This window comes from Meleagris gallopavo, chromosome 3, assembly GCF_905368555.1.
Source record: "Meleagris gallopavo chromosome 3, MGAL_WU_HG_1.1, whole genome shotgun sequence".
NCBI classification, from domain to species: Eukaryota; Metazoa; Chordata; class Aves; order Galliformes; family Phasianidae; genus Meleagris; species Meleagris gallopavo.
Window position 1 is genome coordinate 77683834 of NC_139406.1, and position 72089 is coordinate 77755922.

Here is a 72089-nt window from a genome sequence, read left to right on the forward strand (position 1 = left end):
TCTTGTGTAGAACAAACATAAATGACATAGGTGAAGATAAATGCTTTAACCCATTTAATAGGTAAACATAAATGCTATTTAGGTGTAATTTCTAGATGGGTTAGTAAGTTCTCTGTGAAAAGTTGTAGGACAAAAAGGTGAAATGCAGATATGAAGCAAAAACTATCATTCAAATAAAGAGCCTGTGTGTATATAATGAATATTTAAAGATACTTATTTTTAACGTTTCATCATATGGCTACCAGTTGGTGATTGAAGACTGGCAAAACTGAATAGGCATTTATATAAATTTCTGTGTATCATTTAGAACATTGAAGGTCATTTTGGTGGCAAGAGATTTTCAAACTTTTAAACTTAGCTTTATTAAGTTAGTTCATTGGGCTTATAGTTCTTCCTTGTTATAAACCATTGCGACTATACATAAAAATATTGCTGTATTTTAAAATTAAGCATGTGTGTACAGTACCACAGAGACAGAGCTGATGCTGTGCAACAAACATTAAAGACTGGAGTTACTGGTGGTTCTGGTGGTTCCTGGTCACTGACGTTAGGGAGATCAGGTGTAAGCTCTTTAAAGGAATTAAAGCATCAACTTTCTTATTTTATTACTATATGCATGGTGTTTTTTTACTATTTGCCTTCCTCCCAAAGGTGGGAATCTTTCATCCCAAAACACCTTACCTTGTTTTTGGGTCTTCTATTCATCTTTCTCATTCATTTGTCAGGATGTTTTATCTATTTATTGTTCCTTGTGCTTGTCTTGCAACTTTCTACTACTTAGAGGTCTAAGTAGCATCCTACCCCTTTGATGCTCACATTACTCACATATTTATGCAAAATCTTGTCTGATTGTGTATTTTTGTTGGTTATAGTTAATATACCATTTGTAATCAAAGCATCAGGAAGAGCAGTCCTGATATGAAGTGGTTTGATAAAAGCTGATTTTGGAATGCTGATCATCAGGTCAATGATCAGGAATCTCTCTCAACAGGCTATGTCAAGTAGTCTTCTGAATGTCGATATTATGATGTTCATGTTTTATTTTCATCACAGACAGATGGAGAAGTGGCTGGATCTGGTGAAAAAGCCTGGAAACTCATTCAGATAGAATTTGAAGATATAGGAATATTTGAAACCAATTTGGAGAAATTATTTCTTTTTTTAACGATGCTAGCACTAAGAAATGATTTCACATAACCCACTCTTCTATGTGTTCATTGTAGTGACAGTGAAAATGGTATTTATTTCTCTGAAAGTTGTGATGGTCAGAAATTCTTGCATTACATCCAAGATTTCTTGTTTTGACAGATATCTTCCTTCCTTACAAATTAACTATTCAATTTACTGAAAGATTGGAAGTAAGTTACATTTTCTCTGTCTAGTTCCAAGCATATTATGTTCATCTGTTAACAGCTTTGTTAGCTTACTGAGTTTTTTCAGAAGCTATTCAGATGATAGCTGTTGAACATTTTGTAGTCTTGGAAGTCTTAACATGCAAAAAAGTTACATTTTATTATTATGAGCTAATGATATCTGAAAGAGTGAACTGAGCTTAGAGTTCTCAAAATATCAGTTGCCTGCTGTTCCAGATTATGATTGGAACTTTGGGTAAAAGGTATTTAGAGGAAATTAGTCTAAATCTGACCATGTTAAAATGAAAATTAATTCAGAATTGAACCACATATATTATTTAAAGTGCATGCTTTTATAAAGTTAGATTGTGCAAATGTATCTTTTGAAATAAAACGATACATAAGTGATTTAGACTCTTCTTTTATTTACAGAAAGTGATTCAGAATATGCTGCATTTCTGATCAGCTAACCTGAAAGGTCTTTTCCTCAAATGAGTCATGACTTTTTCAAATATTTTTTAATCATTCATTTCTTAAAATTTTGATCAAAGAAGAAAGTCACAGAGGAATAGAATAATTTATTACTATTTGTTATATCTTACCGTACAAGTTGTATGTAAGAATTATTTTTTATTAGAATAACAGAAAAGTTTTGATTTTATTACAGAGAATAAAACTGTACACTTATATTACCACATAAATGAAGTATTAGCAAAAATTCATGTGTGATGTACTGATGGTAATCAGTAATCTTTACAGCACTGTAATAGTTTCTAACAGATGGGCTTCTACTCTTCTTTAGTTCTATTGTGCTTCAACTATAAAAACAATGCTGCTAGCTGAATAGGTTAGATTTAAATATCTGATTTAAATTTTTATCTAGACATAATGATGACCAGTTTAATTTGAATATCTAAATATCTTAATGTGCAATTAGTATTTTATGAATAGTTATCTAACTTTTCAGGATTTGGAAGCTGAGATTAACATAGTTCAAAATAAATTAGCAACACCTGTGCTAACAAATTGTGATACCATAACTCTGTTACCTTGTAAGTACTGATAACTGACCTAATCAATCACAGCCAGATACAAATTGTCATGTTTGGGTAAAACATTTCCAATGAGCACCACATTAGAGATTTTTTTCTTTCCAAATTATTTTTTTATCATCTGTAAATCACTACGCTTTTTCCAGTTCTGAAACATTCTGATCATTTGACTGATGTGGATCAAAATCAAACTGCATAGAATACAGCTCTGTTTTACTAAATGTAGAAATTATCTATACTGCTAGAGACATAGATTTAACCTGAGAGAAATCACTTAAGTATTTGCTTAGAATGCAAAGAAAATACACAGTCCTTAAAAGGGGAAAGGTGACTGAAAAGAGAAAGACAGTAACAGATTTTATTGAGACTTTTGAAATCAAGAGGGATTTTCAAGATGGATTACTTCAGTGATCTTTAGAGTGTTTCATGGGTTAGTATTTTTTCTTTATTTTGTTTTTTTTTGTTTGTTTGTTTTGTTTTTGTTTTAACTAACTATAGATTAATGGGCTAGATACAAATAATTCTTAAATCAAAAAGACTGAAGGAATGGTAACTACAGATTGAGACTGAATCATATAAGCACAATGAAGCATTACAGAAGAAGAATAAATATCATCTTAGCAGAAGTATATAGATATACTGGAATATACATGGAATCGGATGAGTACTGCTAAGGCCATGTCTAGACCACCATATACCATTCTCATCTCCTTACTCACAGAAGACAAATTAAGATTGGAGCAGACACATATAAGAAAATAGATAGGGATGGAATAGTCAATTTTATGAGAAGGGATTAAAAGAATTGGCCTTATGTAGCCAGCAAAATGAAGAATGAGAAGGGATCAGATTGTTCTCTATAAATACATCACAGAATTGAACAGGAGTTAGGGAGAGAGTAGTTATTTAAACTGAAGGACAGTGTTTGAACAGGTGCAATAGTTATAAATTGGCCACAAACTAGACAGGCTGTAAATTTAAAGGAAAGGTTTCTAATCATTAGAGAAGAAACAAGGAGGAAAAAACATCCAGCTGCTTTTAATATGGACCTTGACCATATTTTATTAAAGTAATACTACTCATAAAACAATTTTTGTACTGTTTTTGTTGTTTTTAATTTCAAATAATCTGTGAAATTAAATTCTCTTTTAAATGTATGTGCTGAATTACTGTTTTTATATGCTTAGGTAAATGGGAGATAAATTAAGGTAATGTAATGGATACATGGTGGTTCAAATTTGATATGCATTTTGTTCTATTAAGAAATTCAAAAGCTTTTTGAGATACCTTAGGAAGAAAAAGTCAGAATTTCAAACCTGTTGAAGAACTATTCACTATCTGGGGTTAGTCATAAATTCCTAGCTGGTTCCAGCTCAGGTTATTTTAGTGATAATTCCCTTTTAAATTCTTTTGGTCTATTTTGGGCCATAGCTGCCTTTTTTCATTCTTAAGACTTGTCTTAAACAATTAAATTAATTAAAATTTAAAACCAAACTATTTGGGTTTCTTTTATATTTAAAAGACCACATTTTCTGTAGTGGTGTTTGAACTGACAGCTTTCCCAGTTTTCGCACTTACTGCAACTGTAGTTTCTGAAAAAAAATCCATAATTTATGCACTTCATAATAAAATCACTGAATGACTTGAGTTGGAAGGGACCTCAAAGATTATCAAGTTCCAGTCCCAGAACCTTGTCTACAAGATTTGAATTGATGTACTAGCTTTCAGTTTGAAAGAGCACACAGGTTTCTGCTCAAATAATTTTCACTGGAAAGCATGCAAGCACTGCAAAGTGAAGACTAATAAGATTTTGAATGAAATTAGGAAAAGCCAACATTAGGGTTGCCAACTGATAGATGAAGTACAAAATCAGATTGCCCAGAACCCCATCCAACCTTAAACGCCTCATGGGACAAGGCATCCACATCTCTGGGCAACCTGTTTCAGCACCTCACCACTCTCTCAGTCGGAAACTTTCCCGGACACCTAATCTAAATCTCCTCTCTTTCAGTTTTAAGCCACTACAATCTTGTCCTATCAATATTTATCCATGTAAAAAAGCTGATTTCTCTTACATTTATAAACTGCCTTTAAATATTGGAAGGCCACAATAAGCCTTCTCTATTCCAAGCTTTACAAGCCCAGTTCCTTCAGCCTGTCTTAATAAGAGAGGTACTCCACCCCTTGAAGCATCTTTGTAGACCTACTCTGGACTCCCTCCAACAGCTCCACATCTTGCTTGTGTTGGGGGCTCCAGACCTGGATTCAGTACTCCAGATCAGGCCTCAAAAGGGCAGAGAGGAGGGGAAAAATCACCTCCCTTTAAAGTCTGATTTGAAGATGACATAAGTTCAGGTCCGTACTGTTCTGTAGAACTCATTTTCATCTCTTCCTCTTTAACTTTTAGTTTATTTTTCATCTTGAATACTACCATATATTTTGAATATATTTAAATAATGTGTGCATGTAAAAATGAAGTAAAGCTTTTCCTAATTTCATTTAAAATCTTATTAGTCTTCAATTTGCAGTACTTTCCATTGGAAATTATTTGAGGAGAAACCTGTGTGCTCTTTCAAACTGAAAGATAGTACATCTATTCAAATCTTGTAGACAAGATTCTGCCAATTTATTTAATCTTTCTACAGAAGTTAATGGATGATGATAATTTAGTACTATAATACGGCCCGAATTTAGCTGCCTGCTTAAGTAAATGTTATTGATATATCTAAATTTTTCTATTCATTCTTTTGGCAGCATATCTCTGACCTGTATAGCCTTCAGTGGAAATTGAACTTATTTGGTCTTGAAGACTGGCAGATGGACACAGAAAAATATCATTAAAGGCTTTTTTTTTGGTAGGCTTCACAATTTAGCCTCTAAGGTTGCCATGTACTACAACATGACATATATCATTTGTAAATGAATGCTAATACATTGACTAATATTTTTGGAAAATTGTGTTATTTGGGCAATTAGAACTGACTTTTTATTTTTTCACTACTTGCTGTTATTCATCATTCCTATTCAAAGTGACTCTGCAATTTTTATCATGGATATGTTATGTGGTAGATGATTTCACTATAATATATATTCAAAGATCTTATGCAAAATAAGACTATGAGTAAAAGTGCTCAGGGTTCACACTGTGAAAAAATACAGCATGTGACTAAGGAAAGTTTGAGGGAAAAAAAAGGAACTGGGTCATAAAACATTACACATGTAACAAGAAGATAATCATTAGTTACTCATGCTACCAGCATGTTTGCCTGGATGAGTTTAGTCCTGAGATGCCTTTTTACTGGAAGCCTTGAACCTGAAACTCTACATGGCCTAAACCAATGCTTATTGAATATGAACCTAACTCATTAGCTGAATATCTTGGCAGGAATTATCTTGGATGCACTTTAATAATGCATCAAGAATAAAGTCCAAGAGATTCAACATTGACATTTAATTACTTTATGATTTTTTATGATCTCTCCTTTGCACAAAGTGAACTAAGTGATCTAATCCTGTCAGTGCAGACAAATTTTTTAAACTTTTATCAAACTGTTGCTTTCTGAGTGATATGAAGGTAATTTTTAAGAAGTAAGTTGAAGAATAAGAGTAGTCATAAGATTGTTCGCTAATGAATGGATTCCAATTGTGGTAAGTAACTACAGTATTTTTGGTTATTAATGAATCCCTAAGGGGGTGGCTGGTACATTCTGTTCATTATGCAGAACTATCAGCACCTGCAATAAACTCAGCTTTCATTTCAATATTAAGTATTATAGTATAAACCTAAAAGTACTGAATTCCATACTTTCTTAAACATAGAAAGAGAAAATAAACTGAAGGCATTACTACTAGTTTTTAATAGTAGAACAAAGATAAACAAATTGTACTTTATCTTATTCTTTTTATCCTTTTTTTTTTTTTTTTTTTTTTTTTTTTTTTTTTTCTGGAAGTTAGCATTGCCGTTGTGATTTTAGAGTATTTTAGATTGGGAAAAGTGGAATTCTCTCATTTTACACTTAAGTACTTTGTGATGGAAGTAATCAAACCTACCTGCAATACTCATCTTTCATATATTGTAGGTATCTACATCTGAACTTTCTGTGCTATCATAGTCAATGCAGACATTGTCAAAAGCACAATTCATCCCACTAAACATAGGTATTATAGAGCATGCACAAGGATTTGTGTAATGAATAGCACTTTAACCTCTAATGACTACGTTGTGGTATATTATGTAAGCCAAAGTGTCTTGCTTCAATCTAGATGCTTAATTGGATGGATTGTTTTCCATAGCAATAAGGTGGATTGTTTTCCATAATAATCATTTAATTTACTTTAACAAGGCACTGGCTCATATTCCACTTGCAAAGAACCTGTATGGTCATGCAGAAGCCTATGACAGAGCTTCCCTTGGACGCTTCCTCTCTTGCATTTGGATGAAAATTTTGTTATGCCTAACTTTTATAGATTAGAAGGTGTCACGCTTTTGTGATTTTTGGTTTTCGGTATTCCATGTCATAAGTGTGGAAAATGCTTCGGTTCTGGGTACCTGTCTGGAAGAGAAGAAGAACTACATTCCCCAGGGGGCTTTGCGGTCAGAGAGGAGATACAAACCCTGGCAAGGTCACCTGATGCGCTCTTTGTCTGTCGGCTTTCCTCCGGTCTTCCTGCTGCTCAACTGGACTGCACATCTCTCCTCAGCGTTATGGTGAGGCCTATCCACCTTTCGGACACATTCTCTCTCTCATTATATTTGATTTATTAGCTTCAATTCTAATTATATTGTATTAGAGTGTGCTATCTTGCATTCTGATACTATATTTAGTAAATTAGTTTGTTTCTCCTCAGATTGTTGCTGCTGTTTTTAATTATTTTGGGGTCCCCTGTTTCCCTTTTCCAGAGGTGCAGATTTTGCAAAACCCCTCCGCCCCGCTAGTCATGGAACTGGGCCGAACCAGCCCGTAAACCATTGACAGAAGGTTTTTATATACCAGTATTATACAAATTACTAAGTTGTTTTTTTTTTTTTTTGTTATAAATATTGTCTACTGTTCATTTATAATGATAACAGATAATAGAGTTTGAATAGTATAATGCAGCTTCCTAGTAGCTACTGAATGAAGGATTGTGGCATTCAGTTTTATCCAACATGATAAAAACAATGCATGAATTTCAGTTGTCATCTGCACATGGATGGCTTTTGGATCATCCAGGGCTCTCACCTTAATCTCTTTGTGAAGCAGCCCTTCTCCTGGTGCTTTTTGATAGCTTGTTAAAAACAAACAAACAAACAAAAACTAAGAATACATCCTCTCATATTCCATTTTTTTTTTTCTCTCTCTCTCTCTCTCTCTCTATTTTACGTGGAAACATCATTTTTCCGTATTGTTATCCAGAGAAAAAAAGAAAGTTATTAAAAGAAAAAACTTAATTGGCTTATGTAAATTAGGCACAACTAAGAGGCCTTTTGCATAACAAATGGCTCAAGGCTTTACCTGTAAAGCGTGATCATATGGATTAAAAACAGTGCAGACTCTAACTATATTTCTGTCTGTTAGAATTGAAATAAACACATGCATATCTAAAGCACCTGATTCATCCTTTTTCACCAGAAACTTTCTTACTATCATAAAGTTGCTTTTGTTCTGTGATACTATGTTTCAAATTATATAATGGATTTGCAATTATTAAAGATCAGGAATAAGATATATATAGTTGTTTAAGTTCTATATCTTATGTTGGTAATGATAACACAAATGTTCTGTGATAGGTACTGTAGTAACTAGTTATCCACTTACTAGCTAGGTGACCAACTGGGACAATCCTATTCAGTTTTTTCTTAAAACATGATACGAGAGCACTTATGGCTTTCCAAACTCAACTGCCATATTTCAGCAAGAGATATAGGGCCAGTAGATGTAAAGGGACTTGCTTCACAAGTCTCATTCCATATACTCTCTTCCTTTGACAAAAGAGTGCCTCAAGCAATATTTGAAACTTAAAACTCATACTTCCATTGTTTTTTGTTTTAGAATACCTGCTGGTTGGAAAGGAAATGTAAACCTGTATTAAAAAAGAGAAAAAAAGAGAAAAAAGAGAAAAAAAAAGTAGTTTTAAAATTTTATGTTTGTCTACAGGGTATTCTGCCAGCAATACTGAAACCATATCAGTATGAAATACGTTTATAAACTTATGGGACAATACAGCTTTTTAGTTAGAAGATAAAATATTTATTGAAAGATTGGCAAATTAAAGATGATCCAACTTCAAGTTATCTCTATAATTTAGAAAACTTTTGCTTTGAAGCTGCAGTAGTTCATAGTTATCACCGAAGAGTTTGTATTTTCCTTGGTAGCTTCCTTAGTTCCCTGAATGAATTTACCTGAGTACGAAGCTCTTCATCTTCTTCAATCCTTGAGATACTTTTGAGATTTTATCTCAACACAAATTAAGCCTCCAGGAAGCTATGAAATGTAATGTGCAATCTATATACTATGTGACTTTTCAAAGGTTTGAAGTGTTTTTTCATCTCTAAGCTACTAACTAGTGTTAGAGGCCTTGAAAACTTTTAAAAATTTGAAAATGCATATGAATATGAATTCCTAAATAGCAACAAGCTTTCATTGTAAATTGCTCTGAAAGTAACGCTTCCTTTTTATTTCCATGGAAACTACAACATTTACAAAAAGTACTGTGCTCTTTGGTCTCCATAAACATTCAGCAAGCACCGATGAATGTCAGTGGGTGCTGTGTTTGGAGAAATTCAGTTACACACCTCTATTTCATACTCACTTACATGTTAGATGCCATTTTTTCGGACTGCCTCTCTGCTGCCATTTGTCACATGGCAGCAAAATGTAATGGAATATTGCTGGGAAAGTTCAACCTCTACTGCCTTACCATTAACATCTACCTCTGATATCTTGGGCCAATGTAAAGGAGGCTTTTCTTTCAGAGCAGCCTTTGTACACAGTTATAAGTTTCCAATTCCATAATGAACTCAGACAACAGTGCACAGTAAAGGCATTAGTAATATTTGCAGATAGAACTTTTTTTAAGATTGGCTATAAGATAAATGTCAGAAGAATTCTTACATGGACACATTGTAGTTCTTAATATTGAAATACTAAAATAATTGCAATTTTATAATGTGCAAGTAACTTTAAAATCTGAAATGAAAATTAAGATGGAAAAAATATAGACTTTATTTTTATTGTCATGTGCAAGAAATTCAGTGACAACTTTGAGATTTGGATGGAACCTTACGAATGTATTCACTCTATTTAAAAGGGTCACAGACCACAAGATTGCAAAAATGGCATGTGTTGTTAACTAGGCTTTAATAATAAGGATAAAAATGAGACACGGAACTCTCACATAGCACAGATGAACTGACATGATCCCCAAACTGACAAAAAAACAAATTCTGAATAAATTAACTATCTTTTATTTCAGAACACAGAGATGAATGTTAATATTATAAAATGTACAGTTGAACGGGAAAACAGGATGAAGAAAAAAGAAAACTGGATTATATGATTCACATGTTTTAGCATGAATAACAACTTTATGGTAATTATCCATAAGTGAATCATCACTGTAGATATAATAATTTTTGTAAAAATTGTCATTAAAAATCTTCATTAGAAAGATTTCATATATCAGGATTGTGTAACAAATCAAAACTATGGATTACAATTGTAATTGAAAATTGTAATTCTTTGTTATAAAAAATAAATAACAACAAAAAGAGAAAACAAAAAGAAAAACAGAAGTGGGGGATGGCATTTTTTTTTCCAGCTAACCTGAAGTTACAGCTTACCTACAGTTACAGCTACAATATGACTAACAGATTAGCTGCTAGCAATAAAGAGAGTCAAGCAAACCCAGAAGTGTTTCTGCATAAATACTGTTTCCAGATTCTAAAAATACCCTGCTGAATAATAGCAGTGAGATAATTACTATATTCTTAAATATAACGTAAAGCATCACACTTATATAAAAATGTTTTTAAATATAATTGTTTTTATTAGAATAGACTTGGAAAAGTTCTGTGAAAAAATTATGATCTTTTACCATAGTAATACTGCTTAAGAATAGTAGTACTGTGGTCTCATGTGAACCATTAGCTACTGGCTTTAATTAAGAAAAAAAGACTGTAACTGAGGTCAAACATTAAGAAACCTTGAATAGAATCTATATAAAAAGGAACCTTACTCTGACAGTGATAGTTTTCTGCACAAGCACAGAACACAGCCCCAACAGAGTTAAACTGTACAGAGGAAATTCTTCTGTTGTGATTAAAATCAGTATTCTTAAAAACATGTTTGTACGTGTGTTTGTTATGTGTGTGTGTACAGATATGTTTTTGTTTATGGATGCAAATATGTGCTCATCGTGGAAGCTATGCATTTTTTTTGTCAATTGACTTTTTCTCAGGCAGGTTAAAAATGAGATATGATTTGCAGCTCTCTGACACTATCAAAACTGGCCGCAGAAAATATCTAGAGAGTCATCTGTCTGTCAGTATTTCCAGTCTACCTGTTACTGAAATAAGTAGGCACTAATTATAAGGATTAGGAGAACCATCTATGCTATCCCACTAGGATCATCTTGACTGCCTATCTTAATGACGAGGTATATATCATTAAAAAGTCATGTGAGTTATAGGTCTTTCTAATTGTCTATTTTTCCTTTAATATTTTTGTTTTGTTAGCAGCTAACATAGTGATACTTCAATGACATTTTAAAAGTTAATGATTTTTGAGAGAGTAGTGCCTGAATTGTGGCATCAGTATATATATATTTGGGCAAGACATTTTTCTAGCTGCAGTAGCATCCTATCAGGTTGCCAAGTATAATCAGGAGAATTTTTTCAAGGTCATTTAAGTTTGATAGAATCTGGCATGTTGCATATCAATCCCTGACCACAGTGTTTGACATTGATAATGCCTGATCCAGTGTGACCCTTATGTGCGGTAGATTTTTCTGCTTTAATTTTGTTTCTGCATATCTCCCTGTTAATTAACATTTCTGTAAGTTACAGCACATGAATGGAAAATGAGATTGTTCAGACATGTGAGGATGCTAATACAAAGATGATTTTATTTAGGCCTGTCTCAAATCTTTTTTATAATTTCTACTTATGACAAAAAACTGATATTTTATTATTTTCGGCAGAAAAAAACTGCTAGAGAGTTTCTTCTTAAGACAGCTACTAAAATGAAATAACAGCCATGATTTTCTTTGAGAAATGAAAATGTAGTTCTGCAGCTGATATGCTCAATTTATATTCTAGCTGAGTACATTTATTTCCTATGATGTGATGATCTCAGTGTAGAGTGCTGAGTGCTCACCAGTGAAGGCCAATTCAAAATTCTGATTTACTTGAGCTTTGGCTTTTGAATTCCTGAGCTTTGCTATACTGAGTAAATGATAAAATATTCAAAAATGATTTGAATATTTGTCAAACTGCTCTACTTGCACTATTAAAAAAAACCTCAAGTACATTCATTTGAAAATTTACATTCTTTTGCTTATGATGACTTGAAAGCAGGGAATTTCAGTCTGAATTGAAAGAGAGAAAATGATCCAGAAAACACTGATGTCTTCAGGTACAGTTTATCTGAAGGTTTCAATGAACTGCAGATTCAGTGATTCTCTAGACAGAGCATATTTCTGGTGTCAGGTAAGGCTGGATCTGCTATGGAGAGGGATGACAGGAATCAGCTGCTCTGACATTGCTCATTAGCAACGTACTCATGTCTTAAAGGTTTCATTTAACTTTCATTTGCAAACTTCAAAGGTGAGTCTGGATGAGTTTGCTGGTGAGAGGCTTTAGTGCATGGTGAGATTTATGAGCTCCTCAGTATTATATGATACAAGCCTGAATTTAGTAAGAGAGAATTTACAGTAATAATGGATGGTTATCGTAATTGATTCACAAATAAGTTTTGATGAAAGTTGTTCTCCACTTCTAGCAAAAAATAATGGTGTGTTCTTCAGACCATAACAGATCTTTTCCTCTTCTCTTTCATTCTTTTCCACTTCTCTTTTCTGCTGATCTGCCCTTATCAAAGTCTCTCAGTAGTTTTCCATAAGAGGTTCAGTAAGACCAGTGTACAATTACAACAGCCTGACAACCAACAGCCAGCTAGCACCACAACAATTCATGACCCACCAATGTCCAGACAATACTCAAGCAAAGACTGGCTCCTGGCCAGATTCCTACAGCTTTATATGGCCTTATGCAGATGTCAACGTAGTATAGAATAATTGTCCTGCCTAACTCAGGCCAGCTATCCTGGCTTCTCCCTGCCTTCTACTGTTGTGCCATAATGGCAATGGCTTTTCCCCAACAGAGTGGCCTTGGGCATGCTTCCATCACTAAACAACAACCCAAATATTGGTGTGCTATTAACACTGTCCTGGCTGAAACCAAGACCCTGGGAAACACACTAATGTGTTAGAGAACTACATATCAGTGTTCCCTCTGAATATTTTCACTCAGTTAAGTTCTCACAGAGATTTACATAATTTTATTTTTTGAGCTCTGTTGGTGTTCTTGACACCATTTAAAATATAGACTGTCATTAACTACTTTATAGTATAGAAAATTTGAGAAAAGAAGGATTTCTGCTTGCATTCCTTTGCCATTTATTTTTCACTTATGGAATTTTCAGCATTCTCTCCAGAAAACCTCTTAGGACACCAAACATGAAATACAACATCTAATGTTGTCTTTCAGCTTTCAGTACTTGAAGAGTGTATAAACAGGACGGGGGAACAATTGTTTACATGGATGGATAATGACAGAACAAGGGGGAATGGTTTTAAACTGAGACAGAGGAAGTTTAAGTTAGATATTAGGCATAAGTTTTTATTTCAGAAGATGGTGACACTGGAACAGGTTGCCTAAGGAGGTTGTGGATGTGGCTCTGGGCAGCCTGGTCTAGTGGTTGACAACCCTGTCTGTGGCAGGGGGGTTGAAACTAGATGATCACTGTGGTCTTTTTCAATCCAGGCCATTCTATGATTCTATGATTCTATAAATTGTATGAAGAATGGCTGTTGTGCAAGCACACACCTCACGAGACAGTGCTTATAGTTTTATATTTTTCTTTGTTTTATGTGAAAATAAACATGTTAGAAGAAAATTTTGGGGTTAAATGAACATAGCTCCACTGACTTCATGGTTCTACAGTGGCTGAATAGCTCAATTGAAATTATTTTTTTACAAGGGCTGCTGAAAGTAATTGCACCTATTTTATTATGTTGGTCAACAAAATCAGAGCTGGGTGTTGATGGTACGGCAGTAGAGGTTGAAACTTCCCACCCATGTGTCTTGCTCCAATTTATAGGAGGGAGAGGAGGCTCTTTTAATATCTGTATACCCGGCATGAGATTAAGAAACAATGGTTCAAATGTTGGTCCAGCCAGTTTATTACAGATCTTAATTAGGGAGATGGGGAAGGGGAGGACGGATGCTATTATGAATTAGGGTAATGGAGAAGGGAGGGAGGAAGGGTGATAGAAAAGATAGGAAAGAAGAAGCAAGGAGTCTTTGTAGGCAGCAAGAGGGAGAAAGTCACCACCGTGGATCCAGTGTGGTTTGTAGTTCAGTCATTGATTTTCAGTAGTGGTGGGTTGTCGGGCATTGTTGTTCTGTTGATGACAACAATGATGATGACGATGATGGCTCCTGGTTCCAAAGTGGTCGAGTCAGCTCTCTTTAGAGTGACAGTTCAAATCCAAAGTGGTTGAGTCAGCTCTCCTTGGAATGGCAGATTCTGGCTTTGAGCTCTCAGCGGAAACTACTTTGTTCCTATCTTCCTGGCCTTGCCAGCAGATAAGAGGAAGCAGGGAGGCGCCAACTTGTATTTTGCCTTCACAGGTTACAATGGCATCATCCCCCAGTCTCCCATAGCAAACAGGAGTTATTTGGTCACAGGCTAGATCTTTCGCCAGTAAACAGTCCTGTGCATTATCTTCCGAAGGTAAACAGCTCCAAAGAAATGCTTTCAAATGTAAAATTGTCCACACAGTGATGTTGATTGCCACATAGCAACACTTATCTCTCATCTCCTAGAGTCTTTTCACAAGAAATACCTCAGAAAGCAAGCTTTGAGCCAAAAAACAAATAAAGATTCTCACACCATGTTACATTACATGTTGTTGCTATGTGACAGATGGCAGCAGAGGGGCACTCTGACAAAATGGCATTTAGCATGGAAGTGCATATGAAGCAAAGATGTGAAATCAAATTTCTCCCTGTGGAAAAAATGGCACTAATTGAAATTCATTCATGCTTTCTGAACGTTTATGAAGACCTACCAGTGGATATGAGTACAGTGAATGGTGTGCTTCAGCACTAGCAACAATGTCATGAAACACAAGTAGTGATCCAGACAGTTATGAAAAGCTGTCACACCACAAAATGAAGAGCATCTCAATCAGCTCATCCATGCATATCAATGGTTTATGACCAGGGAAGGGTGTATGGAGCTGAATATCATCTTCAATGAATTGGAAACAATGGTGGCAACATTAAAATACTGTAAAGTTTGAGGCACGTGGGTCCCACAAATGCTCTCACAAGAAAAGGAAGAACAGTGTATTCAAGTTTATCATGACCTATTATACAAATCTGAGCCTGAAGGTGATAGGTTGCTGGATCAAATCTTCACCAGTGATTAGATGTGGTAACATCACTATGAGTTGAGTAAAAATGGCATTCCATGGAGTGGTAATATGAATTCTCCATCAAAGAAAAAGCTAAAAATTCATCTTTCTTTGATGTACACAGTCTTTTGGGATAGGAACTTGGACAAACCATCAACTCTGACCACAACTTCATGACACTGACTAAGCTGAAGGCTTGAATTTCTAGAGTCCAGAGAAGAAAACCTTTCTCTTGCAATATGATAACACCAGGACCATACCAGTTTGAAGACTGTGGAGCATATTGTCAGTCTTGGTTGGACTGTCCTACCACATCTGTCAAACAGTCCAGATTTGGTGCCTTCTGACTTATGTCTGTTTGGATCAGTGAAAGAGGTACTGTGTAGGCATAATTCTCCAAGCACTGACACCACCACAGCAGTTGTGAAACAGTGGGTTACCTCCACTAGTGCAGATATTCTTGAGTGTGGAATGAAGGCTCTTGTTCATTGCAGATGAAATTGCACAGCTAATGGTGGTGACTATGTTAAAAAGCAATGTTTTGTGGTTAAGAAACTTGCTCTATCAAATAGTGTTGTTGTGCTCTTTGTTTTTGTTGTAGTTTCCATGGAAATAAAAAGGTGGCACGACTTTCAGAGCAACCTACATGTTTTAATTTCAGAGTTTAAAATTGATTTGGTAACTGAGGACATAAAAATATGTTTGCTCTATGAAAGAAATCAAAGCAATTCCCAGATCTGCTGACGTGCTTCTTAGATACTGAGTTGAAATCCCATAAATACTTCCAGATGAGTTGGCTGATTTCAACTTCCTTAGCAAAAGCTTACCTGGGGCACCAGTACAGTTGATGCACTCAGAGACTGCAGCATCCACCATTGGCTAGCAGCGTTGAAAATTACTGCTACAGATATTTTTTCTATCACCCAGATGTTGCATCAAAAATATTAGTGTTGTAAGAGCCAGCTCAATACCAGACATTATCATAGATTCATAGAATTGCTCAGGTTGGAAAAGACCTTAAAGATCATTGAGTCCAACCACAACCTAACCATACTACCCTAACTAACAACCCTCCGCTAAATCATGTCCCTGAGCACCACATCCAAACAGTTTTTAAACACATCCAGGGACTCAACCACCTCCATTGGGAGCCTATCCCAGTGCTTAACAACCCTTTCTGTAGAGAAGTTTTTCCTGATATCCAAACTGAACTTATCCTGGCGCAACTTAAGGCCATTTCTCCTTGTCCTGTAACCTCTCACCAGTGAGAAGAGACCAACTCCATTCTTGCTGTAAGACCTTTCAGATATTGGAAGAGAGCAATAGGATCTCCCCTCAACCTCCTTTTCCCCAAACTAAACAGTCCCAGTTCCTTCAGTCTCTCCTCATAGGGCATATTCTCCAAGCACTTCACAAGCCTTATTGCCCTTTTCTGGGGCTGCTCCAGCACCAAAATGTCCTTTCTGTACTGAGGTGCCCCAAACTGAACACAGTACTCGAGATGAGGCCTCACCAATGCCAAGTACAGGGGTAGGATTGCTTCCCTAGTCCTGCTTGCCACGTCATTCCTGATACAAGCTGGGATACCATTGGCCTTCTTGGCCACCTGGACACACTGCTGGCTCATATTCAGCTGACTGTCCATCAGTACACCAAGGTCCCTTTCCATCAGGCAGCTTTCCAGCCACTCCTTCCCAAGCCTATAGGGTTGCCCAGGGTTGTTGTGACCAAAATGCAGGACCCAGCACTTGCCCTATTGAAACTCGCACAGTTAACCTTGGCTCATTGATCCAGTCTATCCAGGTCCCTCTGTAGTGCCTCAGACAGATCAACATTCCCTCCAAACTTCGTGTCATCTGCAAACTTACTGAGGTTGCACTCAATCCCTTCATCAAGATCCTTAATAAAGATGTTAAATAGAAGTGGCCCCAGTGCCGAGCCCTGGGGGACACCACTCGTGACCGGCTACCCACTGGATTTAACTCCATTGACTACAACTCTTTGGGTCCGACCATCCAGCCAATGTTTCATCCAGTGGAGTGTAAGCCCATCCAAACTATGGGCAGCTAGGTTCTCCAGGAGAATGCTGTGGGGGACAGTATCAAAGGCTTTACTGAAGGTAGACCACATCGACAGCCTTACCTTCATCCACTAAGTGGGTCACCTTCTCATAGAATGAAATTGAAATCAGGTTTGTCAGACAGGATCTTCCATTCCTAAACCCATGCTGACTGGTCTGATCCCCTGGTTGAGCTTTAATTGGTCCATGATGGCTCCCGAGATTATCTGTTCCATAACCTTCTTCTGCACCAAGACGATAGGTCTGTAGCTACCAGGATCATCTTTCTGGCCCTTTTTGAAGATGGGCATCACATTCACCAGTCTCCAGTCTGCCGGGACATCCTCCATTAGGCAGGATTGCCAAAGAATGTTGGAACTTGTCTTGGCAACCACGTCTGCCAATTCCTTCAGCACTCTAGGGTGCAATCCATCTGGTCCCATGGACTTGTGAGCATCCAGCTTGTGAGCCGGTCCAAAACCATCTCATCATGAATTATGCAGGGCCTATTCTGTTCCCCATCCCTATCTACCAGCGCAGGGGGCTGTATTCCCAGGGAGTAGCAAGTTTTACTATTAAAGACTGAGGCAAAGAAGGCATTAAGTACCTCAGCCTTATCCTGATCCTTGGTCACAAAGCTGCTCTCTGCATCCAACAAGGGATGGAGATTCTCCCTAGCCCTCCTCTTGCTGATGATGTATTTATAGAAATATTTATTTTTGTCCTTTACCTTAGTGGCCAAGTTCAGTTCTAGCTGGGTTTTGGCTTTTCTAATTTTCTCCCTGCTTCGCTACATATCCATAATCATCATAGGTAGCTCATCCACTCTTCCAGAGACCATAAACCTTTCTTTTGCTCTTGAGATCCAGCCAAAGGTCTCTGTTCAGCCAGTCCAGCCTCCTTGTAGATTGGCTCATCTTCCATGACTTGGGGATGGTCAGCTCCTGCACCTTTAAAATAGCTTCCCTAAGTATTCCCAGATTTCCTGGGCTTGTATGCTCTCCAAAATTACCTCCCAAGGGATCCTCTCAACCATGGTCCTAAAGAGGTTAAAGCCTGCTCTCTGGAAGTCCAAGGTAGCAGTTCTACTGATTCCCCTCTGTGGTTCAACAAGGATTGAGAAATCTAGCATCTCATGATCACTATGCTCCAGATGGCCTCCAACCTTTACATCCCCCACAAGGCCTTTTCTGTTAGCAAACAGCAGGTCCAGGATTTTGCTTCCCCTTTTTGACTCCTTCACCAGCTGTGTCAGGAAGTTACCTTCCACATACTCTAAGAGCCTCCAGGACTATTTTCTATCTGCTGTATTATAAATCCAGCAGATGTCTGGGAAGATGAAGTCCCCCATAAGAACATGGGGGAGAGACCTTGAGACCTCACCCAACTTTCTATAAAGTGTCTTGTCCACTTTTTCATCCTGGTTAGGTGATCTGTAGCAGACTCCCACAATAGTATCAGTCTTATATTCTCTGCTTTTATTCTGACCCATAAGCTCTCAGTCCTATCATCACCATCATTAATTTCCCTACATTCACAGTCTTTCTTAACACAGAGGGCTACACCACCACCCTTTCCTGCCTAGCCCATCTCTTTTGAAAAGCTGGTAGCATCCATTACAGCACTCCAGCTGTGCAAGTCATTCCACCATGCTTCTGTAATGGCGACTATATCACAGCTTTCTGACCGCACAACAGCCTCCAGCTCCTCCTGTTTATTACCCAAGCATCCTCTTTCATTAATTACATGATAAATCCTGGATACTCAACATACCATTACTGTGATATGTGGTGGTATATTGGTAGAGACAGAAGACAAGTGTAATAAATAAAAACAAAAGCAAAAAGCAAAAAAGATTTGATTACACTCAAGGCATGGAAATGTTCTAAAAAAACCCACGTAGGGTATCATTTACTTAGCCACAGACAAGTGGCTATGTGAGACAGATTTACACTTAAAATGATAAGTACTTTATGAAGAATACTCCTAAACCTCAGCTCTTTGTATATTTCACAGAAAACTAATCTGCCTTCAAAAAAGTTCCCAGGAAGCCAAAATTAATTTTCAAAGTATTTTTCAAATGTAAAAAGGCAAAATATTTTCAATATTCTGTTCATTAACAGAGAAGAAGGCCCAATTAATTATAGTTACATGAAGTAAAGTAACCAGACAAATAATAATTTATTTTTGAAGTAGCATCTTAAGTAAATGTCAAATCATACAGTTGGGTGGAGAACAATGTGCATAATATTATCTGAAATCAGTAGAAGGATTCCAATTTCTACCAGTTTATATTTCATTCAGTATGTACTGTGCACGAAATCAAATGTGCTATGTACACACGATGGATGACTTCAGTAGTAACATCTCATTACAGTCTAAACAACAAGTCAATATGCAATTAAATATAAAATATTTAAGCTATGCTGAGATTTTCACACCAGAAAAGCTTTAACTGTAATTATTATCAGTTTTATAAACAAACTTTTTTGGATCAATTATGTTAGTAGCTTTGTAAATGGTCAGATTTCAGTAGTGTGTTTTTGAGTTCAGTTTTATGAATTAAATTATTGGAAAATATAATCAGTAACTGATTCAACTGTTGAAGAAGTTATTAAACTTTTTAAGATTCTGGTATCTATGTAAGTCATTATCTATGTTAAATATTCAAACATAAAAGTATGTAGCTGCTGAAATACAGACAGATCTGGTGTTAATACAGGATAGTTCTAAGAGATCCTAGATAAAATTTTGGGACATAACATCAGAATTTGATCAGATACTTTTACTACAGAATATGACTTTTCTAGCAAGTCAAGAACAAGAGGGATGATTTAAAAGGTCCATGAAGCTGTCCTTGGACCTGATTGAAAAGAGAAACTCAGATGAAGAAAACTGTCTCAATTAGAATATTTCATTGCTCTTTACAAGTTTTATTGCTAATGCATTTACATAAGATGATTCATACAAGTCATTAAAATAATATATATTGGGAGAGATATTGTGTCTCCATAATATAGAGATAATATTGGTAATATGGAGTGAGATTAATTAAAAGTTGCAATCACGGGCCACATAAGATTTCTTGCAGTTATGACTCAGACTTTCTAATACTTGGCAACACTTTTAAAAATATTGTACAGTTGCTATTAAGAACAACTTGGTGTTTCCAGATGTTTTAAATCATTCAACTATCAGTGTGGTACTAAGGACAAAAACAAATAAATAACTATACAAAATACTGGTATGCTGCAGAGTTGCTAAAATATTGTCACTAAGCTATAGATGAACACGCCAGTATTTAAATGAGTATAAAATATTTAAATAAGCTTTATGAATTTCAAGATTTCTTCAGTCACACGGGGAAGAAATGTCCATAGGCAGAAAACAGCCACAATAATGTTAAATGTCCCAGTTCTATTCATTTATCAAAGAGATTATCAAGAGAGAGGTTCTCAGTTTTCACCAATATTTTAAATGCATTGCTCAAAATACATACCCTCCATCTTATATACATGTACACCACTGGTAATACTTAAATGTAACAAGAAATCCATTGTTTAAGGATGCCCTAACAGTTTCTTTTTCTCTTCTGAAAATGTACAAGTCTTTTACTAACAACTAAAGACAATCTTATGTCACTTCTGCTCCAGAGAATGTGAGGGAAGGTTCTTATTACTGCCATTTGGCAAATATCTGAAGATTAGCATCCAGCTCAACTTGTTAATATACCATGCCAAAGACTTCCAGACTCCTATATCTGCTGTTTTTATGGTTACTGAAGCAGTGACATCCTTACTGCGTACTTTACTAAGAAGAAGAAAATATGCTGTTACAAATACGTAGGTCTCTCTGAAAGCAATAACTCCTTTTTATTTTCATGGAAACTACAACAGATACAAAGAGCATAATAAGATTGATAAAACAAATTCTAAGCTACAGAACGCTATTTTTCAATATAGCCACCACCATTAGCTGTGCATTTTTATCAGCAATGAGCACACTAGTAAAAATATGCATGGCCATCCAGAATGTAGTTTGTCTTCCATGTCCCTGTCACCACTGCTGAAATGCAGCACCTACAATCTCACTGTGCTCACATCCACTGACTGGTCTCCAGAAACATTCAATAATTATTGACACACATCAATGTGTTCCAATTTTTTCACATGTAGGAATTCACTTCCACACCTTTGCTTCATACAGACTTCTGTGACAGATGCCATTTTGTCAAACTGTTCCACTGCCTCCATCTGTCACACAGCAACATGTAACAAAATATTTGTGAGAAAGTTCCACCTCTCCTACTTCTGCCACTGACATCATGGGCCAACATAATAAAATAGGAGGCATTAATTTTGGAACATCCCTCATGCACTACCAATTTGTGTGTCTCAGTTTCTATAATACATTTCTGAATCTATAACTGCAACTGCAATTTTATCAAACCTGGTTATATAAAAATATATGGGAAATATCAAAGGGAATTCTGATATATGAGCATAACATTTTCTCATTTATGTTGGTTACACTCCTTTGGCAAAGTCTGCATTTTTTTAATTTCTCACATTTTACATCATCTGTGTACAATATGCTGTCTTTAAAATTTTGCTTAGAAAGTTGACTTAAAGGACTTTGTTTTTCTCATAAAATTTTAGGTTACTCTCATAATTCAATTCATTATATCACAATAATTTTTGTATTCCTGGAAGAATTTGCTTCTTTGAGTAGATTCATTTAACATCTCTGTAATTCCTATCTCCTATACTTTCCTCTTTATTTAGAGATGCTATCTCCTTATTCTTGTACTATCAAGAAACAAGTACATATTAGATTTAAGTTTTAACTGAACCGAAGTAATTGGTCACAGTGGATTTCTCTGAGAGGAATTTTTTCAGTTCAGTTGAAATACTGATTGTTGTGAAGTGAAAAGTTCATTTTGCATACTCAAGATCTCAGCAACTTTTAAAAAGTCTCCAGACAGTTATTAACTGCAGAATAGACTCAAGTTGGTTCTACTACAAGGTAAAGTGACATAGACATAATTTTTCATTTTTGTATTGGTTTCACTATTGACTTACCTAGGGGATTTTCATGTAACACATACAGAAGGCAGATTAATGGGGTATAAAATAAGTATGTCTGAATTAAACTATGCAAAAAATTCTCTTTTCACTGTCATGTTAATAATTCCCTTTTCTTACATCTAGATTGCATGGAGTTTTAATTGCAAAGAGAAGCTGCAATTTAAACCTTTTTTTTTTTTTTTTTCTTCTTGAAAGCTTGAAAATGAGGAGGATATTGGCACTGAAGGACTGAAGGAGTGCCTCAGCCAGTGATATAACCCTTCTAAATCAATCTCAACTCTGTGCTGGGAAAGACCACAGAGCAGATCCTCCTGCAAAAAATGCTAAGGAAGATAGGAAGGTGATACGGGAGAACCAACATGACTTCAGCAAGGGCAAATCCTGTTTGAACAACCTAGTGGCCTTTTATTATGGTGTCAATGGACAGGGGAAGAGCCACTGATATCATCTATCCAAACTTCCTTAGGCCCTTTGACGTAGTACCCCACAAGATCCTTCTCTCCAAATTGGAAAGATATATATATATTTGCATGATGTCACATGATGGAATATCCATTTCACCAGTTCAGTTCAGCTGTGCTGGTTCTGCCCTCTTCCAAGTTCTTGTACCCCTTCTTGCCCCCTCACCAGCAGGAAGCAAAAGAAGTAAAAGAAGATGAGAAATGGAAATGTCCTTGGCTCTGTACAGCACTGCTCAGCAACAACTAAAACATCAATGTATTATCAACATTTTCTCCCAAAGTGGAAATGTAGTGTCATAGCAGACGCTATAAAGAAAATCAACTCTGTCTTGGGTGAAACCAGGACACCAGTTCATGTGTAGATAAACACATTCTCATGTAATCAGAAAAAAACAACTAACCAAGAAGAAAGTTAGATTTCCTGTAAGTTTTGTTGTCGTTGCTGTTGCTTTTAATAAAATTTAATAATTTGTCCTATTGCAGGTAAAAATGCCTGTCCTTTTATCTTTTACAGTAGTTTCAGAAATGAAAACCATTCCCCCCAAAATAAATCAAAAACAAACAAAAAAACAAAACAGATTTGAAAAAGAAGTTTGATACTTGTTTAGAAAATACTTTTCTGAAACTTTTGTTACTAGTGACAAATTTGATGTGTAAGAGCATGTTAACTTCATCTGAAGAACATTCAAAAATTTGGAGAAGGTAGGCAAATTTCAACAAAATTCAAAATCTTTTTGCTCTATAAAATATTCCACGGTATGCAAATTGAACAGGTGGTTAAAAGAATTTGCAACACTTTAAGAAAAAAAACAAAAACAAAACATCAGGAAAGAACGTCTGAGGAGGAATATTTATTACTAAATCATAAAATACTTAGGCAAAACAGTTGGATATAAATCAATAGATTTGAATTCTGAGTGTGTTTTACTTCTAGAGCATGTTATAAAATCACTGTTACTTGGTTCTGCCTTAAAGTACTTTGCTTAGAAAAGTGTAGTATGTGATCAGTAAGGCAGGTATTTATCCTGAAGACCAGTGATTCATCTTGATAAATAATGTAATCCTAAGGTTCTACTACAGCTGTTAGCTTTTCCCAAAAATAAAGTAATCTGGATTATTCAAAATTGCTTACTTTATTATACTGATTTTGAAAAACCTAAAACAGCCTTTCATAGAATCACAGAATCATAGAATCACAGAATCATAGAATCATAGAATCATAGAATATCCCAAGTAGGAAGCGACCTATAAGGATCATTAAGTCCAACTTACCTAGAACAAGGAGACTAACGCACAGGCTTAAATTAAGCACGTTCTTAAATGTTCCTGAACAGGCCCACTGTGGGGTCTGTCACTTGCTTCTGGAAAAAGAAAAAAATGTATGACTACTAACTTCATGTAAAATTAATGCAGTATTAAAGTCATTATGTAACCTGTCTTGATTTTTCATGAAACATCATTTTAAAACTGTCATATATTTTGTTATTAATTTATGCATGATTTTCTGCATTCATAAAATTACTAAGTGGTTGACGTTTGAATGTACTAATGCAGATTATTCAGATAGAACTTCTCTGATCTGTGAAACAATACCACACAGTAAGAGAGAAACAAAGAAATACTTAGTACTCAACATGTCTTGTGTGCAGAGGAAGTGACACTTCTTCCAAATCTTGTATCTATATTTAAAATAGATGAATACTGTACAGAATATCTTTGTGCAGCATGAACTAATTAGTGGAGAGGCAGTAAACAAAAATGTAGGAGGTTGGAGCTGTATCTCTCCACTGATACTATCTGATGCTTTAAACTTTCTGTCTTTTCCTGTTATTAAAGATCTACGTGCTTTGGCTTGTAGGGCATGTCACTCACTTGGTGAAAACATCACCTAAAACAATAGGTATTTGTCACGGAGTTAACTAGATCAATCTATACCTGTGACAGGGGGGCAGTAGGCCTCTGCTTCCCCCTTCCCCCCCCGCTCCTCCCCCAAAATGGGAAGGAAGGAAGGAAAAAAAAACAAAACCAGCAGCAACGATCTATGGAGGAAAATTTATTTTACTAACTATGATATCAGAATGCAAGATAACACAATATAATACAATCTGATTGAAATTGAGACTAATAAATAAGATAGGAGAGAGAGAGTTCCTGAGACTGAGTCAAACCTGAAAAGCTTGGAACGGCTAGGAAGGCACCCTCCAGCACCCACTGCCAGGCAGTAAGAGACCACCCCACCTGGAAGGGTCAGATCCCATGACTTCTGTAATGTATAGGGATAGGTACTAGGAATTGGAGCATTAACACTTTAATTCCCAGTACACTACATGATGTTTTGATGCGGAATACTGAAAACCAAAAAGAACATAAAACCATGACAGTATTACAGTGTATTTGTGATTAGAAATATGTTAAGTCAGGAATTAGGGTAGAATAGAATGGAATGGAAAGGAATAGTTCAGTTGTAAGAGACCTTCAAAGACCATTTAGTCCAACTGCCAATTAGCTACTTGGAGGGGAATATTTTGTTTGATATTTGTCTAATATACTGTGCTCTCTCACATTTTTGTCTTTTACGGAGATATGGAGGAAGTTTTTAAATTCAAAGAAATTCAGGAAATGAACATCCACAGATGTACATATGCCTTAAATGCACTGACATTGTTATTTCTTCTACACTTTAAATTCCCCAAATTAAATATGTATGGGTTGCACTGGGATAGGGCTCAGTCAATAGTCTGTCAATAAGTGTGATTGGTCTGACTGATTTTTTTAATGCAATTAGAGATTATTTCAATTTTCAAAACTTAAATTTTTTTTTTTGTATAATGATTTCATCCATATGTTTTTGTAGGAACTCCACACAAAAATATCAAAGTAGTTCTTTCTGTTTCAAAACTGGCTAATTATTAGATAGCTTAATCACTATATTATCAGAAATTAGTGACTGTAAAGGAATCTTGGACTGCGGGGCAAGAAACTAGTGAGAAGAAAAAGAATTATCTTGCTGAAACTGGAGTACATTACCCAGATATTGAAGAGATTAAAAAAAAAAAAAAAAAAGAACAGGTGCATGTTATCTGTTGGCTGTTCTTGATTAAACTTTTTTTAGTGATTTTTGCTGCCTAAGGTAACTGGAAACATTTAATCCTCCATATATTTTTAACTTTATTATATGAATTGTATCAAATATTTTACTATATATCTGATACCTGTTATGGTGTTATTATTTGCATTATGTAAGAAAAGATATATTTCATTTCATACATGAGAATTCTCATGTACTGATTAATTAGACTTCTGCAAAGTCATTTATAGGTCTTTGTCTCATTTGCTGAACAAATCTTTAGAATGGGGTGGACTTTTTTTTCTTAACTGAACATAGAATCATAGAATCATTTGGGCTAGAAGGGACCTGTAAGATCACTTAGTCCCAACCTCTCTGCTATAGGCAGGGAACCTTCCTCTAGACCAGGTTGCTCGAAGTCCTATCCAGCCTAGCCGTGAATGCTTCAGGCAGGGGGTATCCACAACCTCTCTGAGCAACCAGTTCCAGTCTCTCTCTAACCTCACAGTAAAGACTTTCTTCCTGATATCTAGTCTAAATCTACCCTCTTCCAGTTTAAAGCCATTTCCCCTCGCCCAGCCATTACCTCCCTTATGAAAAGTCCCTCTCCAGTTTTCCAAAGGCCCTATTTTCTTGATAAATTGCATTTGATTTTATTATCGTTGTAAAGGTGAAGTGCATGTTATTTGTTTATTAAAATAAATGTGTAGATTTTAAAATGCCAGAGGTCACTTTCGCTCACAGGTAGGAAAACTGAAGGATGTCTTTTGTACAAAATGTATTGTAAAATACTTTCTTCACTGATACATGCTTCTCTTTCTTAACAGTATCCTATAAAAATTGATGATTATTCAGAAAATTGGGATGCATAAACTTTCACTGGAGAATGTATACATGTGAAATACTTTGGGGTTAACCAGCTGATGAGCCACTATTTTAAGGTTATGATTTACTTGTTATTAAGACTGGTAGGTAGTTTTTCAAATTTTTGTTTGACCTCTGCATCTAGAGCTGTAATAAAAAAGGCTTTTCATAATCTCTAAATTTACTCAGAATCTAATTAAAGGAAAAAGCTTCAAATTAATACATTCAGAATTGTATCTCTTGATACATTCCCTTGTTCACTGCACAATGTGCTGAGTAGTTTAAGTAATTGTATTAAGTTATGTGAATTCTCTTTCTTTTAATAAAAACACTTGAAGAAAACTTCTTATTGTTCTTTTTAATCCATTTAGCAATTCCCACCAGAATTGCACACTTATATTACAATTAGCTGATTTCTGTTAAAAACAGGCAACAAATTTATCCTCCTGTATGAAGTAACTTTCCAGTCAGACATGTAAGACCTTCTATCATACAAGGATACACTTATTCACTAACAATATAAGATCAACTGCCCCCTACCCCTCTCATACCTGAGGAGAGGCTGGATTCCAAGGGAGCTTATTTTCTGCCAAACTTCTATTCCTTCCTCATGTAACACCATTCTATACAAAATTTAAACAAGATTAATTTAATATCAGCTCACAATAGCATTGTCTCAACACAATTTATTTTTCCAGATTGTTACATTGAGATAACAGTGTGAACTAGTTAACTAGATTACTGATTATCTGGTTTACTGAACTTGATCCTGAAATTCTTCCACAGTAGTTATCTTTTTTCTTTATTTTATTTTCTGGGAAATCTCTTATGGGTAAGATCTATATTTACTGAAGATGTAACTCAATTCTTGAGGAAGCTGATGGAAAGATTCACATCAGCCTTCAGGGAAGCTGATTCAGCCTTTTACTTTTATAATATGGTTATAATATATCTTCATTTATAAAGATAGTCTTTTAAAAAGTTGTCTGCCCACATCCTAATCTATGCTACAGTCATTTGGTGTCAATATAACTAACACAGTATCAAAATCTCTACTATAAGGGGCAAAAAGCATAGTCGGCTTTTAAAAACAATAACATTTCTGCATAATGTCTTTCTCAATGATATATGTTAAATGAATGAAGGCCTAACAGAGATATACACTTACAGATATAGTGGATATATTTTGTGTAGAAGCAAAAATTAATAATTTGAGCATTGAATGTGCAGTAATGCCTACAAAATACCCATATCTCATTTTGAAATATAGGATCTTTAATTTCAATCTTATAGTAAAGATACTTGCAGATAGTAGGAGACAAGTTTGTAATTCTCTTGAACAGAGATAGACAAATGCACATCTTATAAGGTAAAGTTTGAGTAAAATTCTCAATAAACATCAGAATATTTGGGACAAATTTGTGTTCTCTATATCTAACTTGACAAAAAGCATTGCTTTTTACCACAGACCTACTATTTTAACAGTAGTGAAAACAGACATTTTGCCCTCTAATTCCCTCTATCTCAGTAAGTTTTCCAAAGAGCATGCAGCTTCACATCACAAGGTAAAATTACATTTGAACAATGCCTCTTAAAAGAATTTATTATTGCAACATATGCTATAATTCTGGTTTGTATGAAGGGAGAATGAGACTTTTTTCTGAACTAAAAAGGTGCTTGGATCGTGGTTATGTCCTAAACCTAAGCTTTCCATTGCTGATAGAAATCGTATTTACAATTTTGCCTCTTCCAGATGGAATTAATGGTGGGCAGGATATCCTGCAGCCTGGTATCCTGAGATGAGTTCAATTTCACAGGTAAAATAAATGCTTTCCATTATGAAATGTACTTGAACACTGACTGACTATGAATATAATGAACTTGTGCACTTCATCATCAGTATTTTCTTCCCACAGTGTGTCCCTGGGTATGGATTTTCCTCTCCAAGAAGGAGAACGGTTCTGAAATTTATACCTTTGACAATTAAATGCATTTCTCATTCCCAAGATACCATCAGGGACAGGTTATAAATGATGTGAAAAACATATGCTACATCACTGAATATCTCAGAATCTTCAGTAATTGTCTCCTCATATTTCCAGGAGGTTTACATTAAATCTTGTAACACGTCCTTGCCAATTCTGCTAGGTAAAAAACATTACCTCCAGATTGCACTGTACAGTATATAGCATGAGTTCTGTCTACCATCTAAAGTGATTTATTACTCTTGTCAAAAAGATCTAGAGCAGGAAAAATTTGGCTGTTTTGGAACTGAAGATAAATGTTTATTCCAATCATTTATTTGTTTGATGTCCTGATAAGAGATTAAACATTTGATATACATTTTTATTAATGTTTCTTTCTTAAGAAATGCTTATTTAGCAATACTACTACATATTAATAGATAGTTACATTGTACAGAGGGGGGGTTAAATTACTTTAGGATTCAAAATGCAGTGTCTTCATTCTGGGAATGAAGAAATACAGTGTTTTCTCTTTAGTAAGCAAAACTGGATATATTCTGATTTCTTATATATTATACTAGTGTACATCTTTGTGCTGATTGACAGTTGTTATTTTTTTTTTTCCAACTTCTTTTTCCACTCACAAGAACATTAACCAATAAAAAGGCAGTTAATTATCCCTCAGTCAGAGGGTTTCATACCCCATACTTTGTTTACGGAGACCTACAAATAATATTTACACAGATTAAGAAGTGAAAAAAGCTAAGCACATCAAAATAATTCAGTCATAATTTAAGCTCTTTCTGAACATAAATAATGAAAGGCTGTATTAGAATTCTTAGAATTCGCTTTTTTTGTTTCTCATGGTTTTAACTCTTCCTTGTCCTTTATAATGGGAATACATAATTGTTTAAGTAAAGTTTCACAGGTGAGATTCTCTTGGTGCTTAAATGCATTTGACTAGAAATAAATTATTTCCCGAGCAATATGTATGATTTAAATAGAGTTTTAATTAAAAAATAATAATAATAAAAGCACAAAAAAATTAAACCCCACGTTAATTAATTGCCTTTTTTACAACATTCCTTTTTAACACAGGAATTCCAGCTAATTCTGCAGCATCTTGCAAACATGGAAGTCCACAGATCAAGAAGCCTGATTTGGCACCTCCTTTGGTAGAGGTGTTCTCCTGCTTCTTGCATCCACTCTCTACTCTGGAAAGAAGAATCAGTAACCACTACCTTCTCATGACACTAGCAATTTTGGTAGACCTCTCTTTTATTACTTCTCATTTATATTTTTCTGGGGAGAAATTTTCTTCTTGGTGTCTAATACAAAAGTCAATACATGCTTACTGCCTTTGTTTAACAGCTATCTCATTATACTGCATTACTTCAGAGATACAAGCGCAGATTGCAAATAGAATTAAAACAGTCAAATTGATTTCATAACACATTTACTCTTTCTCATGATACTTTTGTTTACCTGCTGCCTGATTCTGAGCAGTTTCAAATTGCTGGTTGAACCTCTTCAAGATCTCCAAGTTGCTGTTTTTGTTAGCATCTAGGTTATCGCTTGCTCCTTATTTGTTGTGTGCCTGTATGCCTAATAAATCACTCTTTTTGTCTCCCAATTTTATTTTTAATGCTGCGGTTGTAAGCCAGGTATTCCCCTTTAATTAGATATTTTTGCATTCCAGACATCTATTTATATTTACATTCCATGTATAGAACACTTCAGGGTTACTTTTATATGGAGCTTTTAAGAACTCTTTGAAAATATAAGAATTGTTGTTGCAATTTATCAGGTTGATTTATTCAGAAAAATCAGCATTGTTGAAAGTTTCAACAGAGATTATGCAACTACTTTCAATAGATAGAATTCATAATTTATCTCATAATTATTTGGTTTTTATATCTGGGTAGTTACAATACTTAGGGATGGTAAGTGGCCTTTGACAAGAATGCAATATTAGCTCCCAGAATAAGTACTTTTTATGTATGTATGTATGTATGTATGTATCTATTTATTTATTTGGAGGAATAATGCAGGACATTTGATTCAAACATATGTAAAATAAGCTTTAAATTTTTCATGATGGGTTGTTTGTCTTTCAGTCTCCCAGATCAGCTATAAATGCTTCACTGCATGTACAACATGCTTCTTGCAAGACAAGATAGGTAGGAAAAGAAGACCAGAAACTAAATTTACTGATTGACTGAGATTCACATTTCCTCAGAGCAACAGAGTCAGACTAACATATGCAAGAAAAATCTCACTGAACTGGTATCTTTGGACTCTGCAAAATGATTTTTGTGTAGGAAGGAAAAAGATGAGTTCTAATATTGTGCATGTAAGAATCAGAGAACATGATGATAGTGGACGTTTTTGGAAATTAAAAATGAATAATCAAACCAACTAAGAACAACTAACAGACAGACAAAATTAAACTGTTTGAGTTTGGAATTTGTTTCCATTTGGGGAAGGAAAGTTTTTGAACTGCAGTGACTTCCTTAAAGAAAACATATCATTTCTGATATCATATCAATTTCTCTCAGTGACACTCCATAGTGTCGGCTACACTGCTCTGCAGTTCTGTGAACCTTTGATAGCATAACATAGAAAACAGTCCACAAAACAACTAGAGAAAACACGCATGTGAGGAACAAGTGAAAATAATGATATTGAATAAATATATGAATGTTGCTCTTAACCGAAACTTCTCCACACATGATGATCTACAGATTGTCTTCAAAAAAATTAAAAAAAAAAAAAAGAAGATAAGAAAGAAAGAAAAGAAAAGAATGATCAAGAGCTCTGCAATATAACACTCGTATAGCAGCCTAGACTATACTGGAAGATTTTGGTGCTTCTGGCAATTAAGTTTCTACTAAAGATTGAAAAAAACTGAAATTGACATCAGGTGGTGATTTACGTTAAATCAGGATTTCATCATGAGTGATGCAAGCTTCCAGATACTGATGTGAAAACAGAAGCCTAAATTATTTTTTTCAGGAACTGTGGATTGAGATCAGTTTTCTTTATGGTCTAAACTTCAAATTAGTCTGGCCTATGTATATATAGCTTTCTTTGGAAAAAAGAGGGAGGTTTAGAATAGATATTCAGTGGAAATTAGGGTACTATAATCTTCATTTTATATCATTACAGATTATCAATTGGAGAAGACAGTTTCATGTGTTGCCCTTATATACTTTGATAGAATTTCTAAATTATTCTGGAATGAAACAAAGTGAAACTTGACTTGGTCACTAGCTTGAGAAATATCAGTTTCCTTAATCCACTTATCTCCATTGTGAAAAATGAATACATAAAAATGATCTTTTTAAAAAAATTATTTTGATTGCAATGCATGTGCATGTTCAGTTCCTTTCCACAGCCTCTGTTATCATACTGAAAATGAAGCCACTCTAACATGTCTTTTCACATCCCTACCTGTCTCTTGCCCAGAAAAAATTTAAATGATCACAAGCTTTCAAAGTATCTAACATGGAGGAAAGAGCTCTTAGATTAAATGTGGTACCTCAGGTCACTGACTTGCTGTGTGTTATTTCTAGAAAGTGAACACATACAGCCATCTGCATCCCACAGGCTGCCTTATAAATTATGTATTATCTGTCCAAGAATAAACATTGTGCATTTTATTAATTTGGAATGTTGTGGTTTTGGTGCTGAAATGAGTTACCAAACCACAGATTTGAAAAAGACAATGCATAACAAGTTAGGCTTAAATAATCTTCCTAGGGAAGAAAGAATGCTCAGTACAGACAGGGAATAGAAAGGCAGCAGAGCATTATAGAAGAGGTCACCTGTCATTTCAACCACCTAAAAGATGAAGTTTCTGTCAAGAGTATGAATCCAGGTGTGAGTGATGTTCATTACCTTTAGATACAGAGCATAAAATTACACATCCAAACAGATTTTAATTCAAAGAAAATTCAAGGGCAAATTTGTAACCAAACTTTTTAAGTGTGGCTGTTTCACCCTGATGAGCAGCTGCTCTCTTACTCTCTTCCTTTGAAGAGATGGAGAAAATATGAGAAAGGTCTCAGGGGTTCACCTAAGGATATTAATATCACAGGCAAAACATACGCAGCTGTGGAGATTAATATATTTTGTATTGCAAACTTATTACTAAAACAGTGAAAAAATAAAGCAGACTAAGCCTCCTTCTCCCTATCCACCCTCTTCTGCCTCTTTCCAAGTAGCACAGGAGAACAGGCAATTTTTCTCTGACGCTCCCTGATAGTCATTCTCTTCCCCTGCTCCAGTGTGGGGTCACTCCCATGAAATTATGTCCTTCCTGAACTGGTCCTATATGGACTTCCCACATACTGCACTGCAAGAACTACTCAAACATGGATCTGTACCAGAGGGCCCATCCTTCAGGACAGACGGCATCAGCACATGTACCCCAGGGACAGCATCTCCCCAAGACCTCCTGCCTCACTGCAGGCTCCTCTACAGAGGCTGCAGTTCCAGTCCTGCCTACTCCTGCAGGGGTTTTTCATGGGCTTTGGTCTCTTTTATCTTTTTTTTTATTATTATTTTTATTTTTATTAGCTTGTTTGTACATGCAGTAAGTTGATAAGCAATTAAGAAAACTACAGCATTTTCTGAAAAAAATCAATATTATAGAATCAGAGAACCACAGAATCACAAAATGGCTTAGTTGGAAGGGACCTTAATTAGCATCTAGTTTCCAAGCGCCTGTTGTAAAGCGAGTTGCCAACCACTCCTTCAGGCTGCCCAGAACCCCATCCAGCTTGTAATTCAATGCCTCCTGGGATGGGACAATGCCTCGCTCCAATTTATAGGAGGGAAAGGAGGCTTTTTTAATATAACAACCCGGTGTGAGATTAAGAAACAACGGTTCAAATGTTGGTCCAAGCAGATTATTATAAATCCTAATCAGGGAGACAGGGAAGGGAAGGAGGGCGATAGAAAAGAATAGGAAAGAAATAAGAATAGCGTAAAGCGGGGATAGTCACCACCAGGATCCAGCAGCGGTCCCATTGCACGACGTTTTGAAAGTCTGAGGCAAAAACAGCAGAGGGGGAGAGCATCACCAGCGTGGCTGGCCTTGGGCAGCAAGCAGGTAGCAGGAAGAAGTCACGGAGCCAATCTGGGAAGAAGCAGCAGGACTCAGGTAGCAGGCCCAGGAGAGTCTGTCAGCATGCAGGAATTCCATAGTGAGGAATCTGATGGCAGACACCTTTGTTCTTCTTCAGCATAGTGGTAGAGCGCAGAGCAAGTCCAGGAGGGTGAGAGGCAGGTCGTGAGGCTTCTCATGTCAGAAACAACTTCTTCTTTATGAGGAATCTGTCTCCAGAAAACCTCAACCTCATGATTGTAGGTCTCCATTTTATCCTTCTTCTTCTGCCTACATGACATCCCTGGGTGCTTGAGCAAGAGTCATGTGAGTATCCCCTGAGATGGCCATCTTCCTTGAGATAAGCCCACATAAAAGATCGCTTCACGGTCATTAAGCTGCAGCTTGTCTCTCTCTCACTGCCCCTGGCCTTGTCCATCTGTGTCCCTCCGACAAAAGATCTCACAACTCTTGCCCAGGCCTTGTCCATCAGTGTTCTCCAGACAAAGGATTTCTCAACCCTTGACCAAGACTTGCTTGGACTTGTTCATCTGTGTCCCCAGCAAGCTTTGACAGGATGTAAAAGAATAATCTCTTACAGACAGCTGGACAGTCTGCCTCATTGTATCATTGTATCACCACCTTCTGAGCAAAGAATCCAAACTAACATCTAACCTGAATCTCCCCTATTTGGTTTAAAAATTTAGTTTTGTTGCAAGGTAGCATTTGTAATTATGAAAAACAAGTCAGTTTGTTTTATGTCAAATTATACAGAATGTAAAATCCAAGAGAATGAACATTTCAAATTGTCTTTCAAATTGTTAAGATAAGAAATAAAATCATAATAAAAAAAAAAGTAAGCTTTTGACATGTAAAACATACCTTTGCTTTCCATGTGACTAGCTAATTTATTTTTCTCTAAATAATCCCAGGCACAGATGTGAGACTCATGAGCCTGTAGTTCCCGAAGTCTTCTTTTCCCTCTTAAAAATGGGAGTGATGTTTCCATTTTTTTTCCAGTCACCAGAGGGAGCTGGAAGAGACCTCCAGAGATCACTGGGTCCTGCCTTCCTGCAAAGCAGGCCTCCTACAGTAGGCTGCAGATGTAGTTGTCCAGGCGGGTCTTGAAAATCTCCAGAGGAGAATCCACAACCTCCCTGGGCAGTCTGTTCCAGTGCTTCATCACACTTACCTTGAAGATGTTCCTTCTCATATTGGTCTGGAACTATGCATGCTCCAGTTTATTGTCCTTTCCCCCTGTCCTGTCCCCACAGACCGCTGAAAAGATGTTGGCCATGTCTCCTTCACACTCACATTTAAAGTATTTATGAATATTAATAACATCCCCTCTGAGTCTCTTTTCTCAAGGCTAAGCAGACTCAGTCCACTCAACCTTTCCTCATAGGAGAGATGCTCTAAGTCCTCTATCATCTTTGTGGCCCTTCAATGGACTTTTTTCAAGAGATCTCTGCCTTTCTTCTATTGGAGAGCCCAGAACTGGGTACGATATTCCAGGTGAGGCCTGACCAGGGCAGAGTACAGGGGGGAGGATCATCTCCCTTGACCTCCCTATCTGAGAATCTGAGCTTGAAGACAAAGACGAAAGAAAAAAAAAGAAATGCCATTAGTATTTCTTCCAAAAACATCTTTTATTTTTGTGTCAATGAGGCCAAAAGAGGTTGAGCATTACAATATTCATTATTTTAGTGCAATGCTTTTAGTCAATTGATCTTTTTTTTTTACCTAACAATGCCTTCTATACCCAGCAGAAATGAAGATTTCCTGAAATAGATTACAAAAGACTCCAATAGCTAGAGCTGAGGTCAAGTTCTACTCTCAGTTACACTTAACTCTGGACTCAAGTCAGAAGGGGAAACTAAGAAGTGAAGGATTTCATTAGAAATGGATGATTTTGCTTTAGTTGTTTTGTAGGTAGATTTTTTAAAATATAAATTTGTAGAAGCATAATCAAAAGTGAAAGGATAATTATATTATACCTCACGTCTTTCATTGAAACTACAATCTTCTTTTTCTGGTAATATCGGCAACTTGATGCGTTTAAATGCATGATACTTGATATTTTAGGTACAACTAAAGGCAACAACTAAATTAATTAAAACTAAAATTGTAATTGTGTTGCATTAATGTTTGAAAGAGTCAATACCTAAACAAATAACTGCAGGTTACAGGTGACAGAGAGGAATCGGCAGACAGACTGTGCTCCTGATACAGTGAGCACTCAGTCTGCTCCTTCCCCTCACAATACTTATGAAGAACTAGGGGGTGTGGGACTGGGTCAAAACCACTGTAACTCTCTCCCAAAAGGGCAAGGTGATATCCACTGCTCAGTTGCGGAGCCTCTGCCCTGCTGTTGCCAAGCAGAGCAAAGCTGTTTGAGAGTGAAGGACGGGTGGAAACAGATACCTACTCGGCGTTGTGGGTGTCCCCTCCCCAGACCATGCTCGGCTCCCCATGTTCCTCTGCGGAATAGATTTGAGGCCCTGGAACCCGAGGGAGAGGTGTGTGCAGGTGTGGAGGGAGGCCCACCAGTGAGGGTGCCTCGGGGGAAGCGGTCAACCCCGCGCCTCAAGACTTCCTCCACCCGGAAAGATAGAAGGGTGGTTGTCATAGGCGACTCCCTGCTGCAAGGAACCGAAGGCCCTATATGCCGGCCTGACCCTACCCGCAGAGAGGTGTGCTGCCTTCCTAGGGCACGGGTCAGGGACATTGCTAGGAGACTTCCCAGACTGGTCTGCCCTTCTGACTACTATCCACTATTGATAGTACAGGCTGGCAGTGAAGAAGTTGGTGAGAAAAGCCTGAAGGCTATCAAAGATGACTTCACGGGACTGGGGTGGGTAGTTGAAGGAACAGGTGTGCAGGTGGTTATTACATCTGTACCTTCAATGGCAGGAAATGATACTGGGATGAGCCTAAAAACCCATCTCTTGAACAAATGGCTTAGAAGTTGGTGCAAACGCAGGAGTTTTAGTTTTTTTGATCATGGGGCAATTTACTCGGCACCTGGCACGATGGCTGCAAATGGAAGCAGCCTGTCTCCATGGGGAAAGAGGGTTCTAGCCAAGGAACTGGCGGGACTTATTGACAGGTGTTTAAGCTAGGTATGAAGGAGGAAGGGGACAAAATGAGGACTGCTGGGACTAAGGGGGCAGTTCGAGGCTCCAAACAGAACTTGATGGGTGGAGACAGTGGTGTTCAAAGGCTTGGAGAGGACTGGGGGGATGCTGCTTCTCTTAAGTGCCTGTATACTAATGCGCGTAGCATGGGAAATAAACAGGAAGAGCTGGAGTTCTGCGTGCGGTCACGAGGTCATGATCTCATTGCGATCATGGAGACGTGGTGGGACAGCTCGCATGACTGGAATGTTGTCATGGAGGGCTATGTGCTTTTTAGGAAAGATCGGCTGGCTAGGCGGGGTGGTGGAGTTGCTCTTTATGTGAGAGAGCAGCTAGAATGTATTGAACTTCACTTGGGAGAGAGTGATGTAGCAGTGGAGAGCTTATGGGTGAGAATCAAGGGGCAGGCTGGTAAGGGTGACACTGTTGTGGGGGTGTACTACAGGCCCCCTGATCAGGATGAGGAGGCTGATGAGGCCTTCCAAAAGCAACTGGATGTAGCGTCACGTTCCCAGGCACTGGTGCTTATGGGGGACTTCAATTATCCAGACATTTGCTGGACGACCAACATGGGCAGGCACGCACGGTCCAGACGGTTCTTGCAGTGCGTTGAAGACAACTTTCTGATGCAGGTGGTGGAGGAACCGACGCGGGGAGGGGTGTTACTGGACCTTATTTTCACCAACAGGGATGGACTTGTTAAGGAAGTAAAGGTTGGGGGCAGTTTGGGTTGTAGTGATCATGAGATGGTGGAGTTCAAGATCCTGAGTGGAAGAAGCAAAGCAATAAGTAGGATTGCTACCCTGGATTTTAGGAGAGCCAACTTCGATCTCTTCTGGGACCTACTTGGAGCTATCCCGTGGGCTCGGGTGTTAGAAGGTAAGGGGGCCTCTGAGAGCTGGTCAGCATTTAAACAGCTCTTCTTCCAAGCTCAGGATCGGTGCGTCCCTGTGAACAAGAAATCGGGAAAAGGTGGCAGGAGACCTTTGTGGATGAGCAAGGAGCTCATGCGCAAGCTCAGAGGAAAGAAGAAGCTCCATGAAATGTGGAAAAAGGGTCTGACCACTTGGGAAGAATATAGGAATGTAGTCAGGGCCTGCAGGGATGCAACGAGGAAGGCTAAAGCCCATCTGGAATTGAATCTGGCTAAAGTGATAAAGGATAATATGTTATATTAAGGCTATGTTAACAGCAAAAGGAAAACTAGAGAGAATGTGGGCCCCTTACTAAGTGAGGGGGGGGTTCTGGTAACGGGAGATGCTGAGAAGGCAGAGATACTGAATGCCTTCTTTACTTCCGTCTTCAGTGAAAAGGCTCTCCCGCAGGAATCCCACACCCTGGAGGTTAGTGAGAGGGTCTGGGAAATGGGAGACTTCCCTTTAGTCAGGAAAGAGGACGTGCATGAGCGCCTAGGCAGTACTAAGGTCCACAAGTCCATGGGACCTGATGGGGTGCATCCACGTGTGCTGAGGGAGCTGGCGGAGGTCATTGCCGAACCGCTCTCCATCATTTTTGAGAGGTCTTGGATAACAGGGGAGGTCCCTGAAGACTGGAGGATAGCCAATGTCACTCCAGTCTTCAAAAAGGGCAAGAAGGAAGACCCGGCTAATTATAAGCCTGTCAGCTTCACCTCTGTCCCTGGAAAGGTGATGGAACAGTTTGTGCTGGATACCATCTCCAGACAACTGGGAGAAAAGGAGGTTATCAGGAGTAGTCAGCATGGGTTCACCAAGGGGAGGTCATGCTCGACCAACCTGGTGGCCTTCTATGATGCTGTCACATGCTGGGTGGATGGGGGAAGGGAGGTAGATGTAGTCTACCTTGATTTTAGAAAGGCATCCTTATAACAAAGCTGAGGAAGATTGGGATAGACAAGTGGACGGTGAGGTGTGTTGAGAACTGGCTGACTGGCAGAGCACAGAGGGTCGTCGTTGGTGGTGCAGAGTCTGGCTGGAGACCTGTGACCAGTGGTGTCCCCCAGGGGTCTGTGCTGGGTCCGGTCTTGTTCAACATCTTCATCAATGACCTTGATGAGGGGATAGTGGCCACCCTCAGCAAGTTTGCTGATGATACGAAGTTGGGAGGATTGGCTGACACGCCTGAAGGCTGTGCTGCCATTCAGCGAGACCTGGACAGGCTGGAGAGCTGGGCAGTAAGAAACCGGATGAGGTTCAACAAAAGCAAGGGTAGGGTCTTACACCTAGGGAGGAATAATTGCATGCACCAATACAGGTTGGGAATGAGCTGCTGGAAAGGAGCTCTGCAGAGAGGGACCTGGGCGTCCTGGTGGACGACAGGTTGGCCATGAGCCAGCAGTGTGCCCTCATGGCCAAAAAGGTCAATGGCATTCTGGGGTGCATTAAAAAGAGCTTGTCCAGCAGGTCGAGGGAGGTGATCCTCCCCCTCTACTCTGCTCTGGTAAGGCCTCATCTGGAGTACTGTGTCCAGTTCTGGGCTGCCCAGTACAAAAAAGACAGGGATCTCTTGGAAAGAGTCCAGCGGAGGGCCACAAAGATGGTGAAGGGCCTGGCGCATCTCCCCTATGAAGAAAGGCTAAGTGAACTGGGTCTGTTTAGCCTTGAGAAAAGACGACTGAGAGGGGACCTGATCCAGGTTTATAAATATCTGAGGTGTGGCGGCCATAGTGCTGAGGCCAGTCTCTTTTCAGTGGTACGTGGAGACAGGACGAGGGGAAACGGACATAAGCTGCAGCACAGGAAGTTTCGCACGAATGTGCGTAAGAACTTCTTCACGGTGAGGGTGACGGAGCACTGGAACAGGCTGCCCAGGGAGGTTGTGGAGTCTCCTTCTCTGGAGATATTCAAGTCTCGCCTGGACGCCTACCTGTGCGACATGGTGTAGGGAACCTGCTTTGGCAGGGGGGTTGATCTCGATGATCTCTAGAGGTCCCTTCCAACCCCTACAATTCCGTGATTCTGTGAACCTCCAGAGTTCTTTGCTCATTTTGTTGTTGTTGTTTCTTTCTCAGCTGTAAAGAGTGATGTCTGTAATAATGCGTTTCTGGAATCCTAGAAATGGGAAGAATGTGTTATATGATCTTGGACTGCCTCTGACAAAGCAAATTATGTCACAGACACTTTGTATTTTCAGAATAAGAGCTTTCTTCTTGTCTTAGATAATATATGGTCTCCAAATTTAAGAGAAAAATATGGAGGCTTTGCTATCCTGTAACTGTTATGAATGCTGATTAAAGTAGAAATAAAAGGAAGTTATTGAAGTTCAATATTTTAAGTCAAGTAATGTTTTCTTTTCTTTTTTTTTGTTCTAACCAGGAAAATTATGTGTTTGAAAGTTAGAAAATGAGACATTTTGGCATGCTCCAAGTAGACTGATTCTTATCCCCATACGTAATATGCATTGCATTAATAGGCATTACATTACGTGCTTCTGCAATGCTAATTCTGCACAGATGTTGACTCTTCCATATTGTTCTGGTTTTGGCTGAGATAATTTGCTTCATAGTGGCTGATATGAGGCCTTATTTTTATTTAGGATAAAAAGAATCTTGATAAGACACTGATATTTTAGCTGTTGCTCTGCAGTGCTTACACTAATTCAAGGAATTTTCATTGTCTCACACTGCTCTGCTAGCATGGTCTCTGGGGATACACAACAACCTGGGAGGGGAAAGAACAGGAGTGCTGAGCCAAACTGGCCAAAAGGCTATTCCATATTATATGGCATCATGTGAAACAATAAAAGTGGAGTTAGTTTGCTGCGAGGGTGGCTGCTGATTTGGGATTGGCTTGTCGTTAGTCAGAGTGTAGTGGGCAAATGTATTGTACATCACTTGTTTTATATATATATATATATAATGTGCAATATAAATATATGTGGTAATTTGTATATAATGTGTAAAAATACACATAATTATATATAATATACATGCCTATACTATTCACTATTATTGTTATTGTTATTGCTGTTATTTTCCTGTCCTTTTCTTACCTATCAAAATAACTTTATCTCAACTTACAAGTTTAATTATTTTCCAATTCCCTCTCCCACCCTGCTGGGAGAAGTGAGTGAATGGCTGTGTGATGCTGAGCTGCCTACCAGGTTAAACCACAACACTTTCACATTAGAATGTTTGGTTTCAGTTCTGCACTTCAAATCACATTCTTCTCCACCATTTTAAGAAATCAATTGACTATTTTCTGTCTTTCCCCCCCAAAAAAAACAACTCTTAGACGTTGTCAAGTAATCTTTTGATTTCTCTTTTTCTTTCATTTAGATTGAGCTAAAATAGTTTGTTTTTAATTTTCTCATTATTTCATATTCCATCCTGTTTCAAACATTTTTTTTTTCAGATCTCTAAATGGCCTCTGAAGTTTTCCACTTCCTCTTAAAAATGTAACTAATGCTAGAAATGTAACTGATCGTACTGAAGAATTGTTCTGCCAAACAGTAGTTGAATGTTGTTTTTAAATATTTTATATGTTTAAATATAGAATCATAGAATCATCAAGGCTGGAAGAGAGATCAAAGATAATCTAGTCCAACTGTCCATTTACCGCCATATTTCCCACTAAACCATTCTCTTAGTATAACATCTAACTATATCTTGAACTTTCCAGTTGATCAGGTTGTTCCAATCTGGCCTTGAATAATTCCAGGGATGATGCATCCACAACATCTGTGGACAAGCTTGACTTTGCTGAACTGCATATTGTTCACACAACCTACCTCTCAAACCTGTCAAAGTCTCTCTAAATGGGACCTCTTCCCTCCAGTATATATGATTTGTACTACTCAGCTTGGTGTCATTTGTGAACCTGATGAATCTAAATCACCTCCCTCTCTTTGATATATTTTGACACAGATTTCAGGAGGATCTATTCCATGATCTTACTAAGCACTGACATGCTTGTAATGCTCATCAGTTCTTCTCAGGATATGCCTTATTACCTTTTTGAAAATGAGTGTGATGTAGTCTGGCTACAATTATTAGTTAGAGGAGGTTCTTTGATATATGTTTACACAATGTGAGATTAAGAAACTGGTTCAAATGTTGGTCCGACCAATTTATTACAAATCCTAATCAATCAGGGAGATGGGGATGATTATTATGAATTAGGGTGATGGGGAACAGAAAGTGAGCAACAGGAAAGATAGGAAAGGAGCAAGAATTACATAAAGCAGGAATAGTCACCACTGAGATCTAGCAGTGTCCTATTGCACATTGTCTCCAACTTTGACCAGGACTTGCCTGGACTTGTTCACTGTTCCTCAGTAAGACCTTTGAGACAAAGGTGCAAAAAGAATAATCTCTTACAGATGTTTCCTTTTCTTCAGTCATTGGGGACTGCCATAATTTCTCAAATAAAATAAAGAGAGGACTCTCAGAGAATGACAGATGATATAAAGGACACGTCTCAGAATTCTTTTTAATTTGTTTTGTTTTTTTTTTTGGCCAACTGTCACTATCAGTTGGACTATGCAAACAAAGAATGAGTGAGGGCAAATACTGCCACAGTCATTATTATCATTTTCTATGGCACATTCTGTCAGGTATATATGTATCTAAAAGATTAAATGAAAAGGTAAAAGTTAAATTTAGTTTTGACTTTTCCTTTAAACCCAAATTCAAGGTGAAAAGCAATTTCTGCAAGGAAAATGTTTGAAGTATTGGCTTCACTTGGAGACAAATAGACAAAAGTAAATTCACATACATATCATGCATAATTGTTAAATCAGATGTAAACTGGAGAAAGGGGAAACCTTGTGTAATTGTTAATTCTCTACCCACTGTTTAGACTGCACTTTTGAACATCTATAAATTTGTTTTTATTGGTGTCATTTTCTTTATATCTTGATATGTAAGTAAAATTTTTGAATCATTGCCTTTAGCTCTTACTTCTTGTACAACTGTCAGAAGAATTCAATTCTAGACTGCAACAAACATATTAAATTTTATGAAAATTAATTTTCTTTAAAAGACAGATGAGCTGACTAAAAAAATCCAATAACCTTCTTTTTTTATCATATTGTTGAATTATAATGAATTTGTCTTAGAGTCTAAGAGAGTCATAGATCACAGACTGTATAGGGAAAAGGCATAAAACTTGATTATATTCTTAATAAATTCAAGTTTTACTTTGAAGGATGTTGTTTTAACACACAAAATATTTCTTCTGGCTAGACTATTCAACACAACTTTAACTGAACATAGACAAAAAATAGATCATTCATGTATTAAATTCTTCTGTTTTCTTGAACTATGGCTCAACCTAAAGCAGTGGTAGGGTTTTAAAAGGGAATAAACAGCTGTGAGAGCATGCCACTCAGCATTTTTTTTAGGAAATGGCTCAGACGGTATTTATGTTATCTATATGGAAGCAAGTAAGCAAACAGTTTAGATCTTTATGGCTATTAAAAAAAAAAAAAAAGACACTTGGTTTGGATGAAATACAGTTCTTTTTGTTTCACTAATACAGGAGTTTGCATATAGAGTAATTGGGGTAGTTTAACACTGGCTGGCTGACAGCTAACTGACACATCACTCTGAGTTCCCCTCCTCAAAAGACAAGGGGAAGAAAATATGATAAAGAAAAGGCTTGTGGCTTGAAATAAGATCAGAGATCACTCACAAGTTACCGTCATAGGCAAAACAGTCAGCATAAGTTAACGTAATTTATTGACAGTTAATAACAAACTAGAGCAGTGAGAACTAAAAGCAAATTAAAAGCAGCACCTTCCTCCCATCCACACTCTTTTCCCTCCTCTTCCTGAGTGGCACAGGGGTTGTGGTCAGTTCATAATGTTTAATCACTGTCATTCCTGCACTCCCACTCTCTCTCTCTACTTTACCATGGGGTTCCTTGTGTGGGATGCTGTTCTTTTTAAATCAATCATATGTGCACTCAAGACTGCCTACTCCACCATGGATTCCTTCACAGGCTGCAGTGAACTTCTGCTAGGTGCAGGGAGAATATTCTGCCTTCCTTCACTGCCCTTGGTGTCTGCAGGGCTGTTTCTCTCACATTTTCTCACTTCTCTCTCTCAGTTATTTTGGGTAGCATTTTTTAGATTTCCTTAAATCTGCTCTCACAAAGACACAATCAGCTTTGCTCCCTGTATCAGCTTTGGTCAGCGGAAGGTCCCTTTTGGAGCTGGCTGGAGCTGACTTAGGCCTAAAATGGGGCAGCTTCTAGATCCTTTTTCCAGAGGCCATCCTTTCAGCAGCTTCTCTACTACCAAAGCCTTTCCACTTAAATCCAATATAGCAATGAATTTTTGTCTCTTCTATGTGTCTAATATTCGGATATTTATGGTGCATTTATACATTTAAGTATGGTTTTTCTGAAGTAATAGTATTTGCTTTGGGGTTACAAAGACTTTGTGGTTCTCAAGACCTCCTCAGATGAGATCAGTTATAAGTCAGGTGCTCCCTATCACCAGTAGAAGCAGATCCACAGGTATAGTCTTGATATCAGGAAGGGAAATACGCATTAGAAGGAAAAAAGAAATACTACTTGGTGAACAGCTGGAGAGACAGTAGTACAGATTCATAGATATTTAGAACATCTGAGGGTCACCTGTAAACTTTAAATATGTTCAAAATTCTCAAGTTCAGAATGAAAGGAACAATTTAGTATTTTCTCTCCTGTACAGAAGCTGAATGAAAACATATCAAAACATCTTAGATAACATCCAAAATGATGTTCCTATATTTTTAGCTAGTTATTTAATACACATGTTCCCATATTTTGCATGTGTGTTTAGGAGTGTTTAGGAGAAACATAGCATTATTTATTCATTTGCTTGAAGGGGGAAAAGTTCATTAAAACACCTTTTTTGAAAAGCAAATCAGATCTATTCTCCAAACTAAAGAAATGTTATGCAAGATTGAAAATGGTGAGCTGTAATCATCATTCTAGCTATGCAACTGAATTAATAGAAACTTGTGTAAGGATCTAGCTAACTGACTAATAAGAATATTGTAGAAAACAACTGTACTGTTGTATGAAAACATTCTTCATACAGAGAAGTGACAAAATGCAACATCTAAAGAAGTGTCAACTGTAAAATGTGATGCTGCTAATGGTAAGAATATCAGTGCATGTTAAGTGTGTGGATGAGGATTTAAAATTGAAGGAGGGGTGCATGATATAAGACAATAGGAAATAGAATAATGTGTAATACAACAAAGAAAGAACTTATTGGGGAGACTTATGGCTGATATATTTGAAACTCAGCAACTAGCTAGCACAGCTGCTTTTTTCAATAACTGCCAAGAGTAATGCTGCTAAGCTATCACATTGCCCCAGTAGCCAAGGGAAGGAAGTCATCCATGGAAAGAGTAAACAAGTTCATCTGTGGCATGTAAAGAAAAGACAGTTGCTCCTGTGCCTTTTTAATTTTAAAATATTTTTACATATGTAAATCAGGAGATGCTGCAACATGCCTTACTGAGTTTGCCCAGCTATTAATAATACATTTCTACTGCAGGATATTTTAAATGACCTGAAGTAATAGTTTACCTCCTTGTTATGTTACTATTGTGCAGAGAAAATATTTAAGTGCCCAAGTTTATATCTTAATATTGTCTATAACTCTAAAGGCTAGGTTCTCATTTATTTTCATATATCAGTAATATTTCATCATATTTATAGTAAGGGAATTGATGTTAGGATATAAATGCTTTATCATCCTACTACTGAATTAAATAAGCATAAGGTTGTGCTTCATTATTCTTTCATTGCCAAGTCTTAGACTATGACAGAGGCCTATCTACATTACCGGTACATCATCTGATGATGTTCAATGACAGGTTCAAATAAAATTTAAAAAATCAAGCTTTCAGTGGCTATGATTAAAGTAACTTCTCATGTGTAGCCCCTTGCTATTGGAGATACACTAGAGGAACAGCTTGCAGAAATTTATACTCTACCTAGAGAACCAATTTTTGCCAAGTGAAACAAAACCACAATTTTAAATTTGTCTACATGCAGCTGCCATAACTTCAGTTTAAAGTTTGAAATAACATAAATTTGGTTTCTTTAGACTTAAAATACAAAAAGCTAATCTGTTACCTGAGAAGGTACATGACAGACTGTCTCTTCCTCAGTTTTCACTGATGAAATAACTAGGCATATTAAAATATGACAAGTCAGCACATTTTTCCTTTGTAATTCTATTATGTTTTATGTTGTTGAGATATTTTATTTTAAGGGATACATAGCACATGTTAACCTCATGAATACTAATGCAATGGGATTTTTATGCCTTTTTTCTTTAAATGACTTTTAAGGTTCACTTCCATATCTTTGATAGATAGAACCAGAATATACCGGGAACTACAAATTTATTAGTTGACACTAGTTTTTACTCTTTGCATTACTGGACAAAAGCAAACAGGTGAAGATGTTGAACTTAGTACCTTATACGAGGTCCTCAGCAGGCTATAAAAGAGACTGTTAAGCTGAGAAGTTAATTTAACCTTAGCCTGGTCTAGAATGTTATTTTTAACTTTCCAATGAAGTATTGCACCACTAAAATGCATCTCAGGTAAAACAATAGAATTTGCCAATTCTATTTTAAACACACCATCTGTGACAATTTTTTTGTGAATGTTGGCAGCGTACTGACACTGCATTACTAAAGTGAATGAGACCTGACACATGGAGAAGTCCCAAGATTCTATTCCAGCTAATATATACATATTACTCAGAATATTTTTTTCTTTGGGGTAGGTGACTGCTACTATTATGGCAATGTTGTAGTCTACACTGGCATTTTAATACCTTGTAAGAAATTAATGGAAGTGGTCATGCTGAGCAATGATTCCTTCCATGGCTATATAAAATACCTATGTTTCCTTTCAGACTATTGGACTGTCAGAAGCATAAATTTAACATGAATCTGGTTTTATTACCCTAAATTACTGGTGTATTGTCCCTTGTAAGGTTGAAATAAAAGAAGTTTTGAACAGGGAGAACTCTTGCTTAGAAAAGTATGCATGAATATGATGTGGGCTGGGCATCCTCTTAAATGCCAAATTATTGTCATCTAATTCCTTACATTGTCTGTATAATATTTTTAAGTCTGATAACTAGTACAACTCAGAATTAAATATATGTACAGATTCTCTTGGCATTACTATTATCGTAAGTGTAAATGCAAATTTCACTGAAAATCTGGGTAACTCCGATAATTTGTTAGAACAAACAGAAGTTTGGAAGTTTGCATGTTCTCCAAACATGTCTTGCATGTTAACATACCTTACAACCTTACCCTGAAATGCTTGTTTTTCTTCTTTTTGAGTAACAGCATTGGGATTCCTGTTGAAAACTAAGCTAAACTTATTTAACAAGGCTAAATTTATTGAACAGTGCTACTAAATTAATTTTTGGCACCTAGATGTATAATGCTCCATCAGGTGTTATTTCTAGTTTTCTTTGTTTGTTGGATTGTTTGTTAGATGAGAAGATTAAAAGTGATAGTGTGTTTTGGAACACTCCGTGTCTCTGTACATACAATTATGTACTTAAGTAACTGTATTTTATTATATAACTTCTTAAATTGTGTGTCCACATGAAGATTTTGGACATGGGGATCTAGGGGAAGGGTATGGCAGGGCGTCTTTGGGCACAGACTGGGACTGCCCCATGCTGACTCATGTTTCCAGCCAGCTCCAACAGATCCAGTGCAGGGTATGGCTGAACCCAGCTGCCAAAATGGTGTGCCTCTGTAACAGTGTTATTTAGACAGGGCAAAAACCGTTATAAAAATAAAGAAAAATGGTATGTGTTCCACATATTTAAGAGGAAGAAATTTGACTACAAGTCAAGATCTTTACACTGTAAATATAAAGGTACATGGTATTTTTATATGTGTGCAATTTTTATATATGAAGAAATATTTATATACATTAAGGTAGTTTATTTATTAGGCATGTGAGGCATAGTAGGCATTTAAGTTATAAAGTAAATATTCAACTCTCAAAATTTATATACAGCATTTAAAATCAAGATATCAACACTTTTCAAAGGTTAACAATGATGTTTTAAAATGCTCGTTTCCCTTTTCATATCAATGACAAGATATTTCTCTCATTATTATAATTCTTAATGGGTTCTCACAGCAGAAATGTAGTTCTCTTGTATCAATTCCATCAGTTCAAGCAGTAATTTCCTCTGTATGGCAGTAATGCCATTTATACTCTACTTCAGAGTCATAGAATCATAGAATCACCAAAGTTGAAAAAGACCTCTGCGATCATCCAATCCAATCATCCACCTATCACCAACAGTTCCCACTAAATCTCAGTACAACATCTAAACATTTTTTTAACACCTCCAACCCTGGGCAGCCCATTCCAGTGCCTGACCACTCTCTTTTAGAGAAGTCTTTCCTAACATACAACCCAAATCTCCCCTGGTGCAACTTAAGGACATTCTCTCCAGTCCTATTGCTAATTACGTGGGAGAAGAGGCTGACTGCCACCTCTCTACAACTTCCCTTCAGGTAGCTGTAGAGAGCAGTAACATCTCCCCTGAGCCTCCTCCAGACTAAACAATCCCAGTTACCTCAGCCATTCCTCGTAAGACTTGTGCTTCAGACCCCACACCTGCTTTGTTGCCCTTCTCCAGACATACTTAAGGGCCTCAATGTCTACTGAACAAAATACTCGAAGTGTGGCCTCATCAGGGCTGATCGCTTCTCTGCTCCTGCTGGCAACACTATAAGCCAGGATGACGCCCAGTGGCCTTCTGGGCGACCTGGGCACATTGCTGGGTCATGTTCATCTGAGCGTCAACCAGTATCCTGAGGTTCATTGTCTCTATGCAGTCTTCCAGACACTCTTCCCCAAGCCTGTAGCATTGCATGGGGTTGTTGTGGCCAAAATGTAGGAATTTATAATGCTTTCCCAGTGAATTAGGAAGGGAGTCAACTCTCTACAAGGGTAGATAATGACAGGACAGGGGAAAATGGTTTTGAGTGAGGATTTAGGCTGGATATTGGGGAAAAGTTCTTTACCAAGAGAGTGGTAAGGCACTGGAACAAGCTGCCCAGGGATGCTGTAGATGCCCCATCCCTGGAGGTGCCCATCCAGATTGGATGGGGCCCTGGGCAGCCTGGTCTAGTATTAGATATGGAGGTTGGTGGCCCAGTCTGTGGCAGGGGAGTTGAAGCTTGATGATCCTTGAGGTCCCTTCCAACCCAAGGCATTCTATGATTCTATTATTCCATGTGGGCTGGCACCAGTTGCGGTGTGGGAACAAGGTAGAGAGAGTGAAGTACACTGTGTGTTTACCTGGCCAAGCAGCCTAGCAGCCTCCTGTGGGCAGTAGAATGTGCTCACTGTCACTTGAGAGCTACTGTAACCCTTTTATATTTCTTGAGTAAAATGAAACAGATACTCAGCCCTTTCAGATCTTTATTCAGCCATTCAATATTTATATTGCTTTTACAGGCTGACTCTGAGTCAGAGATGATCTTAAATCTCTCCCAATCCTGTCACAGGAATTAAAAAAATAAAAAAATAAAAAATAAAAGTCACAGGATGTCTACTTAAAATCTTCTTAGGGAAAAGTCCATTAAAATAATCAGGCTTAGAGTGTGATGAGAATGTCAGTAAAATAATGCATGCCTAACAGCAGGGTAGCAGAACAATCTTTTATCATCAATGCAGTTGCTTCTGTCCTGGGCCTTTGATACAGGTCTTAACTGTCAAGATGTCTAGGGAGACTGGAGGTTTTCCCCAAAGCAGCAAGGGCAAGGAATACCTAGACAATGGTATAGTAGCTAAAGGTGAACAGATTGCAAACTAAAAAAAAAAATAGTTGCTATGTGCTTTCTGGAAAAAAAAAAAAACAACATGTCACTGCTGCATCACTTCAAAAATGCCTTCAGAGGCAAATTCTATTTATGGGAAATTTCTGTAAAGCTTAGCAGAGAGCACAAATCTCTCTTGAGAATTTTAACACTCCATAATTTTTTTTTTAATAAATAATCACATGCGATTCTGGAAATAATATACATATCTATGTACAGGAAATTACATTTCTGTAATACTGTGCTGTTTTACTCTTGTTAAATTCTGTGGACTTTTCCATAAAATTTTTCTGGACTACAAGTAGGAGTTCTGTGCTGAGGTAATAAATTAAATCTTTAGAAGATCTTCAGACTACTAGCCAGAGAGGTAGGTTGCTTCAAATGTCTTCTTTATTTTCCTGGAAATGGCAACAAATATAAAGAGCACAGTAACATTAATTGATAAGTTCTCAGTTACAAAACAATATTTTTCAACACAGTCACCACCATTAGCTATTCATTTTCATCAGTAATTTACAAGAGTCTGCATGTCATGTTCATAAACAGTAGAGGTAACCTGCTGTTGCTATCACTGCTGCTGAAATGCACCACCTACCACCTCACTGTGCTCACATCGCCTGTTTCGGGATTTGACATTCAGTAAACTTCAAGGAATGTGCATTGCGTTCAGTTACACGTTTGCTTCATAGTTACTTCCATGTCCAACACCAGTTTGTCAAATTGCCACTCTGCTACCATATCTCACGTGGCAACAAAAAGTAATGGAATATTAAGGAGGTGAGGTTTAATCATCACTGCTGTACCGCCAGTATCCACCTCTGATACTGTAAGCCAACATTAGAAAACAGGAGGCATTACTTTTGGAGCAGTCCTCACAATAAAAATAAATAAATAAATAAATTTAAATTTAAATTTAAATTAAACATTAAATTAAAAAAAAATCATGTTTGTCCAATATTATGACAGCACCATCATATCTGATAGTCTCAGTAGTTTGTACCACTTCAAAGAAATAACTTCCAGTTGTACAGAGAAAACCAGTACCTCCATGACACAGCAACAGTATTGTGACTCATTACACCATTTGAAAAAGTTCTGGCATTCCCATTTCGTCAAGTTGCTTCCACTGATCAGCATCACCTTCACCTTCTCTGAATTGAATTTTGTTAATCTACATTCTGCCAAAATTGCAGTGATGGGAAAAATTGCTGAATACATTTTCAATGTGTTTATTCAAGGAGATGGATCTCTATTGATGATTATAAAGTGGAAAGTACCTTTTTAATGGCTTATGTTTATCTACCGCAGAGGTAGCAAGGTAAGCTTCATGTGACTGCTTTTGCACTCAGGGTAATTGCAACTGCCCTTAATGCAGTACTCGGATTCAGAGATTCCCCATATAAATGCAGTGTCTGTGTTATGCTAAGAAATTCAGCTAAAAGTTACTTTTTGAGTTAGAGCACTTTATCGTTCCATCGGTAGTCAGTACCACAACTAAGCTCAGAGTAGATGAAAGCAAAATAGAGGAACAAGGAAGTTTAGGAGAGAAAAGGAGAGCAACGGAAGGAAAAACATGGCACTTAATATTCTGCAGGAAAGGTAGAGGGCAGTGGCAAAACCTGAAGCTCTGCACTCATGGGGTCTGCTTTCCAGTACTAACTGTGTTACAGATGAGCACGTAATGGTGAGATCAATTTTTATTGACAGTAGAAGAACACAGATGCCTTTTTCTGTTTCTGATATCTGAAGTCCTACAGTCATGGTATAACAGGTACAACTAAGAAATTTATTGAAAGCTCATGTTTCATGATTAAGGTATTATCTTGCTCCAATTTATAAGAGGGAGATGAGGTACTTTTAATATCTATATACCCGGTGTGAGATTAAGAAACAACGGTTCAAATGTTGGTCCAACCAGTTTATTATAAATCCTAATCAGGGAGATAGGGAAGGGAAGGAGGGCGATAGAAAAGATAGGAAAGAAGCAAGAATCGCATAAAGCGGGGATAGTCACCACCAGAATCGAAGGTCCGAGGCAGAAGCAGCAGGGGGGGAGAGCAGCAGCGTGACAAGCCTTGGGCAGCAAGCAGGTGGCAGGAAGAAGCCAATCTGGGAGGAAGCAGCAGGACTCAGGTAGCAGGACCAGGAGAGTCTGTCAGCATGCAGGAATTCCATAGTGAGGAATCTGATGGCAGACACCTTTGTTCTTCTTCAGCATAGTGGTAGAGTGCAGAGCAAGTCCAGGAGGGTGAGAGGCAGGTCGTGAGGCTTCTCATGTCAGAAACAACTTCTTCTTTATGAGGAATCTGTCTCCAGAAAACCTCAACCTCATGATTGTAGGTCTCCATTTTATCCTTCTTCTTCTGCCTACATGACATCCCTGGGTGCTTGAGCAAGAGTCATGTGAGTATCCCCTGAGATGGCCATCTTCCTTGAGATAAGCCCACATAAAAGATCGCTTCATGGCCATTAAGCTGCAGCTTCTCTCTCTCTCACTGCCCCTGGCCTTGTCCATCTGTGTCCCTCAGACTAAGGATTTCTCAACCCTTGTCCAGGCCTTGTCCATCAGTGTTCTCCAGACAAAGGATTTCTCAACCCTTGACCAGGACTTGCTTGGACTTGTTCATCTGTGTCCCCAGCAAGCTTTGAGACAGTGATGTAAAAGAATAATCTCTTACAGCTATTTTTAGAAATTAGATGTCATAACATAGGTTGAATTCAGTTACTTATATGTTAGTAAGTAACAGGACAATAAATTACAACATAGAAAAAATTTGCATAAGCATGACAATAACTCTTGCTTATAAATCTGACCAATATAAGACCAGGATCAATCTTATCTTTAATTCCTTCACAGAAATAACTTTTGGTGGACAGATATAAAAAGTAAGGGTAATGTTTAAACAAACAATGATTTCCGGATTGTTTGGTGTAATATTTTTTGGGAAAGAAAAGCTTACGCTGGCAGAATTAATATTATTTTTTTAAATTTTGGCTGAATTTAGATCTCTGTATAAGCAAAAAATGAGGGAAACCATTTGCATTTCATAGGGCAAAAGATTCTGCATCCGAATTTCTAATGTGCTTGAGATCTTGATCACAGTTTTAGTTTGGAGAGTGGTTTTCTACGTTTCTGAACTGATGTGCACACAGAGCAGTTTGATATATATCTTCTGCAATATATATGTATTATTTTATCATATTTAATATATGTATTAGATGTCAATAACTGTGATGGTGAGTCCTGGAGATACCAAGTCTTTCACTATCTCTCATAGGTCAGTGACCAGCAACAGTGCTCCCATGAGGGAGGCTGAATACCACTTGTTTTCACGGCTTCACTTTAGGAGCAATGAAACTGTGTTGAACTCTAAGAGAGGAAATATGTCTGGAAGCATCAGTAGGCTGTATGAAAGGCTCATGAAACTGACAGACTGTGGTTTGACCGTAGATGGTTGTTTCTAATACCCTGGCATAGCACAATCTCAGTGCCAGAGCAGACAGCCGAGTAACAAACAATTATACAAGACATTCAAAAACAGTCTACAAAAAAGCTGATCTCAAAATCAAAGTGGATGAAGCAAAATGGTAGTGAAGAGGATCATGGCAGGTAGTATTATATGTAAAGGTATGCTCTCACTCTTTGTGCTATAAAAACAGGGGTGAAAGGGTGGGAAGGGGGAAGAATCTATTTCTCGGAGATTTCTCTCTGAAATAAAAGTTTTTCTTCTTGCTAATTCATTATCTCACTTTAGTATTTCTTTCTTTATTATAATGTGTGAAGATAAGTGTTAAAAAGACTAAACTTGAGCCCTGTCGATTTCTTTTCAGAAGCTCCCAAATCAAATAGTCAGTGCTGTTATCTAAAACATTTATACACAGCTTTGGTTTGAAACACTATGTATGGGACCTTACTGTACCAAATAACAAAACAGAACAAAATAATTTTTGTGCAAGATATGTTATTTAAACTTTCAGTTTAAAAATATAAGAGGTAGAAATGTACAAAGAGTCATAAAATCAAACATTTTTCACTGATATTGATCAGAAAGAAGATAATATCAGAAGCTGTGAAGTAGATGGCTGTGGATTAATATGTTGCCAGGAGGCAATAAAAATAAAAATTAACTGGGTAGTGTAGACATTAAAACATTCAAAAATGTTGATCTAAATGTTCCTTAAAAGAAATCTCTGAAAATGGTGGTTAAGTTGCAAAGATCAAGTTTTGAAATGTAAGAAATTTCTTAAGAAAATGAAGAAGTGCATTTTAGCTTGGGTTTTATATGTTTATGTATACTAATTGATTGGCGTCAGTCCTTTGATGGTATCAGAACGTAAACTCACAAATAAGCATGTCATTTCCTGGCATTAACCTAACTAATATTGACACCTTTAAGGAAATAGTATGTATATATGTATGTAGATATATGTATGTATATACATATGTATGGATGGATGTACTTCTTACATCTCTAATATTTAGAAGTATGATTTAAGCCACCTAATGAATGAGGCCAGGGCCAGCTCATTGCACATATGGGAAAATGGTACATCATGGCTTATACTCATTCAAAATAGAGAGCTCTGCAAGGAGTGTCTGTAGACCTCTCTCTTTTTTGATTTATCGACAATAACCAGGGACTCCAGTAACAACCTAGGGACTTTTACCATCAGTGCAAGCTGGTACAGGAAAATATTGTTTGAGGAAAATCATTAAGCAGCATAGATGATTGCGTATAATTACAAAAACCCAAGGTATGATCCTCTTTTGTTTATTAGTAAATATAGCTTGTGTGACCAGGATTAGAAGCTCCCATCCAACCTATCTTTCCATCTCCCCATCAGGAATCCTATTGCTGCTGAAGTTCTGCTTTTGGAAGAACTAAAGTACTTGGCTTCTTCTTCTGCGTATCACTGAGTGTTTTATGGGAAATGAGAGAAGGGACATAATGCCTTCATATTTCAAATCACAGCTAAACTGGAAGAAAATCCATTGGACAAAGAAAAGACACAGCTTAAGCCTGAGGCCATTTTCTGTGCAAAATAAGAAAGGCCAATCATGAAGAATGGAGAGGCCATTCATTTAGGAATGTCACAGGAACAGTTAATAGAACAGGGTAGCAATTAATCAGAGAATTGGAGGAGATCATGTCCTATAAAAATACCTTGCAAAACAGTAAATAGCAATTTTTAAAATCTAATATAGAAAGTAATCTAGAAAATATTATTTCATAAGACAGGGATTATACATTCTTTTGAGATCCTGGAATTCAGTAACAAATAAGAATGATAATAAATTGAGCAATGTATAGATAACTGTTGCATATTAATGCATATAATTCTAATTCTTCAAACTGTCACTAGTATTAAAAGCATAATAACTGCTTGCCTTACATGTGGCAGCTTCCATAATGTAACTCTATTCTTTTATTTTTTCCAATATCCTGTTAAACTAGTGTTTAAATGATAATGTCTTAATGTATTCTAAGGTTTGCTTCCTAGCTCCAAAGAATAGGAGGACTGAAGTATGTGGCAAAGTCTTCTGCTCATTTTGTTTTACATTTTACATCATGCTGTTTGTACCACATGCTGTGTCAATGCATATCACAAATACTTGTAAACATGAGGGGGAAAATGGCTTAATTTCCTTAATCTGCAATAACTATGCCTTTGTGAGCACACCTTTCTAACCATTTCTCTAACGTTATGTGTCAAATCTCATCTAGTTTCTGAAACTTAATGCTAACTTGGACCATTCTCTGTTCAGGAGCTTCTCACTATTTCCTTCTTGCTATCTACCACCCCCTGTGTTTTCAGCTTCTATCACATTTACTAGTCACAGTATCCTCGCTCAGCCAATTCCAACTTTTCTTTCCCCCCATTGTAATTTATTTTGCATATAAATGCAGTCCCTTTTATCACTCATTCCCAGAATTTCTATGCTCCCAATTTCACCAGACTACATGCCCCAATTTTTTTCTTAACCCTGAAGAGTCTGAATTCATAACCCAAATTTTTACCCTCTTTTCCTCTGTCACTGAGAGCACAGGAGAAACAGTCTTTACTATCAAAGAGATTGTTGAAAAAATCCAAGCAGAACTCTTTAATAATTTTAGCTTTTGTTAGAGTCTGCCAGATTGCCTTATACATCTGTCCAATATTGTGGATGAAATGAAACTCAAATTTCTTACTGAAGTCTTACTGAACAGGTGCACATTGTGATGATTTAGATACTTACGAATAGTAACATTGAATAGTAATATTGGCTTTTTCAGAGATGATAGTCTCCACAAGAACAACCAAACCATTAAAACAAAAAGTTGCAAAAGCATTAGGATCTATTTTTTTTTCTATGAAAAAAAAATATTTTATAATTTGAAATAAAAGAACATAAGCTGAAATTAGAAAAATCAATTAAAAATACTAACAGAGATGCTGTAACTATAACTGTTATTTCAGTTCTATGTAAACTGGTCAAACTCTAACCACTTTCTTCACACCCTTCCCTTTCATAGTAAGTAATCGTTTGTTTCTTTTTCATCTTCATGAGTATTTATTTTAAATATGTTAACCCTCTTAACCAATTTATTCCATTACTAATGTTCATTAACTGGCAGTAGGTCTTCAGGTTATGGAAAGAGACATGAAAAACAAACAAACAAACAAAAAAGAAAAGAAAAAGAATAAATGCCAGAAAGAGGACAACAAAGCATCAGAAAGCTCTGACCTTGAATGATGGGACATGTCAACTTAGCAGCCACAGTTTGAATACTTCCCTTCTCAAGAATGTAAGCATTGCTGCAACCTGCAAAGACCACTGATTTCAATTGGAGATATAATATTTGCTTTAGAGGCTTTAGGATTCAGTTAAAGCTAAGACTATATAAAATACACACTATGTTTTGTTTATTATAGGAATTTTCTGCATTCTAAGTGTGACCTAGGTCAATATGACCCCTAAACTATATTTCTTCACAATTTGAGTACAGATAGAAAATTACTGTTTTCCTGGCTTAAGAACCTGTTGGATTTTTATGAAATACAGGTATGTAAAGTTCATGTTTCCCCATCAAATCTGATCTTAAATGTCACTGTTTTTCCATCTTGAATGCCTCTTTGTTTTTCTACTTCACATAACAGGCAGTTCTAAAAGTAAGAGAAAGTAGTTGTTTTTTTTTCCCCCCTTATCTTAAAAAAAAAACAAAAACAAAAACAAAAAAAAACCATAAAAGCCCTTACACTTAGATGAGTGCTATCAGGGATTTCTAAATACAACAGTAGTTTAGTGAAGACATTTGAAAGCTTATGTAGTGTCAGTACATACAATGCCTATCAGTCTAAGTTAAATAACTTGCAAAATGCTAATTCTGAACCAAAGGACAATCAGGAAACAAAATTCTTTTCTTAGCAAACTTCACATGTATCAAGTGAAACACAACTTGATATTCCAAGAAGCATGTCTTCAAAATGGTGTTCAGGGAGTTACACAAACAAATCCTTTTGATGTAAACGTGACTTGAGCACATAACTTCCCAAGAGAGATCTTTGAAAGATATCTCTGGTAATCTCTAAATGTATTTGAGTCAAAAGGAGATCCCAGAAGGATATGAGGTACTTTTTTGTTATGTTAATTAAATACTTTTAGTTCTAGCAATTTGTTTTTAACTACTAGTTTACCAAAAGAAAGAAGAATATAGAAAGAATAAGGAAAGGAAGCAGTTGTTTCAGTGAAGACAAAGGAAAAATATTTCAGAACTGTCTGAAAAGTTGACGAGCTTTATGTAACTAGTCTTGAAATATATTTTATTATGACAAGGTAACACAAGCTCTTTTTGCTCAGTACAAATAAATCTTAGATTTTCTTTTAAAGGACATGCTTTATAAAGAGTTATTTAAAATACCAGCTTTACATGTTAAGAAAAAGAGCTAATTTGGTTTTATTCTGTATATTTCAGGATACACAAAATCTTATTATTCAATTATTAATGGAGATTCTAGAGCTTTTGGATCTTTCTATTTCATCTTGCATATTGCAAAATGGGAGGAGATTTGCTATGGCTCCAGTTCCAGGACACTGTTTATAAATAAAGTTAATTAAATATAAATAAGCATTCATGAAGAGACCAAGGAAGTAATTCCTAACACCAGAAAAAAAAAAAAAAAAAAGAAAAAAGGAAAAAAAGAAAAAAAGAGAAAAGAAAAAAAGAGAAAAGAAAAAAAGAGAAAAGAAAAAAAAAAGAAAAAAAGAGAAAAGAAAAAAGAAGAAAAAAAAAGATGAGATTTTATTAAAGAGTTTCAAAATAAGTATCAAATAGGAATGATTTGTACTCAGGTCTGTTCTCAGACTAAATGAATTAGAATAAGAAAATGTAAGATCCATCACAGACATGACTTTTTCGAGATAGTGGAGTAACCCACAATTAGAGACTGTGAAAAAACACATGAAATGACTAGTTTGGTGGATGAACAGGAAGCAGTGCATATTGTTTGTTTGTGAGGCTTTCAGCACTGTAACCTAAAACATCCTCAGAGACAAGCTGATTTAGATACAGGTTAGATAAAACAGTGAGGTGGACTGAAAACTGGCTACTGCGTTATGGAGCTCAGATTGTTGGGATTGGAACCATGAAGTTCAGATGGAGATGATTAAGAAACTGGAACACCACTCTCAATAAGGTGAGACTAAGAGAGCTGGGCGTGCTTAGGCTGGAGGAGACTTGGAAGGAATCTCATCTATGTCCATAAAGGATGCAAAGGAGGGTGTAAAGAAGGTAGAGTCAGGCTCTTTTCACTGTTGCTCAGTCCCGGTACAAAAGAAAATGAACAGAAACTGGAACACATGAAGTTTCCTGTGAACATGAGTAAACACTTCTGAAGTGTGCAGGTGACAGAACAGTACTGGCACAGTTTGCCCAGAAGCTGTGAGTATCTACCTTGGAAATGTTCAGAAGCCACTTGAAAATGGGCCTGGGCCCCCTGCTCTAATTGTTCCTCTTTGAGCAAGTATTGGGCTGGATGACAACAGGTCCCTGCCAATCTTAATCATTCTGGTACTGTGAAAAATTTTTGTATTTGGAAAATAATGTATTCATTTTTCTTCATCCTTACACGTTGTTATGCTATAGGCAACCTTGCACAGAAGTAGCACTCTGTTTTTGTTTGATTGGGTTTTTTTTGCTTGTTTGTTTGCTTTTTTTTCCAAGATATGCTAGATGGTATATCCATCATAAGATCTTACTGATATAAGAAGATGAGATAGTGAAAGCTTATTGCTCCTTACAAGTGAAGCATAGTAGTAGCTGTACTTATTCTGGAAGAAACGGATAAATGGAAGGCTCTGCCATTTTGTCTGAACAAACTTGGGTGTCATTATGGAGAATTTGGAAATACCTTAATAAACTCAATTATCTGTTATTTTATATTAATTCAATCTGACTCTAATCAAATACAGTACATCAGATGAATTTTATATAGGCTAGTTGAATAATTATTTTAAGTGTGATTCATCTTCAGAATCAGAAATGACATTCAGCATAAATTGCAGTTGGCCTGGAATTTAATACAATAAAACAAAGTTTCTCTATGGACGAGATAAAGTAAAGCGAACGATGACATTTTCATCTGTTGTATGTTCAATTCTTATTTAAGTTATCTACAGTCTTGCAGAATATTTATGAAATATCAGGTAGGCTAATAAAATAAGGCTTTGAAGATCAAGGGTAAAATAAATAAATAATTAAAATTGCTATGCTTCATTGTTTCTGTGATTGAATTTTCTCATTTGAAATGTCAGAAGACAAAACCATTTCCCTTATTTAGAATGTGCATTACTTAATTAAATTTATTCTACATTGTAGAATTGAAACCCACAATTTTTGTCTTGCTGGAAATTGTGTTTGGATTATAAGCAAGATAGAAAATATTCTAATCTTGTGACAAGTTTATAAGCTTTTCTGGCTTAATGAATTGCTGTTTTAGAAGCCTCAACCCCACTTTTCACTGAAAAGTATAAAAAATAATTTCACTGTTACTGCTAGCAAAGAATGTGCATAGACCCATGACACATATGTTTGAGTTCCTGAATATATTAAAATGCATTGAAGAGCATTTAGAACTGTATCTGAGATTCTGTGTCAAAGAATATCAATGAAATATTGTAAATGAAGTTTTTAAAGAGGAACAGTCTTATTTAATGCTACATATATATATATTTCTTTTCCCTGAAACAATATAGAATGATAAATACAACATGGCATGTATAGGGTAGCATGATCGTAACTTATCATCTTAGTTCTTGTCATTCATTTTACCATATTAAACAAAACAAAATGTAATAATAACTTGTAGTGACTAATGGGGCTCTTTATACAATGTCACAATTATTTTGAAGAAGATTAAGTAGCTTTTAAAAAATTATTTGTTTAGAAGATGGCTGTATATATTATATAGCAAAAAATGTTTTTGTTATTTTTAAGCTTGTGTTTTAAATCAGCTAGAGAGGAACTGCATTTTCAGTGGTGTTGCTGTAGGTTGGAAGTTACTTTTTTAGTATTATGCTTCCCGAAATAAGAAAAACTATGTGGTAGACAATATCCAGTAGCTGAGCTAAGAGATATTCTTCCATTCTTTATATTTGTATTGAGTTGCTGAAAAGCATAGTAATCTATGCTTATCAAGCTACTTTCTGTTGCTTCACAAGTTGCCATAATTCACACTGAAAAACAGTACATTCAATTGCAGTGCTTCTGTAGGTAAAAAGATGTTATTTCTTCCACTGAAAATCAGCAACTATTTCTCTAGACTACCTCTTTTTCTGAAATGTTAGTAAATAATCTTGCCCAAATTATTAACTAAATATTTTATTTACTATTTTATTTACTTTTTATCATAAAAATTATTCTGGTAGATAATTTTTCCAGTGCTTTCCTTTCCATTTTCATGTGCTGAACTACACTGGAAGCACTTAAATATTGCAAACACCATTCTTTAATAGTAACATTCTTTTTTTTAATCAATCAATACTTTTCAATAAAGAAAAATATATATATATTCTTGAAAAAAAATTCTAAAATTGAGTACATTACTGTTTCAGACTAGATTGTGATAGACCTTTGTGGGACTTATAATCATTGTTTTTCTTCTATTGTTTCATGTTTATTTGCAGTTTATTATATTTTCTTTGCAATTCATATATTTACTTTTACATTATTAAAAATAAATCTGCATTTATGACATATTCAGATAGAAATTGTTGCAGCCCAAAAGGCCAACTATATTCTGGGCTGCATTAAAAAAGGGATGGCCAGGAGGTAGAGGGAGGTGATTGTCCCCCTCTACTCGGCTCTTGTGAGGCCCCATCTGGGGCCCTATATCCAGGCCTGGGGCCCCAGAACAAAAAAGACTCAGAGCTCTTGGAATGAGTCCAGAGGAGGCCACTAAGATGATCAGAGGGCTGGAGCACCTCTCAGAAAGGTTGAGGGGAACTGAGCTTATTTAGCTTGGAGAACAGAAGGCTCTGGGGACACCAAATTGTGGCCTTCTAGTACTTGAAGGGAGCATATAAACAGGAAGGGGAATGACTGTTTACAAGGGTGAATAGTAATAGGACAAGGGGAAATGGTTTTAATCCAAGACAGGGAAGATTAGATATTAGGAGAAAGTTTTTCACTCAGAGGGTGGTGACACACTGGAACAGGTTGCCCAAGGAGGTTGTGGATTCCCCATCCCTGAGGCATTTAAGGCCAGGCTGAATGTGGCTTTGGGCAGCCTGGTCTGGTAGTTGGTGATCCTGCCCATGGCAGGGGGGTTGAAACTAGATGATCATTGTGGTCCTTCTCAACCAAGGCCATTCTGTAATTCTATGATTCTGTGATTATTCTATGATTCTATGATGAAAAAAAAAAAAGCTGTACTGTAACTTTTGTCACTAATCATCTTCATTTATGAGTGATTCTAATCTGATGAAGAAAATGTCACCATAGCTATGAATTTGTTGCTGATTTTGTTTCCAAATTGAACTAGACAGGAGTTCAGTCCACTGTTCACACTCTCCTTACTCTTTCTCATTTTCTATTCTGTATGTTCTTGAAAGATATACTTTCACAGTCAGCCTGCCTTTTCTAAATATGTGACCAAGGCAATTTTCTTAATATTTTTATGTTTTGGCATCATTTTTTGTCTAATCAATTTTCTCCATGTCCAGTTACTGAAGTCAAGAAAACCACGTTGTATTAACTTTTCTTTTGACCGAAACTATTGAAACACAGGAGTGTTTTGTTATAACTGCAAAAAATTGAACAGTTATTTCATTGGGATCTAGATGTTTGGGGAATTCCTTGGTCACCATGCTATAGATCCACTCTTTCTTAGCCTTCAGCTATCTAATGAATCACATAGAGGTGACATGGTTTCAGAGTGGAAGGTGGATGTGAAAGAAGAGCCTAAATAATATATTGAAAGAAAAGACAATGTAGATTTTAGTCTCTCCAGAAAAGATATTCTTTGAAACTAGTATTCTCCCTCCGGTGACTTTCTCATTACAGCTTGCTGACAGAACTCTGAAAAAGTTTGAAGACTAATATCCCCACGGAGAAAAACGTAGTGAGTATTTTTTTGTTCTGTTTTGTTTTGTTTTACTCTTTAATCACTGAAATATTTGATTACAAGGCTCACATATGCTTTCTGCCTCATTGACACTGTGTACTCTGATTCTTCTCTTCTTTCCCAGCCCTCTAGGCAATAACTGTTTAGTCAATAAGTGTCATATGAGGTGTTCATAAATTCTTTTCACCATTTTGAGAAATTAAATACTAATGTAGTTAGGTGATAATAATGAACAAAATTAGAGTACACATAAAGTATAATGTGGTGTATAATGATGATACACTGATGACAATGATGAATGTGAAACACAATAAAAACGATGAAGAAGCTCTACTATGTACATTTTAGGATTAAAGGGGAAATTATATGAAATTTGTGGGTGGGTAACTTTAATTAGATTTTCTCATTTTTGCAAGCATCAACATGCTTCTGTATTCACATATGTTTTCACCCTGTCATATCTCTAGAAAGCTAAAGAAAGAGTACTCTCTGTCTCTAACTTTTTTTTCTCACATTTGCACAACGCTTCTAAGACATTACATTAATTCACACAGATTTTTTTCTCTTAGGGAATGGACAAGATGAAAAGCTATCCATATCTTGCAGATCTTAGTCAGACTGCCTCTACAAATAAGTCCAACAGTGTTAAAACTGGTGTAAATACTTACACTTTGATATAAGCACGTTGATATATTGAGAATGCTAACATGGCCAATGAAATGAATTGTACATAATATTTGACCACCAAGTTTCAGATCCTGATGACTGGATGTTTCTTCCACTCTTCTCTTTGCCCAGGTTTATAACTAACTGCATACATATATTGGAAATGTTGCCAGTCTTCATGATTTCTCAGTGTCTCTAGTAAGAAATATATCAACACTCACCAATGTGAACAGTACTGTGAAAACACATGTATATAGATCATATTTGTACAGAACTACAGTAGATGTTATGTGCAATACAATTATGTTTGTATCTAGTTTGTAGAATTATTTAAACATCAGTTCTTCTTGAAAAGACAAAACATTATGAGACAAGAAAAAAATCTTTAGTAGAATTTAAAATAGAAGCACAGGTCAAAAAGGAGGAGGGTGAGATTTGTGAATATAAACTCTTTCTGTGCAAGTCTAATGCCTTGTATTTCCTTGAAAGTTCCAACTATTCTGCATTTTTAGGTTTCAAGGCTGATGAGGTATTGATAACCTGTGGTAAGCTTTCAAAATGTTTTTGACACTAGAATCATTGCTGTCATGTCTGTATAATCCAATTAAATGTTCAGGAAAAGGGCTGCATTTAACCATGCTTCCAGAACAATGGGATTCCAGTCTTAGTTTGTGCTTGTCAACAATGCTGTAATAAAATTATTAAGAGGAGCAGAAGGCTTAAGTAATGCTGATGACCTGGCTTTTATGCCCTCTGTGGGGGGTCTCTATGATTATTCATCATAGTCTAGTGAGACCATTATGAAGAAAATTTTCCTGCCGACATCATTTTAGATTAAAGCCCAAGTGATTGTAAACCATGATGGTGCTGCAGTGGTGACTATGAGTTGAGACAAGAAAGCCAGATCTTTGTGACTTGGTTAAGCGTATCTTCCAGTTAGCTGAGGAATAGAAAGACAGATGAGGCATGCTAATAAATAAGTAAACAAACAAACAAACAAACAAACAAACAAAAAGGCCATTCCCCAAGTCTCAGAAACAACTAGACCTTAAGAAGTGACTCTGAAGACTGTAATACTATTGTCATATTTATTTTTGCTTGTGACTTCAATGACCATTCAAATTGATAACCATCATCTAAGAGATACATTTTTTTTTATGTCTGACTGCAAATGTTCAAGGTAGTAGTCATTATTCAGTGGAATATACTTTTCCGAGTATGTTAATATTGAACTAGCATCGAAGTTCAGGGAGAGGAAAACATGTTGCTGACAGAAGTAACTTTACATAGATTAAATTGTAAAATTTGTTCTCCTTGGGAAGTTAATGTTTCTTTATCACTAAAAAAAATGCATAGTCTGCCCAAACTAAAGTTCAGTTTTCACAATTAACACTGCTGTTTTCTTTAAAACAGTAGGAAGCATTTCCTTACATTGTTAAATCATATTTATCTTTCATCACAGAGCAGTGGGGGTTGAAATACAGGGCAAATTGGCTGGAATTATCACATCATTTTTCTGTTTTATTAAGAAGAAAAGATTCTCTATAGATTTAAATTGTTTGTATGTTTGTTTGTTTTGAGGAAGATTTAACAAAGTGTAATGATCAGAGTTTGGAATAACAAGCTTATAATTAGAAGGAATCATATATTAGTGAATTACAGCTTTTGGTCTGAATACAATAAAAAAACTTGTCTGCTTGTTTAGTGTAATAAGAAATTTCTGAGAATACTGCCTGGGTAATGACTGTGAAATCAGTACTGTTACATTAAAAAAAAAAATAATCATGATAATATGCAATGGTAGTTAAGGGAAATAAGAGGGCCTGAAAAACAAAAAGATAAAATGATTCACTTTGTGTGTTAGACTGTGAAAATGAAATTTAATTATATCAATTTTCTTCTAATCTTTATATTCTAGTGATAAGTATATTACTGCTGATTCTGAAATGCTTATTTTTTTCTTCAATTCAGATGTCTTTAAACAAAATTATGAAAATTGATCTTAGAGATTTTAAAGCAAAAAAGCACATAAAGGGGCATTCTTAATTTATGAATGAAATGATATATTAAAAATATGTAGTATTCAGAGCAGCTTTTTCTTCTGTAGCATAACTTGACTCCTGTAAAGAGGGACTTAAAGTTCACAGGACTGATTTGTTAGCATCTGAAATGTTACAGTTTCATTAAACAAACTTTAACTATGTAGGTCAGATTGAATGTAATACCACCTTTTAATTTCCATGGAAACTACAACAAATACGAAGAGTACAATATCATTATTTGATAGAGCAAATTCTCAGCTACAAAACACTGTTTTTCAACATAGTCATTACTATTAGCTATACATTTTTGCCAGCAATGAACAAGAGCCTGCATGTTACACTTGTGAAAATGTGTACCAACAGGAGTGACCCACCATTGCTGTTGCCACTGCAGAAAGGCACCATCCACTGCCAGGGCTCCCATCCACTCCTTGGTCTCCATAAACATTCATTCAGCATTGATGAAGCTCTTCATTTGCAAAAATGGTAATTAGAAAATTTGCCATTTACTACAATAGAAAAACATTTCATATAAGTTTTGTACTGAAAGTTCATTTGAATGCAGAAGCCAATGGCTGTATGCAAAAGTATGTTGGAACTTCCATAGAAGAAGAAAATTCAGCCTTGATGTTTCCAAAGCATTAAATGTATTTTTGTTTCTAGCTGGTGGCCAATGTGATTATGTCTCCATTGTGGAGTCATTCTTGTTTGATAGGCAGAGTAGATCTGTGAAGAACTTGATCTTAGAAACAAAGGACTCAATACGTATAAATATTTGTATTGTGTGAAGACTTTCACCATATTGAATATAAAAAACTACGCATGCAGAAACCAATTAAATTTTTTATTATCTTAGAATCATAGAATCATAGAATCACAAGGTTGGAAACAACCTATAAGATCATCTAGTCCAAATGTCTTCTCATTACCATTGCTACCACAAGCTACTAAACCATATGTCAATGGTTTACGGGCTGGTTCGGCCCAGTTCCATGACTAGTGGGGCAGAGGGATTTCACAAAATCCACGCCTTCGGAAAAGAGAAGCAGGGGACCGCAAAATAATTAAAAACAGTGGCAACGATCTGAGGAGAAACAAACTAATTTACTAAATATAGTATCGGAATGCAAGATAACACACCATAATACAATATAATTAGAATTGAAGCTAATAAATCAAATATGATGAGAGAGAGAATGTGTCCGAAAGGTGGATAGGCCTCACCATAACGCTGAGGTGAGATGTGCAGTCCAGCTGAGCAGCAGGGAGATGGGAGGAGAGCCGACGAAGAAGAGCAGGCGAAGAAGAGCGCATCAGGTGACCTTGCCAGGAGTTATATCTCCTCTCTGTGACCACAAGGTCCCCTGCGGAATGTAGTTCTTCGCTTCCGGGCAGGTACTCAGAACTTGAGCGTTAACAGTTATACTCCCAGTGCCCCACATGATGTTATAATGTGGAATATCAAAAACCAAAAATCACAAAACCATGACACCGTATCTTGCAGCTCCTCATTCAGACGCCTCTTGAACGCTGCCAGGGACGGCGACTCCACGACCTCTCTGGGCAGGCCATTCCAGTGCCTGACCACTCTTTCAGAGAAAAACTTTTTCTTCATGTCTAACCTAAACCTCCTCTGATACAACTTGCGGCCATTTCCCAGGGTCCTGTTTGTTGCCTGGGAGAAGAGGCCAAACCCCTCTTCACCCCAACCTCCCTTCAGGAAGTTGTAGAGTGCAATGAGGTCTCCCCTGAGCCTCCTCTTCTCCAGACTAAACAATCCCAGCTCCCTCAGCTGTTCCTCATAAGATTTGTGCTCCAGACCCCTCACCAGTTTTGTTGCCCTTCTCTGGACATGTTCCAGGGCCTCATCGTCTTTCCTGTAGTGAGGGACCCAAAACTGAACACAGTATTTGAGGTGCGTCCTCACCAGTGCTGAGTAGAGGGGGATGATCACCTCCTTGCTCCTGCTGGCCACACTATTTCTAATGCAGGCCAGGATGCTGTTGGCCCTCTTGGCCACCTGGGCACACTGTTGGCTCATGTTGAGCCAAGCATCAACCAACACCCCCAGGTTCCTTTCATCTTCACAGTCATCCAGCCACTCTGCCCCAAGTTTATAGCGCTGCATGGGGTTATTGTGGCCAAAGTGCAGGACTCAGCACTTGGCCTTGTTGAACCTCATCCCATTCACCTCAGCCCAGCGATCCAGCTTATCTAGATCCCTCTGTAGGGCCTCCTTACCCTCAGGCAGATCAGCACCACCTCCCAACTTGGTGTCATCTGCAAACTTACTGAGGGTGCACTCAACCCCCTCATCTAGGTCATTAATAAATATATTAAACAAGATAGGCCCCAGTACCGACCCCTGGGGGACACCACTTGTAACAGATTGCCAGCTGGACTTAACTCCATTAACCACTACCTGTTGGGCATGGCCCTCTAGCCAGTTCCTTACCCAAAGAAGATCTTACCTAAGTCCTATTAGTTTCTCATGGAAGAAATAAATATATGACCCTGGTCCAAAATACTTGTTAGGAATACTTAAATTTGAAATGAAAAAAATATAGTTATGTTTTTGGATAACAGAAACAATTAGCGTGTTGACTTCAAATGTGTATTTAAGAAGATAATTAAGTGTTTATACTAAAGCTCATTATAAGCCTATTGTGCAGTGAGATTGTGTTCATATGAGCAACAACTAAAAAATTTACACAATTTTTATTGCTGAGGGTAATGTGATATGCCATAGAATACTTCTTTGGTCAATTTAGGACAGTCATCGTTGTAATGCCATCCTCAAATTCTGTATTGTTTTTCAGTAATGTGTCAATAGTTTTGTCACAAATGCTACAGAAGCTGTATATCCTACAAAACCAGCAGCTACAAAATTTTGCTACTAGGAACTAAAAGAATTGTAATATCACTTAATGAGGCCAAGAAATCACGAGAAGAAATTATTTTAAACAGGAGCTAAATACTGTCCACTGATATCAGTGGTTGAATCACTAAAGTAAAGAAAAATGGAACTACAGTATATAACTTTGAATTAAAGAACAAAAGTAAGATACATGTAAAGATAAAATTTTCCTAATAAAATGAGGTGATATGCAGTAATTTAAGTACACACAAATATGAGCTACTAGTATATTTAAGCCTATCAGAAAATATGAAGGGAAAATAATGTGATAGACATGCCACATGCTTTTTATTTACATCTCTGGTTTAAATTAAGATGATTGTTTCCTGGTAGGAGATACATTTTCTGGGTATTCAGAAGAATATTTAACAGACAAATGTTCTAAGTGTGGAATGGCTTAACTTGATTTTGTTACCTGTTTCTATTTAGTAAAATAATGGTTGAAAAATTTAGCATCAAAAGTAGTCCTATCAATCAGCTTACTTCAATATAAAACTTAAATGTTTTCCAGGTTATGTCCTTACATTATCTTCAAATAAAAGCTTGTTTGTATATCAATTGAACCAACCATCTAGAGTTGTGATATTTCATGTACCGATTAGTTTTTTACCATACAATTTCTGTTAAATATGCCAGTCTTGTAAAATGTGAAAGAAGATACATAAGGGACATTACCATATTTCTCAGAATAAATAGGAATATACTGTATTTTACATTTCTGCAGGAGATGTATTATACAAAGTCAGTGGCGAATCAAGTGAATTTCTGATCTTTAAAGAATCACAGAATCACAGAATGGCCAGGGTTGGAAGGGACCTCAAGAATTATAAAGCTCCAACCCCCCTGCCACATGCAGTGCCACCAGCCTCCCCATTTAATACTAGATCAGGCTGCCCAGGGCCCCATCCAATCTGGCCTTGAAAATCTCCAGGGACAGGACATCCACAACCTCTTTGGGCAGCCTGTTCCAGCACCCCGCCATTCTCACAATAAAGAACTTCCCCCTGCCATCCACCCTAAATCTTCCCTCTCTCAACTTAAAACCATTTCCCCTTGTCCTGCTGATATCTATACTTTCAAAGAGTTGATTCCCCTCCTGTCTGTAGGCTCCCTTTAGGCACTGAAAGTTTGCAATGAGGTCACCCCGCACCCGTCTTTTCTCCAGGCTGAACAAGCCCAATTCCCTCAGCCTGTCTTCGTTGGGGAGGTGCTCCAGTCCCCTGATCATCTTTGTGGTTCTCCTCTGGACCCTCTCCAACAGCCCTCTGTCTTTCTTGTACTGGGGGCTCCAGACCTGGACACAGTATTCCAGATGGGGCCTCACAAGAGCAGAGTAGAGGGGGACAATCACCTCCCTGTCCTAGCTAGCACCCCTCTTCTGATGGAGCCCAGGATGCCATTTGCTTTCCAAGGTGCACACTGCTGGCTCATGTTAAGCTTTTCATCCATCAAGACCCCCAGGTCCTTCTCTGCAGGGCTGCCCTCAAGGACCGCTCCTTCCACTCTGTATGGATGCCTGGGATTCCTCCGTCCCAAGTGCAAAACTTTCCTTTATGCTTCATTAGGTTCTCCTGGGCCCCACCTCTCAAGCCTGTTGAAGTCCCTCTGAATCCCTTTCTTCCACTGTGTCAACCACACACTCAGCTTGGTGTTGTCAGCAAAGTTGCTGAGGGTGCACTCGATTCCATCATCGATGTCATTGATGAAGATGTTAAAGAGCACCAGTCCCAAGACAGACCCCTGGGGGACGCCACCTGGACAAAGAGCCATTGATGACCACCCTCTGTCTGCAGTCTTTCAACCAATTTTTTATCACCCCAGTGGTCCACCCATCAAATCCACATCCCTCCAGTTTGGAGATAAGGATGTGGTGGGGAACCATGTCAAAGGCCTTGCTCAAGTCCATGTAAATGACATTGGTCACCTTTCCCTTGTCCACCAATGCCATCACTCCATCATAGAAGGCCACCAGATTGGTGAAGCATGACCTTCGCCTGGTGCAGCCATGCTATCTGACTCGGAACACATGCTCGTTCCTCATGTGATCAAGCATATCATCCAGGAGGATCTGTTCCCTGATCTTCCCAGGCACAGAGGTGAGACTCACCGGCCTGTAGTTCCCCAGGTCCTCCTTGCTCCCTTTTTTGTAAATGGGAATGATGTGATGAAAACATAAACCTAAGCATCTGTTTTCTAATTACTTATAATTAAAAAATCTAGTTTGAGAATTAAAAAAAAAAAAGCTGAACAAATGTCGAGATCAAAGTAAGATTATCCTTCATTGTTGAAGCAATAGATTAACCAGTTGTTAATTTTCACGTTCGCTGAATCTTTCACATTTTTAATAGCAGTACTTCCACGACATAAATTTTGGAGGAATGATATTTTGGTTGGAATGTTTTAAGCAGTAAATTCATTTATTGCTCAAGAGCATTTGAATGTTCTTAAAAATATTTATATCACATATTTTCGGCCTCTGTATCTCACGTAGCATACAAAAATTTAGAGCAATATAATTCTGAATGTTTACTTCGTTAGCTCCAAACCAAAGACTATAAATCCAGACAAAAACTATGTTTAGAAAAATTATGTTAAAAAGAAGTAGACAAGTTCATCAAGGAACTAATTGGAATTTTACTCTCCGCAGACATGCTACAAGCCCTTTAGTTAGAATTAAGGCACTATGGTATCGGTTTAAGTGATAATTAAAAACATTCTTTCTTTTTTTATCCCTGAGGTCCCTGGAGTGAAAAAAATGTAAGATGCTATGCTTGGCAACCTCCAGATATGAAGGAATGATCTAAAAGTTCAATTAAAGATGTTAACCACCAGTCATCATCCACTAAGGATTCAATGCAGCTGGAAATGTGCATAGTCACTTATATGCTATACTGACATGCAACATATCCAATGAGTTCTCATATGGGCAAGTTTAAATCATGAGTTTGTTTTGCATTAATATTTAGTGACAGGTTCATGATTTTATAAGACTGTTATCAAATCAGTGTGGGGAAATTCAGTTCTGATTTATCTGTACATTACATTCATGCATTCATCTGAAAGATTTCATACAATCAGTTTCAAAATTGGATTATGCTTATATAGACTTGCATTTCATTTTGTTTTGAACAAGGTGTTTCATTCTATCACTGAGTTCTCTAAGTTCCTATTATAAGAAATTAGAAATAATGCTTTCTTTTTTTAATTGCTCATTTTCATTTATAATTTCAGAGCACACTGTCATCTTTCATTCCGTCATTTCTTTCTGGAGCTGAGGAATCCTAGTTTTCCATAAATGGAAAGCATTCTATACAGCTGAAAATCCTTGCCAGTTTTCTGTATCTCTTGTACATTCTGAAGTGTTACTAAAGCTTTAGAAAATGCCTTGTGTTCTTTTCTATATTTGCCTAACAGTCCTGCAATTCTACATGCCTTTTAGCCAATTAAGCAGATTCTTTTTATAAGAGCTTCCAATATTTTTTTTCAGAGTGCTGATATCTAAGTTCAGGTTATTGCTGAAGAATTTAACTTTTTGTTTATTTGCTTTTACATATATTTGCTTTTCATTTTATTTTTTTTATTTTCTTTTATGTATCTTATTCTGAATATACCTGTGATGAAGTTCACCTTATATTTCATTCAAAAACATAGTAACTTGGTTCAACTATCTTCGTTGTCACCTTTCACTTTTGATAACTGTCAATATATTCTCAGAAAAATTCCCATATTACTGCTTGTGCTTTTTTTCCAGATTATGCATTTAGGAATGTGTTATGGATTATTTAGGATGCGATATGGATAATGGATCCCAACACAGACTTCTATCTGATTCCACTAGTAGTCTCTCTTTTTTTAGGAAATTCACTATTTATTCTCTCTACCCATATTATATATATTCATTACTTACATTCTGCCAACAGTGGAGAACTTCCATTTTATCTCAGATATACAGTGATTCTTTAAGATGCCTGATACAGAAGTATGCTTCACCATTTTCATTTCTGTCTTACCTTCTCATTTCATACCTCAAGGGTCTGAAATAGATTTTGAAGCTGGCCTTTTAAATTTGATCTTTATTTTTATTCTATAGACTTACCAGTTCTAAAGGTGTTATTATTCTATGTGCATTCCATTTCTGATTATCATATACTTTTCTGCTTTTCCTGTTGAAATTTTCCTTTCCTAAGGTTTCCTAGCTCTTCCTCAGATAAAATTTTTTAAGTTTT

The 72089-nt window shown here is 36.9% G+C and overlaps 1 long non-coding RNA gene across 1 annotated transcript; it reads left to right on the forward strand.

Moving 5' to 3' along the window:
- The first annotated feature begins 6963 nt into the window (after window positions 1–6963).
- LOC146544780 (uncharacterized) lies at window positions 6964–34468 on the forward strand. The gene is made up of 3 exons (XR_014882651.1): window positions 6964–7112; window positions 28377–28440; window positions 29686–34468. It is a non-coding gene; the product is annotated as an uncharacterized LOC146544780 (long non-coding RNA).
- The last annotated feature ends 37621 nt before the right edge of the window (window positions 34469–72089 follow it).